At 40.4% G+C, this 68672-nt stretch overlaps 1 protein-coding gene, 1 long non-coding RNA gene and 1 pseudogene across 3 annotated transcripts; 2 read left to right on the top strand and 1 right to left on the bottom strand.

Moving 5' to 3' along the window:
- Window positions 1–7941: 7941 nt before the first annotated feature.
- On the bottom strand, window positions 7942–12711 carry LOC129554619 (glycoprotein integral membrane protein 1 pseudogene; annotated as a pseudogene).
- A 3293-nt stretch (window positions 12712–16004) lies between these two features.
- OTUD1 (OTU deubiquitinase 1) lies at window positions 16005–19175 on the top strand. 2 transcript variants are annotated; one of them, XM_088844138.1, is made up of 2 exons: window positions 16005–16082; window positions 16610–19175. In XM_088844138.1, exons 1-2 carry the CDS (start codon window positions 16020–16022, stop codon window positions 17930–17932), a joined length of 1386 nt encoding a protein of 461 aa, XP_088700264.1. In that variant the 5' UTR covers window positions 16005–16019; the 3' UTR covers window positions 17933–19175. The 2 variants fall into 2 exon arrangements, with proteins under 2 accessions (XP_088700264.1, XP_055284360.2); XM_055428385.2 differs by lacking the exon at window positions 16005–16082 and having other exon boundaries at window positions 16345–19175.
- A 21123-nt stretch (window positions 19176–40298) lies between these two features.
- LOC129557667 (uncharacterized) lies at window positions 40299–58979 on the top strand. Its single transcript, XR_008686268.2, has 3 exons — window positions 40299–40644; window positions 48579–48649; window positions 58699–58979. It is a non-coding gene; the product is annotated as an uncharacterized LOC129557667 (long non-coding RNA).
- The last annotated feature ends 9693 nt before the right edge of the window (window positions 58980–68672 follow it).

Raw genomic sequence — 68672 nt, 5'->3', positions numbered from 1 at the left:
GACTTAGCAGCAGCAGCAGCAGCAGCTGCAAGGGAAGCTGAGAACTGTAGTTTTTGGTTGGTTAGTCATATATTCACCTAGACTATGGAGGTTCTAGTATTAAAAGGAGAAAGAGGAGTTCCCCGGTGGTCTAGTGGTTAGGACTTGGTGCTTTCACTGCTGTGGGCCTGGGTTTAATGTCTGATCAGGGAACTATGATCCCATAAGCCACGTGGCACAGTCAAAAATAAAAGAAGAAAGAAAAACATATTGGGGAACAATTAGCAGACCCTGCCACCTTTAATCTGAGCTTCAGTTTCACCTTTGTGAAATACAGACAACTGTATGGAATGATCAGTGTATAGAAAACACCTAGCCCAGCGCCTTGTGCATGCTCAATAGTAACCCCGAGTCCTAAGCCTGTGAATGTGTTTGATGTTGCAGGCTAGGTCCAATCCTGGTTTCATGTGAGGATGGGAGAATGTATCCAGGCTTCTAGCTAGGAAGGAAATGTCAGAAAAGGGTGTTTAAGGACTTCCTTGGTGGTCCAGTGGTTAAGAATCTGTGCTTCCACTGCAGGGAGCAGGGAAACCAAGATCTTGGTTTTTGGTCAAGGAACCAGGATCTTACATTTGTTACTGTTGTTCAGTCACCAAGTCATATTCAACTCTTTGCAACTCCATGGAGTGCAGCGTGCCAGGTCCCACATGCCGTGCACCAAAAGAAAAAGAAAAGAATGCTTTTGAAAAAGATGCTGAGCAGTGACAAATATGACAAACGCTATCTATACTGTATGTGTGCTGTAGCTCATTTGATTTATGCACAATTATGACTATTAGCTTATTCAGCAATTTTGATTTTAAACAGGTGTGCTCTTTTTACTTTAAGTTGAAGTACAGCTGATGCACATTATATAACTTGCAGCTGTTCAATATAGTGATTCATGATTTTTAAACATTACACTCCATTTATAGTTAGAGAATATTGGCTCTATTCCCCATGTTGTAGAATATATTCTTGTAGCTTATTTTGTACATAATAGTTTGTACCTCTTTATCCAAATAATGTGTACTCTTAACAAAACTGTGGAGTTGACAATGTGTTTAACTTTCCACTTAACCTCTTAGCATCATTTATTTCAATCACAGACTCTTTCTGCTTATTTTCCTGTTTCATCGAAGAAACTTAGACTCTTACCCAATCATTTTGCGTGTGTGTGTGTGTGTGTGTGTGTGTGTGTGTGTGTGTGTGTGTAACTTTGGCTGGGTTGATAGAAGAAGGAACTTTCTTGAGGCCTCCAATTATGTTACGTATTTGGTTGCTCACATTTCTAATCCAACCCAGGTATTCTTACTCAAGCATTTGTATTGAAATGTTCAAAGAAATTGTATTTTGGGGGAAGGCTAGGATTTTACATAATCCAGATACCCCATTTATGCTCTTTAATCTTTTTTTTAAAGCTACTTTCAGATAATTTCCTATGGCATAAAATCATATAATTTTAAGGTCAAAAGGAATCCCAGAGATCGTTAAACCCTCATTTTTTTTTTTTGTTTTTTTTAAACCCTCATTTTATAGATGAAATAATGAAGGGCCAGAAAGAGGTAATGATTTGCTCCAAGTCATTTAGGTGTGAAGTTGAGAGTAGAATCCAGAGCTTCCAATTCTAGTTTCTGTTAGTAAATAATAAGATACCTACACCAAGTATCAGAGGTCCTAGGTTTTTATGGCTATAACAGAGGAATGAGGGCTGTGGGAGACAATAGGAAAGCATATGAAAATAACTATTTTTCTCTTCAGTCAGAGTTGATAGCTGACCACACATGTTATTTTGTCTAGGACACTTCTGATTTACCCCTAATGTCTGGAATAATTATTAAGTGGAACCGCTTTCTCTCTCAAAAGTGTGCTGGTTCAGAACATAAATTATAGGTTAGCTTACTGAATGAAACATTTCTTTGTTCTTCAATGATTCCATTTGCTCAGCAAATGTGCTGACGTAAAAGAGTTGGCTTAAACTGTAATACAATGGTTAATCAGAGTAAAACTAAAGCCGTAATGCAGCAGTTTTCAAATTACAAGTCACAGCCACTGGTGGGCCATGAAATGAATTTTGGGTTACAATCCTTTAAAAGGAGGAATAGAACAGTACATAAAATAGAGTGCATATACTTAGTAAAGGTAAGTGGCAGTTTTTGTTTTTTTTTTGGTTTGTTTTTGTGGGGAGGGCAACTGCACCACATGGGAAAAAAGGATTCTTATTCCCCCTAACAGGGACTGAACCTTGGCCCAGCAGTGAAAGCGCTGAATCCTAACCACAGCACTGTTAGGGAATTCCTGTCAAGCTATTTTTCAAAACCTGCTTTGGTTATACATATATACAGTAGTGTCCTGGTTTTCAATGTAAAATCTATTTCTTGTAGTAAATTAAAAAAGTGGGAAAGACATTACTTAGGGAAATCTAGGACTTAAAGTGCTTTACAAAAGAAGCTACAAGCTCAGAAGTTCATACCACTTTGCAGTCAGCTGCTAGATGAATTGACTGTATCAACAAGGTAACTAAAACTGACACACTTTGAGACACAGCAAAGAATAAATATTAAAGCTTTCACTGCAATTCTAGAGTCAGAAGAAGCAATAATCACCTTAAAGTTCATATTCTTTAGTTGTTTTAGTTGTCTTCATATTCCAGGGTGTTGCTAAGCGGCTAACAGAAAGCAAATCCACCTGTTGCAATTACTATTTGGCACTTACAGAGAGTCTTTATCTGAGAATGCTATAAGATTTCTAAAAGACTGGAGGATAGCTGACATCAAAATGCTATTAGAGAAAAATGTAGATGTATATTTTTAATATGAAAGATATTTTGACATATCAAGTAAAAAAAAATAGTGTATGTTTTTTTTTCCTCGTCATCATGCCACAGATGGAGCATAGTGTCTATGGTATGATCCCATTTTTGTTGAAAAGTGTGTGTGTGTGTGTACTGTGTATCAGGATTTGTCAATCTTTGTACTATGGACATTTTGGGCCAGATAATTATTTGTTACAGGGGCTGTCCTATATTGTAGAATATTTAGGTGCATCCTTGGCATCTACCCACTAGATGCAAGTAGCAGCATCACCACAACACTTCCCTCCCCCAACGCACACACACTGGCCTTTCTAGTTGTGACAACCAAAAATATCTGCAGACCTTGTCAAGTCACCCCAGTTGAGAACCACTGATGCAGATATAATTGACTAACAAGTTGTCTCTTCAGTGGATAGATTTTAAACATTTTTTTCTCTTTTGTTTAAAGATTCTAATTTTCTATAATGAGCATGTATTATTTTCAAAATAAAAATCCCATAAAACTGTATTTATATTGAAAAAAAATTATTGGCTTCACAGCAGTTATTTTTATAACTTGGATAGACTGAAATTCTCAAGCAGAAAAATGTTCCTGGAAAATCAAGTAAGAAGCTCAAATGTACAAATGCTGAGGTCAACTATGAATTCGTTCATGAATTCTTTCTATTCATTCATCCATTCATTCAATCAAAAATGTCTACTTATTAGCACCACTAATTAGACTGAAAGTGTACATATGGTATAGAGAGAGCCTTTAGAAATGCAATAAGTGCTATTCCTGTGTCTCACAGGAAATTGGAGTCACAAAGTGTAGTTTGTTAATAGAATAATTTCCAAAACAAACAGATTCAATGACATTCAAAACCTCCTCAGGTTGGTAAACCTTCTCATGAATTACCTTCTAAAATATTTATAAGAAATTGTCCCTCACATAAAAGTGCAAATGTAAGTGCAAAGATGCTCTCTGTGACACTGCAGGAAATTGCACTTTAAAGTTTATACGTTCTCATCACTTTATTTTTTTCAACATACATACGCAATGGAATACTACTCAGCCATAAAAAGAATGAAATAATGCCCTTTGCAGTGACATGGATGCAACTAGAGATTACCATATTAAGTGAAGTAAGTGAGAAAGAGAAAGACAAATACCATATGATATCACTTATATGTAGAATCTAAAATATGGCACAAATGAACCTAACTATGAAACAGAAACAGACTCACAGATGAAGAGAACAGATTGGCAAGGAGGAGGGTAGAGGAAAAAAGGACAGGGAATTTGGGATTACCAGATATAAACTATGATATATAGGATGGAAAAACAACAAGGTCCTACTGTACAGCACAGGGAACTGTATTCAATACCCTGTGATAAACCATAATGGAAAAGAACATTAAAAAAAAGAATGTAATAAGTTCAGGCAGTCAGTTCAGTCGCTCAGTTGTGATCGGCTCCTTGCGACCCCATGAACTGCAGCAGATGAGGCCTCCCTGTCCGTCACCAATTCCTGGAGCCTAGCCAAACTCATGTCCATTGAGTTGGTGATGCCATCCAACCATCTCATCCTCTGTCGTCCCCTTGTCCTCCTGCCTTCAATCTTTCCCAGCATCAGGGTCTTTTCAAATGAGTCAGCTCTTCACATCAGGTGGCCAAAATATTGGAGTTTCAGTTTCACCATCAGTCCTTCCAATGAATATTCAGGATTGATTTCCTTTAGGATGGACTGGTTGGATCTCCTTGCAGTCTAAGGGACTCTCAAGAGTTTTCTCCAACACCACAGTTCAAAAGCATCAATTCTTCAGCGCTCAGCTTTCTTTATAGTCCAACTCTCACATCCATACATGACCACTGGAAAAACCACAGCTTTGACTAGACGGACCTTTGTTGGCAAAGTAATGTCTCTGCTTTTTAAAGTGCTGTCTAGGTTGGTCATAACTTTCTTTCCAAGGAGTAAGCGTCTTTTAATGGCTGCAATCACCATCTGCAGTGATTTTGGAGCCTAAAATAATAAAGTCAGCCACTGTTTCCCCATCTATTTGCCATGAAGTGGTGGGACCGGATGCCATGATCTTAGTTTTCTGAATGTAATAAATTTAAGCACAATAAAACTTGATTTTGAAGTAACTTCATTTATACTCTCCATATTTTCCTTTTCTAAAGTCTTGGCAAAATAGTTACATAACGGCTGGGCATTTTTACAACTGACCTCTTAGTCATTAAGGGTGTGTCGCTCAGCCTGGCCTTGTACCCATATAGAGGGAGATCAGTGTAAAAAGGTACCTCCCTTCTCCCCATTCGGCTCCAGAGGAGTAAGCCACGCTATCGTGTTCATTTGCTTACAGCTATTTAACTACTAAGTAAACACTGAAGACTGGATATTGAAAATGTTGGCATATATCCAGCCTACTGAGTTGAAATAGAACCACCCTTGGCAACAGATTATTGCATACACTGCATTGTTATTTCACGTTGGTGTGTGTGTGCTGTCTTGTTTTCCCTACTTTATGTTAAGCCCTTTATAAGCAGGGGCTGTCTTAATCCGTTGGGGCTGCTCTAAAAAAATACCACAGACTGGGTAGCTTATAAACAACAAAAATTGATTTCTCATGGTTCTGGAGGCTGGGCGCCTGGGTGCCCTTTTCTGGGTGGCAGGTATCTTGTTTTGTCCTCGCAAGGTGAGAGGGGTTAGGGAATTCTGGAGCTTTTTTTATAAACACTTATCCTGTTCCTGGGGGCTCTACCCACGTGATTTAAGTATTTTCCAAGCCCCCACTTCCTGATACCATTGTCTTTGCAGGGATTCTCATGTGTGAATTCTGGAGGAACACACACACTCAAACCATATCATGAGTCACAGGCTTTATTTCTTTTTCTGCAACTAGCAGGCCTAGTTATTATTAGTAGATCTGATCATTATATTAGTTAAGGCAACCAGAAGCAGGCAACAGAGCATGTAACAAACTGCTTTGGGTCTAACCAACCGTTCCCTAACATAATGCCAAATCTGATGAAGGGAATTCAGGGAAACCTCAGGTTTGGGGCTTCTCCCCTTCATGCTGGAATGATTCAAAACTGTGTATACAAACTGATTATTCTGACCAAATGACATGATCTGAACCTCCATGAGAATGACAGCTCTTTCTTTTCCTTCTCTCAATAGTCCCCTGAATTCACAAGATGAAAAATGCCACTGTATGGGTAGAGAGTTGAACCATATTCTAATCACCAAGCAAACTGTGGGCTGTTTATCAAAATGACCTGCACATTTTCCAAGCCTAAATTTAGGAGTCAATGATTATATATACTTGCCAGTTTTCACTCCATTCTTAGTCCTAACTTTTTCTCCTTCAAAAACCAAAATCCTCTGATTACCTGATCTAATTATCATATATCGATCTATATTTCCTGGAGTTATAAGATTTTTAGATAATAGGATTTTCAGCGACTAATAAATATTTCAGAAGAGCCATAAAGTTTCAATAATTGAGCCGAACTTTCACTTTTGCCTGGAAATTTCACTTCCAGACTGTGACATGTCAACAGTGGGAAATGTGCTAAAGAAAGAAAATATTGTGGTGTTTGCATGAAGTTGTGTCCTTTATTTATTTATTGCTAACTTTAAACAGCATGAATATATATCAGCCCACACAATACTTCCCAAGATGCTTGCCTTTTACTGCTTATTTCCATTTTTATTTGACAATAATCAGAAAATACTTAGTGAGGGCCTGCTGTATCTCAGGCAGTTTTCAGAATCTTTTCCACACATACTATACATTTTATGTTTGACTGGTCCTATATATGTTTAAGGGCTTCTCAGATAGCACTAGTGGTAAAGAACATGCCTGCCAAGGCAGGAGACATAAGAGATATGGCCTCGATCCCTTAGTCAGAAAGATCCCCTGGAGGAGGGCATGGCAACCCACTCCAGTATTCTTGCCTGGAGAATCCCACAGACAGAGTAGCCTGGCAGACTACAGTCTATAGGGTCACAAAGAGTCGGACACAACTGAAGCGATTCAGCATGCATATATATGGTTAAACTGGGGCATATTCCTATATGTTTTATGCAATATTAATGTTCATTAAGTATTTAATGAACAGAATGTAAAATTATTTTATAATGATGATGACATAAAAAGCTGAGAAATCAAATTATAAGTTCAAGTAGCGTTTCACTAGCCCAGCTCATCAAATATCCCTTTCACTTGGTCATAAATGATTTGGTTTCAGTAAGTTTTAACTCCTCATATCACATAACAATTACCCTTAAGTGCTAGAGTACTGTTCATTTGCCAGAAAAATCACTAAGATACATAAAATGTCCATGATTTATGAAATAATGTAACAAAGTAAGTGCTGTTGCTGCTGAGATATCTATAAAATCTTTTTATATCAAGCACTTAGCACAGTACCTTGCTCATAGTGGGTTTATTTTTTATTTTTTAAACAGCTTCATTTAGATGTAATTTACATGCCCTAAAATTGATCCTTTACATTTTTTTTTCTTCAAAAAAAAAATTTATTTTTAGAGTGAGAACATGTCATATTTTAAAATCCTGGTTCATTCAAGGTAAGTAGTCTTGGTACAGGATACAGTCAAATCATGATACACACTTCAGTGGTTTTTATACTGAATCACATACTTAATATTAAGGCACATTTTACTGAATAAAAAAATAAGTGTTAAGTTCTTGAGCTTTTAAATTAGAATTTCATAAAGTGCTTTTCATAAAGTCTTATATATTACAGTAATTAAGTGTATATAATTTCCTTAACAAAGGCACCTTGAAAAGGATTGGCACGTGGCATTTTGTCTTGCCCTTTTTTTTTCTTTTTGGTAGTTTCAAAGTTTCTTCACATGTCTTCTCTTCCATTGCATTTAAATTTTCTTTAATAATTCACCACCGGAACAGGCAGCCCTATTATAGAAAAGGTGAAGGAACTTTAACTGTCACTTTAAAGATCAAGTTTTAGACAGCTTTAGGAGTTTAGCAATTTCTCTAGTGTACAAACTGATTCTTAATGGTTTAAAGAAAATTATATTTGAGTGGCAAATTTGAACCATCAGGCTAATTCAGAGTCCATGATTTGAGATGGTGTTCTAAACACACGTTTTATCTCCAGGGTTTTCTGCTGTTTTCTCATGGACCTGAGAAACATTCACTTTATCCAACTGAAGAATTCCTTTGTATTCACAAACTGGGAAGCGTACCTTTAAGATGGTTATTACTAAACCGCTCCTATAATTCCAACCACCGTAACATTCAAAAACATAAAGAATATAGGGAAAATACTGCTCCAGAACCTGCATAGATCTTTTCTGAACTTTTCCATCCACTGACATCACTTTATATGAAGATGGAGGCTCAGCTCTGAGAGGAGTTTCAGGTAATTTGCCAGGTAGAGCTTCATTTACAGTGGTTTCCACATTCTTGATAAGATACTGGCTGGTGGTCTGCAATGAACTAACACTTTCCCCTTGTTTGGAGAGGTTGGGAAGGGTGAATAGAATGTCACTGTCTCGGGAAATCGAGTAGAGCATGCTTTCTTCTAAAGGCAGGGTGTAGTTTGAACGACTGACTATTCCCTGATTCTTAACTAAAATATCAATTTCAGTAACATCCTTTTGTTGAGCCTGTTTCCCATCTATCTCTACTACCTCTTTTTGAATGACAATTAGTTGCAAACTTGAACCAGATGTCATAGGCCACTCATGAACTAAAATCCTTACACTGACAATTCCAAAATATTCTTTTTTCTCCAAGTTTTCCAGATTTTCATTCTTCACTATCAAAGTCTGACAGCTTATTCGGGTTACACCACTATTTACAGGGAAGTCATTTACATATACCTGTCCACTCTCATAGGTTATGTTAACAACAACCTGTTCTTTAGACACCTCCCCATCCTCCAGGGTGGTTACATTAATTCTGATGCTGTCCTTCGGGGCTGGCGGCAGGAGCGGCGGCTCAGGGGTGCCGGTCGTCAGCCACCCGGTGGCTGGCAGGGCCGCGAAGAAGAGCAGCCGGAGAGCGAGGGGCGCCCGCGCAGCGCCCTCTATCTTGGACAGGCCGGGGGCGGGCGTAGGGCGGGGGCCTGCGGGCGGGAGGCCGGGGCCTAGCGGGCTGAGGGGCCAAAATTGATCCTCTAAAAATGTTGTTTAGTGGTTTCTAGTGCACACAGAGTTCTGCAATCACCACCATAATCTAATGTTAAACATTTTCATCACTCCAAAAAGAAATCTGTTCCTACGGGTAGTGATTCCCTGTTGCCCCTTTTCCCTAGTCTCTGGCAACCACTCATCTATTTTCTGTCTCTATGCTGCTAAGTCGCTTCAGTCGTGTCCGACTCTGTGTGACCCCATAGACGGCAGCCGACCAGGCTCCGCCGTCCCTGGGATTCTCCAGGCAAGAACACTGGAGTGGGTTGCCATTTCCTTCTCCAGTGTGTGAAAGTGAAAAGTGAAAGTGAAGTCGCTCAGTCATGTCCGACTAGTAGCGACCCCATGGACTGCAGCCCACCAGGCTCCTCTGTCCATGCGATTTTCCAGGCAAGAGTACTGGAGTGGTTTGCCATTGCCTTCTCCGTCTGTCTCTATAGATTTACCTATTTTTGACATTGCATTGTTGTTGTTCAGTTGCTCAGTCGTGTCCAACTCTTTGCGACCCCATGAACTGCAGCATGCCAGGCTTCCCTGTCCTTCACCAACTCCCGGAGCTTGCTCGAACTCATGTCCATCAAAGTGGTAATGCCATCCCACCATCTTATTCTCAGTCGTCCCCTTCTGCTCCTACCTTCAATCTTTCCCAGCATCAGGGTCTTTTCTAATGAGTCAGCTCTTTGAATCAGGTGGCCAAAGTATTGGAGCTTCAGCATCAATCCTTTCAATGAATATTTAGGATTGACTGGTTTGATCTCCTTTCAGTCCAAGGGATGCTCAAGAGACTTCTCCAACACCACAGTTCAAAAGCATTAATTCTTCAGTGCTCAGTCTTCTTTATGGTCCAACTCTCACATCCATACGTGGCTACTGGAAAAACCATAGCTTTGACTAGATGGACCTTTGTTGGCAAAGTAATGTCTCTCAATATGCTGTTTAGGTTGGTCATAGCTTTTCTTCCAAGGAGCAAACAGCTTTTAATTTCATGGCTGCAGTCACCATCTTCAGTGATTTTGGAGTCCCCAAAAAATGAAGTCAGTCACTGTTTCCATTGTTTCCCCATCTATTTGCCATGAGACCCGGGTTCAATCCCTGGGTTGGGAAGATCTCCTGGAGAAGGAAATGTCTACCCACTCCAGTATTCCTGCCTGGAAAATGCCATGGACAGAGCAGCCTGGTGGGCTGCAATCCATGGGGTGGCAAAGAGTCGGGCAGGACTGAGTGAATAATACCTTACTTCATTTCACATTTGCCATGAAATGATGGGATTGGATGCCATGATCTTTGTTTTTTGAATGTTGAGTTTTAAGCCAGTTTTTTCACTCTCCTCTTTCACTTTCATCTAGAGGCTCTTTAGTTCGTCTGCTTTCTGCCATAAGGGTGGTGCCATATGCATATCTGAGGTTATTGGTATTTCTCCCAGAAATATTGATTCTAGTTTGTGCTTCATCCAGACTGATATTTTGCATTATGTATTCTACATGTAAGTTAAATAAGCAGGGTAACAAATTACAGCCTTGAAGTACTCCTCTCCCAATTTTGAACCAGTCCGTTGTTCCATGTCTGGTTCTGTTCCTTCTTTACCTGCATACAGGTTTCTCAGGAGGAACGTAAAGTGGTCTGAAATTCCCATCTCTCTAAGAATTTTCCACAGTTTGTTGTTATCCACACAGTCAAAGGCTTTAGTGCAGTCAATGAAGCAGAGGTAGACGTTTTTCTGGAATTTTCTTGCTTTTTCTATGATCCAACGGATGTTGGCAATTTGACCTCTGGTTCCTCTGCCTTTTCTAAATCCATCTTGAACATCTGGAATTTCTCAGGTCATGTACTCTTGAAGCCTAGCTTGGAGAATTTCAAGCATTACTTTACTAGCTTGTGAGATGAGTGCAATTGTGCAGTAGTTTGAACATTCTTTGGCATTGCCTTTCTTTGGGATTGGAATGAAAACTGACCTTTTCCAGTCCTGTGGCCACTGCTGAGTTTTCCAAATTTGCTGGAATATTGAGTGCAGCACTTTCACAGCATCATCTTTTAGGATTAGCTCAGCTGGAATGCCATCACCTCCACTAGCTTTGTTCATAGTGTTGCTTCCTAAGGCCCTCTTGACTTTGCATTCCAGGATGTCTGGCTCTAGGTGAGGGATCACACCATCATGGTTATCCAGGTCATTAAGATCTTTTTTTGTATAGTTCTTCTGTGAGTGTTTCATACATAAGGAATTATACAATATGTGGCCTTTCGTGCCTGCTTTCTTTCATTTATGGTAGTGTTTTCAAGGTTCACCCATGTTGCAGCATGAATCAGTACTTCATTCTTTTTATGGCTGTATAGTAATTCATTGTGTGGATATACCTATTCATTAGTTGATGAAAACTGGGTTGTTTCCACTTTTTGGCCATTATGAATGATGTTACTATGAACATTGACATATATGTTTTTGTGTGGATATAACATTTTTTATTTCCTGTGGTTATATATCCAACAGTGTAATTATCAGATCATGTGGTAACTCTGTGTGCAACCTTCTGAGGATTGCCAAGTTGCTTTTCAAAACGTTTTCAGTTATATTTTAAAATTCTACAAGCAGGACTTGCCTGGCGATCCAGTGGTTAAGACTCCCTGCTTCCAATGCAGAGGGCATGGGTCTAATAACCTGATCAGGGAATTAAGATCCTGCATGTGGTGTGGCCAAAAAGAAAAATGTTCTACAAGCAATGGGTAGGATTCTAACTTCTCCACGTTTTTCACCAGTGCTTGCTATTGTCTGTCTTTTTTTATTACAGCTGTCTTAGTGGGTATTTGGTAGACTTCACTATGGGTTTTGATTTGCATTTTCTTGATGACTAATGATATTGAGTATATTTTCATACCTTACAGGCTGCTTGTTTATCTTCCTTAGAGAAATATCTATACAAATTCTATATCCATTTAAAAGTTGGGTTGTCTTTGAATTATATAAGACTTTTTAATACATTTTTTATGTATTTCAAAGGCCCTTATCAGATAAATGACTTGTAAATACCGTTTCCCATTCTTCAGTTTGTCTTTTCACTTTATGGTGTCCTTTGAAGCACATAGCTTTTAGTTTTGATGATGTTCAACTTACCATTTTCTTCTTTGGCTGTTTGTCTTTTTTGGTGTCACAACTAAGAAACCATTGCTTAATCCACAGTTACTGAGATTTCTGCCTCAAATTCCTTCTGAGAATTTGATAGTTGTAGCTTCTACTTTTGATCTGCTTTAAATTATCTTTTGTTTATGTTAAGGGGTTCAACTTCATTCTTTTGTATGAAGATAGCCAGTTAACCTAGCACCATTTGTTGAAAAAGCTACTCTTTCTCCCACTGAATTGTCTTGGCACCCAGTCAAAGACAATTGATCCTACACATATGGCCTTATTAAGGGCTTCCCAGGTGGCACTATTAGTAAAAAGCCCGCCTGCCAATGAAGGAGACATAAGAGATGTGGGTTCAGTCCCTGGGTTGGGAAGATCCCTTGGAGGAGGAAATGGCAACCCACTCCAGTAATCTTGCCTAGAGAATCAAATGGACAGAGGAACCTGGCAGGCTACAGCCCAGAGGATCACAGAGTCGGACATGATTGAAGCGACTTAACAAGAATATGACCTTATTTCTGCACTCTCAGTTCTAGTTCACTGATCTATATGTTTATCTTTATGCCTGTACCACATGGTTTTGATGACTGTAGCATTGTGGTAAGTTTTGGAATTGGGAAGAATGGGTCCTCCAACTTTGTTCTTTTTGAAGTGCATTTTTCATATTAGGTTTGTAAAGAAATGATAATTTAATGAGTGAATAAATGGATGAATGTTTGCATGTTTAAAAGTTTTAATTTGGTGGGAGGGGAAGAGGTTGGGAATTTTTTGTCTTTAAAGGAATCAGCTACGAGATGGGGGTATTTAGGGACATATATTTTCAAAAAGCATGCTGAGATTGGGTCCTATCTGTGAAAGATGCCTTTGGGGGTTAGGTTTCTGTGGCCTGTGTGGAAGGACAGAATCTGTGTCTGAAATCCCTGTAATTGGCACCATGCTGGGAGCTCAATAAATATTCATCGATTAAATGCCTTGTCCTTTTGGTTTTGTTTTAACCTATTGATTGTCTTGTTGCTAACTTTTGAAGGACAGTTGCTGAAATTTCCTGCTTTTCCAGCCTGTTCAATAGCTATGTAATTCTGGTTTATACTTCAGCCAGTCTTCTGGACAGCACCAAAATATGCTCGACAGATGATTTTTCAAGAAGACAGTCATTAGGAATTCTTTTCAGATGGCACATCAAGGAACTGAATTTGCCCCCCGCCCCCAACACACACACTTTCCTACCCTAATCTCTTTGCTGTCACAGGGAAGGTCTTGCTTTTTCTTACACTACAGGGGCAGAAACAATCCCATTCCAAGGCTGGCAATCATCCCTGCTTTGAGTTTCCTGAAGTACCATCTCTCCCAGGAAGATTTTCCAGACCTAGACACACAGTGAACACTGATTCTTACAGTGAATATGCAGTGTGGTATAGTCTACCATGGGCTTCCCATGTGGCTCAGTGGGTAAAGAATCCACCTGCAATGCAGGAGACGCAGGCAGATGTGGGTTCAATTGTCAGGTAGGGAAGATCCCAGAGGAGAAGATGGCAACCCACTCTAGTATTCTTGCCTGGAGAATCCCATGAACAGAGGAGCCTGGTGGGCTACAGTCCATAGGGTCACAAAGAGTCGAACACTATTGAAGCAACTTAGTATGCATGCATGCATAGCCAAGTTAGTCTACACTGGTGCTTACATCCACCTAGTAAGTACTTCATTATATTGTCTATCATCTCCACACAAACTGAAAGAAAAAAAAAAGATGCTTCACATACATTGACTGTTTGAATCTTCACCTCTCTGCTGATAATTTGCTCCTGTTAAAAATAAAAAATAGGCCCCAAATGGGCCCCAGTACAACAAACCAAGACTTAATTGCAGTTTCAATGTTCTGCTGAAATGTAATCTTAATCATATATGGGGAAAGAATCTGAAAAATATTCAGTTCATATATAACTGAGTCACTTCACTCTACACCTGAAACTAACACAACATTGTAAATCACCCATACTACAGTATAAAATAAATAAATTTTATAAAGGAAGTAGCTATGAACATTTAAAAAAATGTAATCATAATCAACTGGTTTGGAATTATCTGATTAGTACCAATGAGGTCACCTGTCATATAGGTCATCTCCATTCCCCAGAGGAAGAAGCAGGAGTCTGTGATAAAACCCTGACAGGACCCTCCTGACCCCCAAAGCCCTGACTTAAAAATAATTCATTATCCTTTTTTTTGCCCTTCTTCCTATTAAAAACAACAATAACAACTTTGCACTTTCTGCAACAGGTGGAAGTACACTTCTAGCTGCTGGATGGGACATTGCTTGATGGAATAAGTCTGAATTGCTTAATAAAATCAATCAGATCATCAAATTTACTCAACTGAATTTTGGTTTTTGACATTCCTAATTTGGTACATCGGACCTAGCCTGTCCTCTGAGTACCTAGCTTTATTTTTTACCCCTGTATTTACTCCAGTCTGTTCAAAACATATTCTTGCTTTAGGATTTACATTAAAAAATAAATAAAATCTTCCTTATCTCCCTCCAAGCTCCTGTTTGCTAGCTCTGCGAGGCACACTGGCTATTCAGTCAATATGATTTGAGGAATTATTTTATTGTTAATTGTTTTGTATTCTGTTTCAGAATGCCAACTACTCAAAGGCTAAAGGTAGAATAACAATCCCCAAATCAGCGATGAAATTTAAGTAACTTCCTTTTTCTAGTTAGCCAGTGGGGTCTACAAGCTTCCAATGGGGTGTCACCAGAAGCTGAAAAGACGGTTAGACTTTTATGTGGTTGTTTTTCCTTCCAGTTGACCTACCTAACAGGTTCAAGTGACCTGGGCAAAGGCTGCTGGGATCCTGTCAGTCACACCCACGACGTCAAATTGAAGCTCTGGCTGGGGGTCAGGAGACCAGGATCGTAATTCTGCCTTTTCCACTGTTTTGGGAACTCCTCTTCCATTAATTAGCTCATTCAATAAATATTAATTAGTTCCATCTATGTGCCAGGCTCTGTGCTGGGTTTGTAACTATATAATAGCCATCAAGACTAAGGAAGTCTTTCCATTCACGGAACCTACGATTCACAAAAGAGTATGTGGAGTGGGAAGGCTTATACCATAACATAAGCTATTTCCTCATCACTGAAACAGTGAGACAGCTTCTTAGGTTCACGCTGAACATTTAGGGTCTGTCAGTTTAGCATGTGATCAAAGCTGAGAATACAGCAAGAGCTGCCCACTGCTATGCAGTCAGCATACAAGTTGATCATGAGTATTATTATAGCTTTCCTTTACAAACAGGGACATCTAACACAATAGGATAGAACTATGTTCAACATTCTATACAATTTCAACGTTCTCGCAAGGCATCACGACCCTCTTTACCGCTGACCTATGGTGAACAGCTGCACTTATTTTCAAGAGGCCCGGTTAGGCATTTGGTATTTCACCCAAGACTTGTATTTGCTTATCAACACGGGTTAGGACTGCAGAAAAGTTGGTTTCGGTTTAGCAGGGCGGCAAGGTGCTGGGAAGAAAGGGAGGCGTCACACTACAACGTTAACAATATAACCTCAGGGATGAGTGAAAAAGATGGCAGTGGTGCAATGACCATGCAGAGGCCATGCAGGTTTTAGGGCAACTGTCTCCACGCAGAACTCGGAAACTTGTTTTGAAACGCACTTTCAGCATTCTTAACCGCCGCAAGCTGCCCCGAACCCGCCAAGATCCACTGCTGAAGCGCAGGAAAGCGCGGCGCCCAGAAACTAACAGCGAGGTGGGGCGGCGGCTACGGCGGCACAGGCCTCCGCGCCTCCGCGCCCTCTCGCCCGCGCGCCCGTCGCCGGGCCCGTGGCGTCACCGAGCGGGGCGGGGCGACCGGAGCGGGTGGGGCGAGCCCAGGCGCTTGAATGGGACGCCGCGACGAGCCGCACATTCCAGTGGGGGCACGTGACGCGGCCGCGCCGCCTGAGGTAAACAACCGCGGCCCCGCCTCCGGGCTCGTCCGCGCGCCCTGCAGTGCTGCTGGCCGGCGGGACGCGCTCCAGCAGGGCGGGCGGCTACCTCCGAGCGTCCTCTGCGGCCGCCGCGGGCCGGAGCAGCGGCGGCGGGCGCACGCGTCCCGGGGCTGCGGGCCGCTAGCGCCGGCAGGGGTCGAGCGCGCGTCCCCTCCCCGCCCCCGCCGCGCGCTGTGGCGCAGCAGGAATTTGGCGGGGACCCGGGCGCTATTTGCAGCTCCTGACGCGCCGGCGGCCCTTCGGTCATTTCTATTCTCAGGGCACTGGGTCACCGCGCTCGGCCGGCCCCCTCTCCCGGGCCCGGAGGGTGTGTCCCCTCACCGGGGCTCGGCGCGCCTATAAGGGGCCGAGCGGCCGGCAGGGACATGCAGCTCTACAGCAGCGTCTGCACCCACTACCCAGCCGGGGGCCCGGGTCCCACGGCCGCCACCGCCGCTCCGCCCGCCGCCGCCACCGCCTCCTCGTTCAAGGTCTCTCTGCAGCCCCCGGGACCCGCCGGTGGCGCCCCGGAGCCCGAGACCGGTGAGTGCCAGCCGGCCGCGGCCGCCGAGCCCCGTGAAGCCGCCGCCGCTCCCGCCGCCAAGATGCCCGCCTTCTCCTCCTGCTTCGAGATGGTGTCCGGGGCCGCCGCCCCCGCCGCAGCCGCCGGGCCGCCCGGAGGGTCCTGCAAGCCGCCGCTGCCGCCGCACTACACGTCCACGGCGCAGATCACCGTGCGGGCCCTGGGCGCCGACCGGCTCCTGCTGCGCGGTTCCGAGCCCGGCGCCGCGGCGCCCGCCGCCCCGCGCGGTCGCTGCCTCCTGCTGGCCCCGGCACCGGGCGCTCCGGTCCCGCCGCGGCGGGGCTCCTCGGCCTGGCTTCTGGAGGAGCTACTGAGGCCCGACGGCCCGGAGCCTGCTGGTCTGGACGTGACCCGCGAGGGGCCCGACAGAAACTTCAGACTGAGCGAGCACCGCCAGGCCCTGGCCGCCGCCAAGCACCGCGGCGCCGCGCCGCCCCCGGGGAGCCCGGAACCCGGCCCCGGCCCGTGGGCCGAGGAGCGCCCGGCGGAGAGGAACCTCCGCGGCTGGGACAGAGCTGGCGACCGCGGCGACGCTCCCGGCGCCGAAGAGCCGGGGCGGCCCGACCCGGAGGCCGAGGCGGCCCCGGCCCGGAGCGGCGAGGCGGCCCCTGGCGGCGCGACCGAGGCGGTGATCGTGTCCAGGTCGGATCCTAGGGACGAGAAGCTGGCTCTATACCTGGCTGAGGTGGAGAGGCAGGACAAGTACCTACGGCAGAGGAACAAGTACCGATTTCACATCATTCCCGACGGCAACTGCCTCTACCGGGCGGTCAGCAAGGCGGTGTACGGGGACCAGAGCCTGCACCGGGAGCTACGGGAACAGACGGTGCACTACATCGCCGACCACCTCGACCACTTTAGCCCCTTGATTGAGGGCGACGTGGGGGAGTTTATCATCGCTGCTGCCCAGGACGGGGCGTGGGCCGGGTACCCTGAACTGCTGGCCATGGGGCAGATGCTGAATGTGAATATCCATCTGACTACTGGAGGGAGGCTGGAGAGCCCCACGGTGTCTACCATGATTCACTATTTGGGCCCGGATGATTCCCTAAGGCCTAGCATTTGGCTCAGTTGGCTCAGTAATGGACATTATGACGCGGTGTTTGATCACTCGTATCCGAACCCCGAGTATGACACTTGGTGCAGGCAGACTCAAGTGCAGAGAAAACGCGATGAAGAACTTGCCAAGTCCATGGCCATATCCCTGTCCAAAATGTATATTGAGCAAAATGCATGCTCTTGAAGTGTCTGAGACCCTCGCCCTTGGAAAATTGCATACTTAATTTGTGTTTGGAGAGTTTTATGAACTTTAATCAGGGTAATTGCACTTTTAAACTTTCTAGTAGATTTACTGTAGGTGTAATGCCTTAATCATTTTTTTGAATGTTTTCTCCTCAGAGCTGAAGGTTGCTGGGCACCTAAATGATGTTTCATGGTAGCTTTGGGTGATCCTACTGCTATTTATGATTTGCTGTATAAAGTTGGCACTACTTAATTTGCAAGCTGATTTCTCACTGTAAATTTGTTCATTCCTGGTAATCTATTTTCTATAAAAACGTATTTTTGCACAACATTTTTAACAATTGGTGTACCTTCATCTAGGATGTGTTCCATTTTGACAAACAGCTTTCCGGCATAAATCCAGAGAAGTGCTTTATATGAAGTTTATTATTTTGAGCAGTTTGTGATTTAGTATTTTATGTTGTTGGATTTGAATTTTAGAGTTCTAAGATAAAATTATTTCAAATGGCTATTGATGCTTTCATGTTACCAGATAATTGGCCCATTCCGTTTTGGTGACAGATTAGTTGTTTGGAAAATCATTATTTTTCTAGAAATGGTCAACCTTTTAAAGAGAAAATACTTAAGGGGAGGTTGTGGGAAGATTTTTTTTTTTTTTAAAGAATAGTACCAGCTCTTACTTGAATGAAAGTCTGATATTTGCTGATGGCAGAGTGATTATTCTGTACTCTGGTTGATGTTTAGATTGTCTGGTGCTCTCAGTTGTTCTTATTTATATTTGTCTTTTTGTTGAAAATAATTTTTTAACATCATAGAAAACTTTGTGACAAGATAAGCCTCCTGCTTCATATATAGTTCCTTGGATTCAACTGAGAGATTTAAGAATTAATGGCATAAATGCTTCCAGCCAACCCTGGCAATTATTTTACAGCAGGAGAATACTGTCTTAATAGTCTATTCTTTTTAAATTCTTTCACAAGGTAAAATAGGATTGCCCTGTATTATGTACAGTACAAATGTGTGTATACAGAGCTTGTATGGTTTGCTGGGTCAAACAATGTTTTCAACCTAAAATCTATCTCATTTCCACTTTAACTACTTTTAGTGGTATTTATTAAGTAATGCAGTTTGTACTTTTTTATTTTGTAACATTTTGTGATTTTTTTTGTACAATACTGTATTTGTACAATAGAGCAATTCTCAGCTGATGGAATGAGTGAATAAAATGCGAAATTTTACTTTTACGGTGTCTTTTTGCCTGAAGTCACTTTCATTTATTTTTTTTATTTGGCTGCACCACGCGGCATGCAGGGTCTTAGTTCCCTGACCATGGATCAAATCCATGTGCCCTGCATTGGAAGCACGAAGTCCTAAGCACTGGACTGCCAGGGAATTCCCAGATTTAAATGTTTTAGAGTAACCAAAGAAATGCCCTTTTATGCTGTCTGGCCTCTTGAGATAAAGGGACTCCTTTAATTTTAAGATGTGTTATCAGATTTAGTTGAGAAGTGCGTCTGTACACATAATGCTGACATGCTTATTGCAGGATCAATCCAACTAGTTTGAATTTCTTACTTTTCAGTTGATGTCATGCTTATAGACAGTTGACTTTGAGTTCATCGCTTAACCATGGAAGGATGGTCAAGGACCAATGGAAGATGCCATTGACTATCAAGGGAAGGCAATTTGTCAAAGGTTTAAATGTTACCTAACCATGAATATCTGGTTTTTTGTTAAGATGTTTTGCTTCATAGCTTCACTAATTACATGGCATGGGAATAAAGAAATTCCTTGTTTGAATTACACAGCTAAATGTGTTTTTCCCCCTTTTCTCCACTTTATTTAGAGGTGGATAAAGTTTGGGGTGCTTGAAGTTTACACACGAAATGAATAGACAAGTATAAGTTACTAAAATGCTTTCTGTAAGCCTATTACAGTTTTGAGGAAACAGTTTCCTTCCACAGTGTTGTTCTGTTTCATTTTCAAATTGGGATCCCAAGTCCTGGATTTAGATTCCCAAGGAGGATAATACCTTTCATTAAATGGATTCTAAGGTTGTATCCCATGGCAGCATGTTATTTTGGTTGTCTTGTCTGCAAGGTTTATGTCTTTCTCATCCTTTTTCTTGGAGAAGGAAATGGCAACCCACTCCAGTGTTCTTGCCTGGAGAATCCCAGGGACGGGGGAGCCTGGTGGGCTGCCATCTATGGGGTCGCACAGAGTCGGACACAACTGAAGCGATTTAGCAGCAGCAGCAGCATCCTTTTTCTATGGTTTTTTTGTTGCTGTTGTATGGAAGAAATGTAATATTTGTTACTCCTTTATGCTTCATGTTTATTCTTTCCTGCCATCCCACTTACATGTTAGCCCTGGATCACCAAGGACTTGAGCAGTGGAAGAGATGGGAATGTGGTTGACTTGTTTCCTTTTAGCAAACATTTATTGAACAGTTCATTCCTTCAGTTACTCAGATAGCAGCTAAGGGGCTCAAAACTGTATATGAAGGAATGATGTGTTCAGTTGATGCTGTGAGCTAAAGTTTCTTTAGAGCTTGCTGCTGCTGCTGCTGCTAAGTCACTTCAGTCGTGTCTGACTCTGTGTGACCCCATAGACGGAAGCCCACCAGGCTCCCCCGTCCCTGGGATTCTCCAGGCAAGAACACTGGAGTGGGTTGCCATTTCCTTCTCCAATGTGTGAAAGTGAAAAGTGAAAGTGAAGTCGCTCAGTTGTGTCCGACCCTTAGCGACCCCAGGGACTGCAGCCCACCAGGCTCCTCCATCCATGGGATTTTCTAGGCAAGAGTACTGGAGTGGCTTGCCATTACTACCCTGTAAAATATGATGGAGTATATATTATATAAGGAAATCTAATTGTGTTTTCAGGTAAAGTAGTATGAAAATCATACTGTTACCTTGAAAATTATATTAAAGTGGTACATAGATAAAAACTATGATACAAATAACTGTGATTTTTGTCTTATTGTCTCATTTAAAAATGGCATGATATGTCAAGATTTTGATGAAAATCTAAATTCAATTCTCTAGTTCATTTTCTTTCTTCTGTAAAAAACTTTATTTTTGGCTGCGTTAGATCTTCGTAGTGGTGCATGGGCTTCTCATTGCGGTGGCTTGTTGGAGAGCCACAGGCTGTAGGGTGAGGACTCAGTAGTTGTGGTGCATGGGCTTAGTTGCCCTGAGGCATAAGGGATCTTCTCAGACCAGGGGTTGAACCTGTGTCTCCTGCATTACAAGGCAGATTCTTAACCACTAGACCACCAGGGAAGTCCCTTATTCATTTTCCACTCACATTTTTTTCTTTGAGATAAAATAGACTCATGTTAGCATATTTAATTGGACTGAGAAGTAAACCACTATTGATAAGTGGCACAAGGGCATTTGAATGTGATTCTTCCATTACGTTTTTCTAAACTTGTAGTCCATATGCTTTATATAATAATCTGTTCATGAGGCAAAGAGCCTTTACCCAGAAACCACATTTTATAGAGAAGAGGAAATGCCTTAGGAGCCTTTGAACATCAGTATTGGTTAGTTTCAGCTTGGGTAAATATAGTCTTAGGTTTCAATCTTTTCTTCATAATTTTTGTACTGAAAAAGGATCTTGAGATAATCTCACTACTTTATGTGTTTTTTCCTCTTTCCCGAAGAGATGAGAAAGTTTAAACTCAGAATTTTAGCTTGGTGTTCAGGGTGCTCATATGAAGGAAAAGCATCGAGAATAAAAATAGATTTTAGACCTTTGGACATGGGATAATTTCATATGTAGGAAAATGTAGTGGAATAATTGAAGAGTTGTTCAGTGGCTCAGTTGTGTCCAACTCTGTGACTCCACGGACTGTAGCAAGTCAGGCCTCCCTGTCTTTCATCAACTCCTGGAGCTTGCTCAAACTCATGTCCATTGAGTTGGTAATGCCATCCAACCATCTTGTTCTCTGTTGGCCCCTTCTCCTCCTTCCTTCAATCTTTCCCAGCATCCAGGTCTTTTCCAGTGAGTCAGTTCTTTGCATCAGGTGGCCAAAGTGTTGGAGCTTCAGCATCAGTCCTTCCAATGAATATTCAGGACTGATTTTTGGTAGGATTGACTTGTTTGATCTTGCATTCCAAGGGAGTCTCAAGTCTTCTCCAACACCACAGTTCAAAACACTCTCAAGAGTATATCCTTCAAACGTGTATCATGTCCAAATTTATTTGTCACATGAAATTATAAGTGCAGACTTTATTTATTTATTTTGACTTCCCTAGAGTGTCTATAACTGTCTCAAAGAGTCAGCAAGAAATGGGATGGCATTTAATTGTTTCATTCCCCAAGTGTACACAATGCCATGGACATGGGTTCTCTCTCTAGTCCCCTGGCTTCTAAGCAGGTACCTAGCAGAGTCAATGTTCAGTAAATATTTGTTGAATAAAGGAACAAACTGAAGGGAAATAGAGTTTTGGGATTTCTTTGGTGGATGTGAAATTAAAATGATTTGACTCTAAAATGACTGGGAATTATCACTGACAGTTCTGAACATCTTAAACTGAAGTAGTTTTATAAAAAGGGTATTAAAGAATTCTATAATGGAAAAAAATAGGTTTTTGAAACCAAAATTTAGAATTTATTGATTTTTCTCTTTGTGTCATCTTCCAAACATCTTGAGACCAAGCTCAGAAAGATTATTTAAAAGGAGAACTTCACTAAAGTGATTTTAAAGGTGTTGGCGTGTCCAAAGGGAGTTGCTCTGACTTGCTTTGGGGTAACACCCATCCCAAGTCTAGTCTACAGCAATTCCTAGTTTTGCTGTTTTTCTATGATCTAGTTGGAAGGTGGGAATGGTGGAACAGATTTCAAACATGCTGTCTAGGATTGTGTTCAATAGCCCTAGCTGCATGCTTATGCCATTGGTGTAGAGCCTGGGCGAGTAGCATGCATCAGATCAAAACAGATCTATAGCGGGAAAAATCAGTGTATTTCTTCCTGTTGTAAATTAGGTCAGTGACCATTATTCTGTGAGTCAAGTTCAGAGGGTTCACTGTCATCAGATTACTCATAGTAAAACATTATCTAGCCTGCTTTCTCATAAGTGAAATTTCTAAATAGTTGAATAGTCCATTTACGTGTAAAGTATAAAACAGAACAACTGCCTTTTTTTTTTTTTTTTTTTACTGTACCTAGTGGTATGCAGGGTCTTAGTTCCCCGACCAGGGGTCAAAACAGAGTCCCCTGCAGTGGAAGCACAGTCTTAACCACTGGACTGCCAGAAGTCCCCAGAACAACTGCTTTTTATAAAACTCTTTAAAGAGGTAACCTATGGTACACTTGTTAGCCTTCGTAGAATAACAGTACAGTTTAATCTTCCCTTAATGACTTGGGGGAGGGGGTCTCCTGATGGCAAGGGTCTCTGGCCTTGAAACCTGGGTGGATTGCTAATGTGTGATAGTCCCTTTGTACTTCAAAGGATCTCAGAGTGCTGGGGCTTTTATTCATGTTTTGTGCTTTCCTGTCTCCTCCCTCACTTTCTGATTGTTCCTCTCACGACTGTCTCTCCAGCCCTAATTCTCCATTATAATTTCCAATGTTGAATTAGAGGCACCATCAAGCATGTTTGTCAGAATTGATTCTAAGATAATACGAAATGGGTTTCTCATTCAGCCCCAGGATGCTCTTCCATGAATAATGTCCTTAAGCTTTAGTTTTTAGTCAACCAGAGACCTTTTTTTGCCTTAGTCTTCTTTTTTACATTTTTTGATGGTATCCTGGAAATGCTGAATTTGTTTGATTAAGGGACTTGTGAATGTGTGCAGTGGCACATTAAATCAAAACAACATGTATTAGTTATCCAAAGCCTCAAAATTGGAGTTGATATCATTGCCTGGTTAATATTTTGCTCCCTTTTTGCTATGTGCCATCCTTCATAGCATGTACCTGCCATTGTCTTCCTTTTGCTTGTGAAATTTTATCGATAGTGTTAATGTTTCCTAATGGTGTTTTTTTCTTAATGTATCAACGTTTTAACTTTTTAAATAGAACTTTTTAATTATTGTGATTCTTTTTTCTTCTAGTTTTTTTGAATTATAATTGACATACAGCACGGTATAAGTTTAAGGTGTACAACATAATGATTTGATGAACATACATCATGAAATGATTACCACAGCAAGTTTAGTGAACACCCATCATCTAATAGATACAGAAATAAAGAAATAGAAAAAAATAGCTTTTTTTCCCCTGAGATGAGAACTCTTAAGACATATTCTTTTAGCAGCTTTTGTATGTAATATATAATAATGCTAATTATATTTCTCATGCTGTACTGTACATTCCTGGGGCTTCCCAGGTGACTCAATAGTAAAACATCTGCCTGCTAATGCATGAGACATGGGTTTGATCCCAGGGTCAGGAAGATCCCCTGGAGGAGGGTATGACAACCCACTCCAGTATTCTTGCCTGAAAAATGAACAGAGGAGCCTGGTAGGCTAGAGTCCATGGGGTGGCAGAGTCGGACACAATTTGGCGACTGTTCAGCTCAGTTCAGTTCAGTTTGGTTGTTCAGTCGTGTCCAACTCTCCGCGACCCCATGAATCACAGCACGCCAGGCCTCCCTGTCCATCACCAACTCTCGGAGTTCACTGAAACTCATGTCCATCGAGTCGGTGAAGCCATCCAGCCACCTCATTCTCTGTCGTCCCTGTCTCCTCACGCCCCCAATCACTCCCAGTATCAGAGTCTTTTCCAGTGAGTCAACTCGACGCATGAGATGGCCAAAGTATTGGAGTTTCAGCTTTAGCATCAGTCCTTCCAATGAACACCCAGGATTGATCTCCTCTAGAATGGACTGGTTGGATCTCCTTGCGGTCCAAGGGACTCTCAAGAGTCTTCTCCAACACCACAGTTCAAAAGCATCAATTCTTTGGTGATCAGCTTTCTTCACAGTCCAACTCTCACATCCATACATGACCACGGGAAAAACCATAGCCTTGACTAGACGGACCTTTGTTGGCAAAGTAATGTCTCTGCTTTTTAATATACTATCAAGGTTGGTCATAACTTTCCTTCCAAGGAGTAAGCGTCTTTTAATTTCATGGTTGCAATCAGCATCCGCAGTGATTTTGGAGCCCCAAAAAATAAAGTCTGACACTGTTTCCACTGTTTCCCCATCTATTTGCCATGAAGTGATGGGACCAGATGCCATGATCTTAGTTTTCTGAATGTTGAGCTTCAAGCCAACTTTTTCACTCTCCTCTTTCACTTTCATCAAGAGGCTCTTTAGTTCCTCTTCACTTTCTGCCATAAGGGTGGTGTCATCTGCATATCTGAGGTTATTGATATTTCTCCCAGCAATCTTGATTCCAGCTTGTGCTTCAGCCAGCCCAGCATTTCTCATGGTGTACTCTGCATATAAGTTAAATAAGCAGGGTGACAATATACAGCCTTGACGTACTCCTTTTCCTATTTGGAACTAGTCTGTTTCATGTCCAGTAACTGTTGCTTCCTGACCCATATACAGATTTCTCAAGAGGCAGGTCAGGTGGTCTGGTATTCCCATCTCATTCAGAATTTTCCACAGTTTATTGTGATCTACACTGTCAAAGGCTTTGGCATAGCCAATGAAGCAGAAATAGATGTATTTCTTGGACTCTTGCTTTTTCGATGAACCAGCAGATGTTGGCAATTTGATCTCTGGTTCCTCTGCCTTTTCTAAAACCAGCTTGAACATGTGGAAGTTCATGGTTCACATATTGCTGAAGCCTGGTTTGGAGAATTTTGAGCATTACTTTACTAGCCTGTGAGATGAGTGCGATTGTGAGGTAGTTTGAGCATTCTTTGGCATGCCTTTCTTAGGGATTGGAATGAAAACTGACCTTTTCCAGTCCTGTGGCCACTGCTGGTCTTCCCAGACCAGGGATCAATCCTGTGTCCCCTGCATTTGTAGGTAGATTCTTAAGCACTGGACTACCAGGGAGGTCCCCATGCTGTGCATTTTTTAATTTAGGCCACCAAGATATGCTAATGATAAAGTAATTAAAATATCAGGTCTTCATTGAAGACTCCAAATCATGGTACACATAGACATGTCTAGTACAAATATGAATTTTTAAAAAACATTCCTCTCTTAAATGAAAGTGAAAGTCACGCAGTTGTGTCTGACTCTTTGTGACCCCATGGATTATAATCCATGGAGTTCTCCAGACCAGAATACTGTAGTGGGTAGCCTTTCCATTCTCCAGGGGATCTTCCCAACCCAGGGATCGAACCTAGGTCTCCCACATTGCAGGCAGATTCTTACCAACTGAGCTATCAGGGAAGCCCTCTCTTTAATACTTCTTTAAAAAATGTATATTATGTCTGCATTGTGTAAATAAGTTAATCTTTCATTTCCTGGCCTTCCCTTTCCTTGAAGGTAAAACTTTTCCCCCTCATATTGGTTAGAATGGTTGAACAGATTGAGTAGGCACCTTGCATTAGTGTGTTGATAAATAGAATTTAGACAGTCTTTGACAATAGACAATAGAATGACAATTTTTAAGCCATAGAGGGACAATTTTTTAGATTTAATTTTTATTTTATAGTTGATTTATAGTATTGTGTTAGTTTCAGGTGTATGGCAAAGTGTTTCAGTTTATACATATATCTATTCTTTTTCAGATTCTTTTCCCATTTAGGTTATTACAGAGTACTGAGTAGAGTTCCCTGTGCTATACAGTAGGTCCTTGTCAATTATCTCTCTTCTATATGCTGTGCTGTGCTTAGTTGCTCAATCGTGTCCAATTCTTTGCAACCATATGGACTGTATAGCCCACCAGGGTCCTCTGTTCATGGGATTCTCCAGGCAAGAATACTGGAGTGGGTTGCCATGCCCTACTCCAGGAGATCTTCCCAACCCAGGGATCAAACCCAGGTCTCCCTCATTGAGGGTGGATTCTTTACTGTCTGAGCCACCAGGGAAGCCCAGGAACACTGGAGTGGGTAGCCTATCCTTTCTCCAGGGGATCTTCTTGACCCAGGAATCAAACCAGGGTTTCCTGCATTGCATGTGGATTCTTTACCAGCTGAACTACCAGGGAAGTCTGTCTTATATACAGCAGTGTGTATATGTTAATTCCAAACTCCCAATTTATCCCTCGCCTACTTTTTCCTTTTCGTAGCCATAAGTTTGCTTTTGAATAGACAATGACAATTTGAAAAAACTCCTCAGTGGCAAATGTGCATTTTATATTTTAAAGCAGTTAAAGTAGAACCTTCTCCCCTTTCTCCCACTTCCTGCCCAACCCTGTCCCAGCCTTTTATACTTTGAATTGGGTTGATTTTAGTGAGTGTTGATGTCTAGTGGGTTGGCAATATGTAGAGAGGCAGCCTCAAAGATGTTTGCTTGAAGTAATGACTGAGTTTAAATGAATGTTCCCTTCTCCAGGGGATTTTCTGGACCCAGGGATCGAACTCAAGTCTCTTGCATTGTAGGCAGATTCTTTCCTGACTGAACTACCAGGGAAGCCCTCAAATGAATGTTCCACTTAGATTAGAAATTCTCTTGAATAATTAGCAATGGTCTGTGTGGTTGTATTTCTTAGTTTATCAAGGTACAACAAAGTGGTGTGCAAATTAGGTAATTGTGGAGGGAATTTATATGGATGTGTCACAGAACACCTGTGCAGCCAATTTGTAAAATAAACTCAAGTAAGGCTTTCAGTTCTAATGACAAACAGGAAACATTCACACTTTTTATTTCTTGCAATGAAATTTGAGCTATACTGGATATGTAATAGGATGAAAGAAATAGAAGAACAGTCAGGAAATTCTTAGCTGTCATTTCACTGCCTTTGCCATGTTGTTGAAAAGTGCAGATGTGGGGGAGTAAACAATTATGCTTTTTACTTTAGACAAAACTCATGTCTCGATAAACAGTAGTAGAGGGGCCTGGCAGTCCATGGGGTTGCAAAGAGTTGGACACGACTGAGTGAGCACACCCGAGAATACACCTCAGTAATTCCAGCTTATACAGAATTCTGGGACAAAGAGGAGAGAGAGTTAAGATGTATGTTGAACTTTCCAAAGGAAAATAGCTCTCTGACATTTTTCTTTACCTTTTCATTTTATTGATTAACTGTAGGCAGATGTCACTACCACGAATTGTGGCAATTTGCAAAGAGATGGCTACAGCAATTTAGAAAACAGCTTGACCCTACAGGAACAGACAGCACAGTTTAATAGCTAAGCTAAGCTGTTGTAACAAAAAGAAGTGAAGAAAACTCTTCAAGAAGAAAATTATTGAAGTATCTAGGAATAAACTAGATACTAATGTTAACTTGTTTCACATTACAAAGATATAAAAGTAGAAGTAATAGTTTCCATAATTTAATGTTCCTAATTAGATCCTCAACAATGTAATTGCCACAGATTAAATATATACATGTTGCAAAGCCTTTCATATTTGAGAAGGCTGCTATCTTTCTATTCTTTTTTCTCTTTTAATTGGAGTATAATTGCTTTATAATATTGTGTTAGTTTCTGCCATAAAACAAAGTTAATCAGCTCTATATATACATATATCCCCTCCCTCCTGAACCTCTTTCCCACCCCCCCCTCTATTTCTATTCTTGTTCTTTAGCATATCAGAAATATCTTGACAACCTGGCATTCCACACAAGCCATGGTTTTCTTCAGAAAGAACAATATATAAAACTTTATCAATATATAAAACTTTATATATATATAAAACAATATATAAAACTTATCCTTTTAAGTTTTTACAGATCTTGCTTCATTAGGATTTTGCTGGTTTTACTTTTCCCTCTTTCTCTATTTTCAAATTATTTTTCTTTTACACTGTCCTGCTTCATTTTCTTTTAGGATAGTTTTATGTGGTCTATTCTGCTTAAAATTAGGTGGTCTTTCCTAATTTTTACTCATTCACCAAGTCTTTAAAAGAAATAAGAAAACTTCACCCCTAAAAAAGAAAACAAACAAATATACCATTAGTGGGGACTTAGTGGGCTAGAGGCTCCATATAAGTGTCATATTTATAATTTAAGGATGAGGCTTCTCTTCTGAAGTTAAGGTTAATAAAAATCTTTGTATACATGTGTCACAGCAGCCAGCTGCAACGATAACCCACCCCAAGAGATGGTTGCTAAAGTTCATTCTGAGCAGAAGGAGGTTCTACTAGTTAAATCAGAGTGGCTGTACTATAAGCATTTCTTAGCAGAAGTAAATCAAAAGTAGTTGATATAGGGGATTTGCCTGGCGATCCAGTGGTTAAGACTACGCCTTCCAATGCAGGGGTTGGCTGGTTTGATTCCTGGTCGGGCAACTAAGATATGTGCCACAAGACCAAAAAACATAAAACAGAAGCAATATTTTAACAAATTCAATTAAGACTTTAAAATAGGTTCACATCAAAAAACCTTAAAAATAAAATTGTTACAAAGAAAGTCATAGCTGACCCAAGTATCTATATCCAAATTATCTGTCTATATGTCTTTTATTTGGCGAAGGAAATGGCAACCCACTCCAGTATTCTTGCCTGGAGAATCCTGTGGACAGAGGAGCCTGGTGGGCTACTGTCCATGGGGTGGCTAAGAGTCGGACATGACTGAGCAACTTCACTTTCACTTTTCACTTTCATGCATTGGAGAAGGAAATGGCAATCCACTCCAGTGTTCTTGCCTGGAGAATCCCAGGGACGGAGGAGCCTGTGGGCTGCTGTCCATGGGGTCGCACAGAGTCAGACACGACTTAAGCAACTTAGCAGCAGCAGCAGCCTGTCTTTCATTACTTGTCTATATATCTGTCTATCTATCCAGCCTGTTTCAGGAATGTATTGTGACGAGATAAGAATGATGATCTGTAGATGCCTAGAGAAAAGTCAGGGGACACAGATGACAATACATGGGTCAGTGTATCTTTGCTTTCATTGAGTGACAAGGTGCTCTGGGCAAGCCACGCTAGTACACTGAATAGAGAAGAAAAATAAAGGAAAATACTTCTTGGGAATAGGAAATAAATATGTATTCAACAAATATGACTACCTGGAGAATAGTAGGTATTATGCTAAGTTCAAGCAGGTTTTAGAAAAGGCAGAGGAACCAGAGATCCAATTGCCAACATCCGCTGGATCATGGAGAAAGCAAGAGAGTTCCAGAAAAACATCTATTTCTGCTTCATTGACTATGCCAAAGCCTTAGACTGTGTGGATCACAATAAACTGTGGAAAATTCTGAAAGAGATGGGAATACCAGACCACTGGACCTGCCTCTTGAGAAACCTGTATACAGGTCAGGAAGCAACAGTTAGAACTGGACATGGAACAACAGACTGGTTCCAAATAGGATAAGGAATACGTCAAGGCTGTATATTGTCATCCTGCTTATTTGACTTCTATGCAGAGTACATAATGAGGAACACTGGGTTGGAAGAAGCACCAGCTGGAATCAAGATTGCTGGGAGAAATATCAATAACCTCAGATATGCAGATGACACCACCCTTATGGCAGAAAGTGAAGAGGAACTAAAGAGCCTCTTGATGAAAGTGAAAGAGGAGAGTGAAAGTTTGGCTTGAAGCTCAACATTCAGAAAACAAAGATCATGGCATCTGGTCCCATCACTTCATGGGAAATAGATGGGAAAACACTGGAATCAGTGTCAGACCTTATTTTTTGGGGCTCCAAAATCACTGCGGATGCTGATTGCAGCCATGAAATTAAAAGACACTTACTCCTTGGAAGGAAAGTTATGACCAACCTGGATACTGTATTAAAAAGCAGAGACATTACTTTGCCAACAGAGGTCCGTCTAGTCAAGGCTATGGTTTTTCCAGTAGTCATGTATGGATGTGAGAGTTGGACTGTGAAGAAAGCTGATCGCCAAAGAATTGATGCTTTTGAACTGTGGTGTTGGAGAAGACTCTTGAGAGTCCCTTGGACTGCAAGGAGATCCAACCAGTCCATTCTAGAGGAGATCAATCCTGGATGTTCATTGGAAGGACTGATGCTGAAGCTGAAACTCCAATACTTTGGCTACCTCATGCGACGAGTTGACTCTCTGGAAAAGAATCTGATGCTGGGAGGGATTGGGGGCAGGAGGAGAAGGGGACGACAGAGAATGAGGTGGCTGGATGGCATCACCGACTCGATGGACATGAGTTTGAGTGAACTCTGGGAGTTGGTGATGGACAGGGAGGCCTGGTGTGCTGTGATTCATGGGGTCGCAAAGAGTCGGACACGACTGAGCTACTGAACTGAACTGAACTTATGCTAAGTACTATGTAAACTCATAGGTTATGGTAGATCTTTAATGACTAGAGGCTATCATAATCATATCTTGCACAAATTATTTTACTCATAAGAAAGGTCTTTGGAGTCAGATTGGTTGGGGTTCAAATTGAGGCATTTTACATCCTATCTAAAGCAGAAGAGGGGCACTGACAGGTGAAAAAGAAACAGGAAGTAAAAAAGAAAGGAAATAGAATGCAGTGAATGGAAGAAAAGTAAATCCATAATTGATATCTTCAGAGAGATGAGATCAAGATCCTGGCGAAGGAACTGCTATTTTTAGAAAGCACTCTTATTAATTAAAAACAGTAGAGCTGAAATTAACTATTCAGTAGAATTTTCGAAGATAAATTGGAGAAAATCTCTCAGAAAGTGGAACAAGGAGACATGGCATGGAAAATAAGGACAAAATAAGAAAATGAGATTAATCTTGGAAGCCCAATATTTGACTAAAATAGGTTTTCCAGAGATAGAATAGAGGCAATGGTTGAGAAGAAAGATTATATGAAAGATTTCCCAGAACTCAAGGATAGTGGTCTCCAGATTCTAAAGTCCCACAGAGTGTCCACAGGGTCTTTGTGAAAAGCCATACGGGCATGTCTCTGGGTTGAGATGGGACTAGAGCTCCCTGAAGTGGGGCAGTGTACAACAGAAACAACTGTGTGTGGCTGGCAAACGATTGCGAGAAGACCCACGCCATGGCATTTCAACTAGAAATTTCAGAGTTTTAAGGATTAAAAAGAAAACCATGAAAACTTTCTGAGAGGAAAAGTTAGTCACATCCAGAAGTTTAGGAACAAGCATGGCATCAACCTTCTCAAGAGAAACATTATAACAGAAGACCATGGAAAAATGCTTTGCAAATTCTGAGAGAAAGTGATTCCCAAGCTGTAATCCTATGCCCAGCTATATAAATTAGTATTCTTAATTGTCCATAACACAATCTATATGGTTAGTTTAAGCAGATAAGAAATTTTTATATGTTTTATGTTGGGATATAGTTGATTAGCAATGTGTTAGTTTCAGATGTACAGGAAAGTGATTTGGTTATGCTTATATATATATCTTATTCTTTTTCAAATTCTTTTCCCATTAGGGTGTGACATAACATAGCATACCCCTGTGCTATACAGTAGGGCCTGGTTGCTTATTCATTTAAAATACAGCAGGGTGTACATGTCAATGTCAAATTCCCTAACTGTCCCTCTCCCACTTCCCCTCTGATAATGATAACTTCATTCTCTAAGTCTGTGCCTCTTGGCAGCTAAGAAATTTGTTGACCTCAGATTGCTTGGGTGGTTATGGAATTTTCTGGTGAGCCAGAGAATGGAGGCTTGTATACTATGTTGCCAGATCCATACCCAAAGACCACTGTGGGAGCTGCACTATCACACCTGGCATAGATAGCACAGCTACAGTATGATGAAGAAGCTTGCTACACACAAAATAGATAAGCCACAGGATTTAACCTTTTACCCCTAAGCTATTTCAAGTTATTTTCATTCCTTACAAGTTAAGAGTCTTAATTCACACATAATGAAAGCTGCTGTCTGTGCAGCTTATGCAGGTCTCCATATTGCTTGACCCTACCTCCACATTGGTTCTTGCTCTATGGATATTCCACCCATCACTTTGTCTCTTCACACCACTGGCTGCCCCCACCTCCTCTGTAGTGTGGCTTCAGCATGGCACCCACCACAGCCATCATGTGAGGAGCTGTAGTGGTTCCAGTGATTGGATTGGAGCCCCACATGTGCAGCTTCTCCCACTTCTTCTGGGCTCCAAGAAAACACTGAAACATTGGTCATAGGACTGGCTTCTCCAGCAACCACTTAATAGGCTAGGTAATCCAATCTGGAAGTGTGGTACAGTCCATGAATTGGCTTTTGCTACACACCTACAGACTTAAGGCCTTTAAACATCTTACAATTCTAAGGATGCCTGGGCAATTCTTTTAGTCTGAACAGGCTCATCTGGGACTGGGGGGTATAGAATGAAATAACAGGTATGTTTGTTGGCAGGTTGGTTGATCTTGCCAGGGAGGATCCTTGTGGGGAAGGCTTCACCCACATGTCTGACAGTTGGCTCAATGTCAGCTGAGACAACTCTGTGACTGTCTCCTCACTCAGCAAATTAGCCCAGGGTCATTTTCGTGGTGGTAGAAGTTTCCAGCAGCAAGAGAAGGCAAACCCAAACGCACAAACACTTCTCAAACTCTGTTCAATGTCATACTTGCTAATGTCCCCTTGGCCAAAGAAAGTCACATGGCCAAACCCAGATTCACGGGTTTGGTCTTGGCTGGAGAAATAGATTCCTCCTCTTGCTAGGAGTTGCTGTACATTTACATTTCAAAGGACCATGCAGTCAGGAATGGGAGGAATTACTGTGACCTTTTTTGCAAACAATCTACCACAGGGTGTTAAGGCCTGCTAAGGTGAACTTCTTCCATAGTTCATCAGGCACTCATTCAGATCTAGTCCCCTAAATCTATTTCTCACTTCCACTGTATAATTGTACAGGAGACAGGGATCAAGACCATCCCCATGGAAAAGAAATGCAAAAAAGCAAAATGGTTGTCTGAGGAGGCCTTACAAATAGCTGTGAAAAGAAGAGAAGTGAAAAGCAAAGGAGAAAAGGAAAGATATAAGCATCTGAATGCAGAGTTCCAAAGAATAGCAAGGAGAGATAAGAAAGCCTTCCTCAGCAATCAATGCAAGAAATAGAGGAAAAAAACAGAATAGGAAAGACAAGAGATCTCTTCAAGAAAATTAGAGATACCAAGGGAACATTTCATGCAAAGATGGGCTCGATAAAGGACAGAAATGGTGTGGACCTAACAGAAGCAGAAGATATTAAGAAGAGGTGGCAAGAATACACAGAAGAAATGTACGAAAAAGATCTTCTCGACCAAGATAATCACGATGGTGTGATCACAAACCTAGAGCCAGACATCTTGGAATATGAAGTCAAGTGGGCCTTAGAAAGCATCACTACGAACAAAGCTAGTGGAGGTGATGGAATTCCAGTTGAGCTATTTCAAATCCTGAAAGATGATGCTGTGAAAGTGCTGCAGTCAATATGCCAGCAAATTTGGAAAACTCAGCAGTGGCCACAGTACTGGAAAAGGTCAGTCTTCATTCCAATCCCAAAGAAAGGCAATGCCAAAGAGTGCTCAAACTACCGCACAATTGCACGCATCTCACATGCAAGTAAAGTCATGCTCAAAATTCTCCAAGTCAGGCTTCAGCAATACATGATCTGTGAACTTCCAGATGTTCAAGCAGGTTTTAGAAAAGGCAGAGGAACCAGAGATCCAATTGCCAACATCCGCTGGATCATGGAGAAAGCAAGAAAATTCCAGAAAAACATCTATTTCTGCTTCATTGACTATGACAAAGTCTTTGACTGTGTGGATCACAATAAACTGTGGAAAATTCTGAAAGAGATGGGACTACCAGACCACCTGACCTGCCTCTGGAGAAACCTGTATGCAGGTCAGGAAGCAACAGTTAGAACTGGACATGGAACAACAGACTGGTTCCAAATAGGATAAGGAGTACGTCAAGGCTGTATATTGTCACCCTGCTTATTTAACTTCTATGCAGAGTACATCATGAGGAACGCTGGGCTGGAAGAAGCACAAGCTGGAATCAAGATTGCTGGGAGGAATATCAATAACCTCAGATATGCAGATGACACGACCCTTATGGCAGAAAGTGAAGAGGAACTCAAAAGCCTCTTGATGAAAGGGAAAGAGGAGAGTGAAAAGGTTGGCTTGAAGCTCAACATTCAGAAAACAAAGATCACGGCATCTGGTCCCATCACTTTATGGGAAATAGATGGAAAAACAGTGGAAACAGTGTCAGACTTTATTTTTTTGGGCTCCAAAATCACTGCAGATGCTGATTGCAGCCATGGAATTAAAAGACGCTTACTCCTTGGAAGGAAAGTTATGACCAACCTTGATAGCATATTAAAAAGCAGAGACATTACTTTACCAACCAAGGTCCATGTAGTCAAGGCTATGGTTTTTCCCGTGATCATGTATGGATGTGAGAGTTGGACTGTGAAGAAAGCTGATCGCCGAAGAATTGATGCTTTTGAACTGTAGTGCTGGAGAAGACTCTTGAGAGTCCCCTGGACTGCAAGGAGATCCAACCAGTCCATTCTAGAGGAGATCAATCCTGGGTGTTCATTGGAAGGACTGATGCTAAAGCTGAAACTCCAATACTTTGGCCACCTCATGCGACGAGTTGACTCACTGGAAAAGACTCTGATGCTGGGAGGGGTTGGGGGCGGGAGGAGAAGGGGACGACAGAGAATGAGATGGCTGGATGGCATCGCTGACTGGTTGGACATGAGTTTGAGTGAATTCTAGGAGTTGGTGATGGACAGGGAGGCCTGGCGTGCTGTGATTCATGGGGTTGCAAAGAGTCGGACACGACTGAGTGACTGAACTGAACTGAACTGAAGGTGAACGTTGTCGAGGACAAGATCCACAGGCAAAGTCTCTCTTCTTCCTTCCCAGTGAACCATTGTGCGGTGCACTGGTTCCACATACTTACCTGGAGACGTCCCTGATGACCGTGCAGCTGTCTTAATTGCCTTTCCTCCTTCCTTATTTCTCATTCCCTGACCCTGATGCCTGGGATTGCACTCACCAACAAAGCATTGCAAAGAGGGTTTTGTTCAGCTTTGTTTTATAGGTATTCAGTTAAAACACTTTTCTTGAGATTCTTGAGAAGATAATGTAATGTTTCTGGGATATACTCCATAAATAGTAACTTTTATTATTTTATTACTAACAAAAATATTTCACAATAAAATCTGAACTTTAAAAGTAGAAATGATGTGGGCCACATTCTCAAATCACACTGCAGCAAAATGAAAAATTAGTAAGTCTCAAGAAAATATAAACTGATGGAAATAAAAAACAAGCAAACAAAAGATGAAACCCACAAAGGTGCCTAAATAGCATCTAGTCAATAATACAAACTGACTGTTTACAAAATAGATGGAAAATAATATTTAAGAATCTCCATGGTATGTAGCATTCACACAATTAAATTCTTTAGTGGTCTTGATAAACAAAAAACACAAAGTGAGTATTAGGTCTATGATTTCAGGGAAAAGAACAAAAACAGACCCAAGGAGAGAGATGACCAAGATAATTGGGCTGTGCTGCAATCTGTTCTTAGTGGCTCATGAGAGATGCTTGTTCAATTTTCAGGAACTTGGTAAAGTGATTGTGAAACTCAGCCATGATTAATGATTAAAAATTTCACTATATAAACTTGAATCCACTGTATAAAAGACAAAAGTAATAAATATTCAAGTCATCACTTTCTATTGTACTCCATTTCACTATTATATATGTTCTTGAGTTCACCGATGTATTTGGATCTGTAGAGTGGAAATACTACATAATGGTGTCCTACTGAGCCTCTATTCCCAATTCTGCATCCCTGATATTCCACTGGCGGCTGGATACTAGCCACAGTGGAAGTATTTACACCATGGTATTTGGCAGTGCTGCCAGTCAGAAACATCTCCTTCTCTTCCCCCTCCTTTTCTACAGTAAGTAAGTGAAAGTAGCTCAGTCGTGGCTGACTCTTTGGACTGTACCGTTCATGGAATTCTCCAGGCCAGAATACTGGACTGGGTAGCCTTTCCCTTCTCCAGGGGATCTTCCCAACCCAGGGATCAAACCCAGGTCTCCCACATTGCAGGCAGATTCTTTACCAGCTGAGCCACAGAGAAGTCCCTTTTTAGGATTAGGGTTATGGTTAGGGTTATGTTATCTTTTCTACAGAGATATTGTTAAACATTTACCAGCTTGCTACTGACTAGTGGTACATAATCTTTTTTAAGGAACATGAATTTTCCTGCTTGAGATTAGAATAAAATGAAGATAAAGCATTAAGATGCTTATAAAGTTCACACTCATTTCAGTGCTCTGGGATGCTCTAGATCTCAGGGATACATTTCTTTGGTTTGCAGTTAAATCAATTCTAATTAATGCAAGATGGACTTTAACACTCAAGAGTGACCCAGATCTCAAACTGTTTTTCTGGATTGATGATGAGTAAGTGCTGCTAATGAGTAAGCAACTATAGAAACTTTTGAGCCAAGTCTCTGGGTGCCTCTGGGCTATCCAGAAGCTAGAAATGAGGGAAATGTACAGCTGGATAAATATGGATTTTTATCAAATGAAACACTCTTCTACATTTTTTTTTTCTATAAAGCATGAGAAAATTTAAACCAGGTTGATAAGTATTAGTTAAAAAAAAAATGTATAGCAATACTAACTAAATCTAATTTTTACCATGGGGGCTATTTTCTTTGAATTTGAAATAATTCTCAGTAAAAATTCTTTAAAGCAATTTTTGTCAAAGTCATTTTAACCTGTAAGCTTAGTTTGAAAAGTAAATTAATGTTCATTTAAAATAGAGAATTAGATTAATGATGTTGACTTGAATAAAGTGTGAGTTGGCATACAGTTCCATTAAACACCAATAGTTTATTCCTGTTTTTTTCAAATTCACTTTGAATTAAATTCAGGAAGAAACCATTCTTTTAATTCACTTTGTATATCTGATTAAGTTTTCTCTAAGTTTCACTTTGTTAACATTTAAACACAACACAGAAATGGATTTTGGAGGAAGAGAAATTATAACATTATCAAAGTTAACTGACACCTTTTCTCCTTTATGCTCAAATTGGGTTGTGATCATGTGAAGTAAAGAAAAATATGTTAGAGAAATTTACCCCTATATGAGAAGTGCTATATTTGAGCAGTCTGTGCCTCAGTTTTTAAGAACTACTCAATTTGTGCCCAAGTTTTTTGTGACTTATAGCATATATTCCATCTTTTAATTTCCTCACTTGATTTTTTTCAAAGTTACTGTTAGACTTTAGATTTTTTTAAACCAAGACTTTTTCTTATGCTAGTGATTATTTTAACTTTAAAAAATAGAGCTCTCTTTAAATAATGGTAAGATTTATTTTCAAAGCAGATTTTCAACTTAAATATAATCCATTTCCAAAGATGTCAATGAACCAAGTCTGATATCTGAACTTTTCTTTTAATTTGTTCTTGGCGTTGTTGGGTTTATTAGAGAATGTGAAGCTCTTGTGACTCTCAGTTGATGTAATAAAACTCGTTAATGTAAATTTGTCTTATTGTTCTGCATGTTTGCTTATTCTTCACACTTGTCATTCAGATCTAAATTTAAAAGATTATATTTTGAAAGTAAGAAATTAAATGATCCTGTCTAAATATGTTAAAATATTTAAGCATCTGGATTTACTTTCAGTCTAGATGAAAGATCTTGGGGAAATGGGACTCTACGTATTTCTCATTTGCCTTTGAGAGAGAAATTAGCTGACATAGTATAGATTAAAGTGAAGTTTCAGGCTGAATGGGATCCAGAGAGATTCAGGCTACTCTCTGAAGTAGAAATGAAGGACAGACATTGTGGATCATACCTCATCTTGGATCTTGAAAATATATCACAGACCTGATTAGGTAAAAGCTCAATTTGAGCATTTAAGCATGATTTGAAGAATCTCCTTCTAGAATCCAGACAGCTCTTTCACCTGCCTAACCCAGAATAAATACATATGTGTTAAGTAAGTGGTGAAGAAAGCTGATCGCCGAAGAATTGATGCTTTTGAACTGTGGTGCTGAAGAAGACTCTTGAGAGTCCCTTGGACTGCAAGGAGATCTAACCAGTCCATTCTAGAGGAGATCAATCCTGGGTGTTCATTGGAAGGACTGATGCTAAAGCTGAAACTCCAATACTTTGGCCACCTCATGCGACGAGTTGACTCACTGGAAAAGACTCTGATGCTGGGAGGGGTTGGGGGAGGGAGGAGACGGGGACGACAGAGAATGAGATGGCTGGATGGCATCACCAACTCGATGGACATGAGTTTGAGTGAACTCCTGGAGTTAGTGATGGACAGGGAGGCCTGGCTTGCTGTGATTCATGGGGTTGCAGAGAGTCGGACACGACTGAGCGACTGAATGGAACGGAAGGTAATTATAATCTAGAATCCAGGAGCTGAGCAATGTTTGTCAATTATTCACAGATTATGCCTGTATTGACAATTCTCAGTTTTGTAATTTGACTAAATGTTGTCTATTGACTTCATCAAGTATTGTTAGTCGATCAGAAAAGTAGTGAGCTTAATAAAATAACAAGCAATGACTGTTAAATTCCAAAAGCAGATTCCTTAAAAAAAACAACAAACCTTTATGTGAAATTTAAAGGAGGTCTAAGGGATGTTATGATTAATTAGAAATCAAATCTGTCAACACCAAAACAGCTACCACTGCTTGATTGATTGTAACTGATAAATTTCACCCAACTGATGATCCTTAGTACAAATACGATGACCCTTAGTACAAATACGATAACCCCTTGGGACTTCCCTGGCAGCCCAGTGGTTAGGATTTCCCGCCTGCACTACAGGGACAAAGGTTCCATCTCTGGCCAGGGAACTAAAATCTCATATACCCAGCGGCTCAGCCAAAAAGTAAAAAGTGATGAGAATCCCACGGACAGAGAAACCTGGCGGTCCGTGGGGTCAGAGTCAGACATGACTGAGCGACTAACACAGAGTGTAATATTCAGCTAGTACAGTCTGGATATTCCAGGATTTTGCGTTTAGTTGTCAGTAAGCCAAAAATGGAAAAAGTAAGAGACTTTTACAAAATACCCATGGGGTAGGGTGGGAGTGGAGTGAACTTCCTCTGCTTGAACACATCAGAGATAAATATTAATAATAGGCATATTTTCTCACACCAATTACCAACTAGTTGCCATTTAGATGAACACCTCACAATAAATATGTCCTGGCACTACGATTTTTGTGAAGCAGGTCTATATTTGAAAATTTAAGAAACTGTTATTCATTCACTCATTTATTCAATTGATTTCACTCCTCTCCCTCTCTTCACTCGGGGCTCCTCCCACCTCGTCACTCGGGGCTCCTCCCACCTCGTCACTCGGGGCTCCTCCCACCTCGTCACTCGAGGCTCCTCCCACCTCCCTCAGAGGTTCTTCTTGCCCTCTCCTCTCAAAGCTCCTCACAGCGTCGTCACTCAGGACTCTGAGCAACTTCCTCCCTCCCTCAGGGCTTCTCTGGCTGTCCTCACTTATGGCTCCTCTCACCTTTCTCGCTCAGGGCTCTTCTCAGTCCCCTACCTCAGGGCTTCTCTCGCCCTCCTCACTCAAAGCTCCTCACACCCTCGTCACTCAGGACGACTGAAGCCCTCCCTCCCCGGAGCTTCTCTCACCCTCCTCCCTCTGAGCTCCTCACGGCGCCCTCCGAGGTCCTCTCGACCTCCTCACTCAGGTTTCCTCTCACCCCCCTCCCTCAGACCTCCTCACAACCTCCTAGCTCAGGGCTCCCTCCAAGAATTTGAAGGATTTTTAAATAGGTGAGTAAACAAATAAAACCGTTTGCTTACTGTCTAAAAATATCGCTGTGCTGTTAAGAGAATGAACTTCGGTAAGGCAAGAGGAAGAGGCCATTGCACTAGTCAGGGTGAGAAGAAGAAGGTAGAAGGGCAGTGGCCATGGAGAGAATAAGGCAGACTCAGATTTTATAGGTCTAGTTGAGTGAATAGAGAATTTGAACTCCACCCAGTTAATACCTCAACATTTTTTTCTTAGCTGAAAGGTGACGTTTTGGAAGAGATCTGTACATCATTGTTATCTCATCCATTCTGTAGTACCATACTGAACAGAATTTTACTGTTGGGTATATATTCTTGCCTGGAAAATTCCATGGGCAATTCCATGGGACCCTGGTGGGCTTCAGTAAATGGGGCCACAAAGAATCGAATGCAACTGACACTGTCATGCAAAACAGACAGGAGAACATACAGACTCATTAAATATTAAAAATCATGTCCTGACTTAAGTTTTTAAAGTTCCAAGTGAGTAATTTTCAATGGGCAGTAAAACTTTCCTGTGTTGGCCAATCCCAGATAATTGTTGGTAAGAACACAGTTCCTGTGTCACTGCAGTCACTTGTCTACTGAGTGGAGCTGCATCAAGCAAGGAGGTCACAGAGTATGAAACCCACTGGAACAAATGTAAGATTGTCTGAGCAGAGGTCCTGTATCACCCAATGATATCATTGGGGAATATCACCCAGTGATTTCTGATTTTGGTATAAGAATTCTAAACGATCAATTTGGGTCTTTTTGATTTGTAGAGTTTGGAAGGTGATTTAGTGAAGTTGGCATGACTGAGGAGAGAAATCATCACTTCTTTTTTTTATGGCATTCCTGCTGCATGCTTTGCACTCTATGCTTAAATGACGTATTTTCTTCTATTTAAGGAGATAATTCATACACCTGTGAAGCAATGAACAAAATAGCTTGAACACTGAATATCACGATATGGTGGAAAGAGCATGGACTTCAAAATCAGACACAGTTCTCAAAGTCTGCTTCTTCCTCCTACCAAATGCATGCTTTTAGACAAATCATTAACCTCATCAAATCTTTCTCTTTCAGCTTAAATTTTTTTAAAAATATTTTTATTTATTTATGGCTGCACTGGGTCTTTGCTGCCGGGTCAGGCTTTCTCTAGTGGCAAACAGTGGTTGCACTTTGTTGCAGTGTGCAGCCTTCTCGTTGTTATGGCTTCTCTTGCTGTGAAGCACTGGGATCGAGAGTACAGGCTCAGTAGTTGTGGCATGTGGACTTAGTTTCCCCATAGCATGTGGAATCTTTCCAGACCAGAGTTCGAACCTGTGTCCCTTGAATTGGCAGGAGGATTCTTAACCACTGGAGCACCAGGGAAGTCCTCTTTGTTAGCTTTTTCTAAGGGAAAAAAATGGAAATATGGATTCCTTTTCTGCCTTAGTATGCTAGGATTAAATAGAAAAATCTGAATGAGAATGAAAAAAAAACTTGCACAGTAATAGGTACTTAAAGTATGTTTTTAAGTTTCAGTAGGGTGATTTTGAATTTCAGAGGAAGGAAAGCGTCCTCACATTGAAGGAGTTAGGATAATAGTTGTTAAGGAAGCAACACACACATTTGTTCTGATTGCCTCCAGGTTGGAAATGCATGGCACAAAGTTTAGAAGCATTAGCTTTTGTGTTATTGAATAATCACAGACTTTGAAAGCATAAAATGTGCCAATCAGGCAAGTATAAAAGGAATCAGAAAGATGAGTATGGGCTTTTAGTAAGCTGGAAACTATTAGTCTCAGAAGGCTGATTAGAATGTGGATAAGCCTGTGGAAGAAGGGGTGTGACAGGAAACTAGAAATATCTATTACCTTTCTCTTCTGTACTGAAATTCTCTTCTCCAGCCAGGATCTGAGCTAGCGGAGTCAGCCAGACCAGATGATCTTTCTGTTTTCCTTTTCCTGGTTCAATTTCTGCAGGACTCTGACTCTCAGCCAGAGGAACTCAAAAGGTCTCTGCTTTCAGCAGCAGGTTCTACTGCCAGCTTCTGTCTCCACATTTCCTAAATCAAGATAGGCTTCTCCACTGCCAAAAGCACTGGACAAAAAGCAGAGTGACCCTTTGATCTCTTATATATGGAGCTCCTATGTCATGCAAAGAAGTTTATGGTGTGTTTTATAAAGAGAACTGAATTGGTGTTTAATCTCAAAGGCATTCAAGACCTTAGAATCTAATCTAAGATGAATGTGTGAAATGAGATTGCCCTGAGATTCAAATGGTAAAAAATCCACCCTTAATGGATTGTTGAAGAGGGGCACTTACTCTGCAGAATGACACTGAGACAATACTGCACAGAGTTGTTGTTAGGAGTAAATACACACAGAGCACTTAGAAATGTACCCTGTAAGCAGTGTGTGTTCAGTAAATGTGAGCCGCTACTGACTTCAAGCAATGTTGCCTAATATGCCTCGTGATAAAAATCTCTTGGGGAGATTTGTTACATTTAGAGATTTCCAAACCCCTCCCAGAAAATGATTCTATTTCAATTGGTCTGAACAGGGTAGTGGGAAGTGGAATCCTTACAGTTAACAAATGTCTCAGAATTCTTTAGATTTCTCAAGTTTAGAAAACACCACCTTAGTCAAAATGTACAAACTTCCAGTTATAAAATAAATAAATCCTCGGGCTATAATGTACAGAATAGTGACTATAGTTAATAATACTATACTGTATATTTGAAAGTTGATTGAGAAAATTTCCTTCTGGACAAGATTCACCCTTCTGGAAGCCATTAAGAACATTTATGATTCACAGGAAGAAGATAACATTTCAGTGTTAACAGGAGTTTGAAAGAAGTTGATTCTAACACTCATGGAATACTTTGAGGGACTCAAGCCTTCAGTGGAGGAAGTAACTGCAGGTGTGTGGAAAGTGTAGAAATAATCAAAATAATAATAATTATTAGTGATTATTACTTTTTAGCATATAGAAGGAGAAAAATGATCCACTCTGTTCAATATGCTAGATATATAACAGTTTCCTCATGGTTTTAACTGAAATAGAACAGGTTAATCAGGGTAGAGAGAAAATGGACTTTATAACGTAAAAATTAATAAACCCAAACCTCAGTGAAAACAGTTGAGAGGACAGGATGGGGAGGGCCCATGCCTCCTGGCAATAGTGGAGCCCAACTCAAGAAGAAAGACTTCCTTTTCTCACCTGGCAAGAGCTCAGCCAATGAGAGACTGTCACAACTCAGCCAATGAAAAGTCACTATGCTTCTAACCCTCAGTTCCTCCAATAGACTCTTTATTTACTACAGCACTTTGACTTCCTTTTCTACTCTTTGAAAGAGTTCTCTGCTTGCTTCGTGGGGCTTGCACAGTGCTCTCAGCTTGGCTATAGTCCGCATTTGCAATTCTTTGTTGATCTCAAGTAAGCCCATTTTTGCTGGAGAAATAACTATTGTCTATTTGTTTCAGAGCAGTAATAACCAACTTCCTGTCTCTTTCCTCTCCCATAATAATTCAAGAAAAGCCAAGGGACCAATTAAGACCTCCAAGTATGCTTTGATTTGTGACTTAGGGCTATTCTTCACAGACCAGAGGAGCTTGTTTCTTGAGTGTTTGTAATTTCAAAATTTATGTATTCTTGTACAATGGTAATTTCAGGAGGAGTCGCATTTTAAATGTGGTAAATGTGTTGAAGGGTATTTTAAATTTGTTGATTGTCTGTTGTCTCATGGCAAAAGTGTTCCTAATGATTCTTAAATAAGCATATTTTCTTGGCATTGAGTAGTACAGTCAATGCCAGGCGGAAAATACTGACACCAGGTTTAAATTGTAAAGTGTTTTGCATGTTCTGATGGCAACACTTAGTGAATTATGTTTGGAAATGTAATTTCTTCAATGAACTATTTGTGAATTTGTGGATGCAAGGTGACCAGCTTCTCAGTTGCTGTTTGATCTCCTGAGCACACTTCCATCTGTAATAGATCACCAGCACTATTTAAATTGTTTCTCTTCCTCCTCCTTCTTTCTCTTCACCCCTCTGCTCCTTTGTCCTCCACTTTTGCTGCATGCCAAAGGCTTATAGTTAAATTCCTTCAGTACATTCTCATACATTAATTTGTGTCTGATGCAACTCCACAATATTTGGCAAGTCATGGTATTTTTGCCTTTCTCTTCTTTTCACTCACATTAAATCAATTCAAGAAACCCAGAATGTTTGATTTAGATAAATGCAATTAACAGCATTGGAGGTTGCCTATATGCATGTTTTTGCAAAGTATTCTGATCTTAAAAGGTAATTGTGTTAAGACCTTGCCAAAGTCAGGGATAACGTACTTCTCTTAAAACAAATCAAAACTACTGATTTTCTAGAGTTAGCAAGGAGCAGGACTTTGTGGGCAACAAAAGTTAATGACTAGCCAAAGGGCTTTTCAACTCTCCTTGTTTTCTACCTAAAACTATGTTAAGCCATACCTAGATAATATGCTCATTGATTTTCGGGCATCTACAAATAAGATGTTCTTCATAAAATCTTGAAACAGTCTTGGACTCTTATTAACTTGGACAAAAGTGAACACAAAGGAATTTGCCTGCAGCACACAGCTGGGCCCTGTGACCCCATTGACCCAGCTTCTCTTCTAAAGGGTAGCAGTGTTCTGCCCTTTACATCTCCTCTACAATAGAAAATGTCAGTGAGAAGACACTTAGCCTTTGCTCTTATCCCATGGGGAGCATGTTCACTGGGCAGTTTTTCTCTAATAATTACCTTAACTGGCAAAAGTGCACACATTTTGAACTGAGAGAAAATTCTTATGGCATTTTGCAAACATCATGTAGTTGCAAATATTTGTCTTCTGGGGAAGAACTTGCAGAGCCTTGTGGTAAGTTGCTTAATGGTAGTCATGGTCTGTTAATTCCATTTTTTCTTTCTTCCTAAGAAAGAGTGAAAAAAATGACTGTCTGGTGAATATCAGGATTCCTAGGCTCATACAGGAGCACTGAACTGAACCAAACTGCTGTCTCCCAGAACAGCAGTGTTTTATTCTAAAATATAAAAATTGACTTACCAGAGCAGGGATTTTGACTAGAGTCCATGGCTCTTAGGGGGAATTTTTGACAGGAATGCAGGATGCTGAAGACCTCTCTCTAAAAAAAAGAAAGGCTGCAAAATATATATTTTTTTGTATGTATATTTCATCAGTTTTTCTAAAGCTCCCCTTTCTAAAATGATCTTCTTTTGCAGCATTCCAGAAGCTAAAGGTTTGCATTTCAAAGTTAATTCTGAATTGGCCTATGAAACTTACATGCCATTGCCTACTTCCATTTTTGGGAATGTTAAGTAAAACAAACACCTAGGAAACAAGGGCAATATTAGAATATGAGTCGCGCCCTACTTTTTCTTATTTTAACTTAGTGGTACTATATTGATTTCAAGAGCTTTGCACAGAAATGTGTTGTTCAGTTCAGTTCAGCTGCTCAGTCGTGTCCAACTTTTTGCAACCCCATGGACTGCAGCATGCCAGGCTTCCCTGTCCATCACCAACTCCTCAGAGCTTGCTCAAACTCATGTCCATTGAGTCGGTGATGCCATCCAACCATTTTATCTTCTGTCATCCAGTTCTCCCACCTTCAATCTTTCGCAGCATTAGGGTCTTTTCCAACGAGTCAGTTCTTTGCATCAGGTGGCCAAAGTATTGGAGTTTCAGCTTTGGCATCAGTCCTTTCAATGAATATTCAGAACTGATTTCCTTTAGGATTGACTGGTTTGATCTCCTTGCAGTCCATTCTCCATCATCACAATTCAAAAGCATCCATTCTTCAGTGCTCAGCTTTCTTTATAGTCCAGCTCTCACATCCATAGATGACTACTAGAAAAATGATACCTTTGATTAGATGGACCTTTGTCGGCAAAGTAGTGTTTTTTAATGTGCTGTCTAGGTTAGTCATAGCTTTTCTTCCAAGGAACAACCATCTGCAGTGATTTTGGAGCCCAAGAAAATAAAGTCTGTCACTGTTTCCACTGTTTCCCCATCTATTTGCCATGAAGTGATGGGACCAGATGCCATGATCTTTGTTTTTTGAATGTTGAGTTTTAAGCCAGTTTTTTCACTCTCCTCTTTCACTTTCATAAAGAGGCTCTTTAGTTCTTCTTCACTTTCTGCCATAAGGGTGGTGTCATCTGCATGTCATCTGCCATAAGGGTGGAGGTTATTGATATTTTGCCCAGAAATCTTGATTCCAGCTTGTGCTTCATCCAGCCTGGCATTTCGCATGATGTACTCTGCACATAAGTTAAATAAGCAGGGTAACAATATACAGCCCTGATATATACTCCTTTCCCAATTTGGAACCAGTTTGTTGTTCCATTTCCAGTTCTAACTGTTGCTTCTTGACCTGCATACAGATTTCTCAGTAGTCAGTTAAGGTGGTCTGGTATTCCCATCTATTGAAGAATTTTCCAGTTTGTTGTGATCCACACAGTCAAAGTCTTTGGCATAATCAATAAATCAGAAGTAGATGTTTTTCTGGAATTTTCTTGCTTTTTCTATGACCCAATGGATGTTGGCAATTTGATCTTTGGTTCCTCTGCCTTTTCTAAATCCAGCTTGAAACATATTGAAATACCACTAATTGAAGCAGAAAGATATTTACTTCATTTGAGTAAATGTTCGGTACGTTATGGAGAAGGCAATGGCAACCCACTCTAGTACTCTTGCCTAGAAAATCCCATGGACAGAGGAGCCTGGTAGGCTGCAGTCCATGGGGTCACGAAGAGTCAGGCACGACTGAGCGACTTCACTTTCTCTTTTCACTCTCATGCATTGGAGAAAGAAATGGCAACCCACTCCAGTATTCTTGCCTGGAGAATCCCAGGGACAGAGGAGCCTAGTTGGCTGCCGTCTATGGGGTTGCACAGAGTCAGACACGACTGAAGTGACTTAGCAGCAGCAGTAGCACGGTACGTTATGGGCTTCCCAGGTGGTGCTAGTGGTAAAGAAACCACCTGCCAATGCAGGAGACACACAGGAGATGTGGGTTTGATCCATGGGTTGAAGATCCCTTGAGGAGGCATGGCAACCCACTCTAGTATTCTTGCCTGGAGAATCCCATGGACAGAGGAGCCTAAAGAGCTATATATAGTCCATAGGGTTGTAAAGAGTTGGATATGACTGAAGCAACTTACCAAACCATACACACTTTATTGTTAAGGTTCTTGGTTTGTCAAACACAATAAAAACTACATACAATATTTGGTGATATGAAAGAAAAGATTGAGTTTTTAAATGTGAAAAGCCTTTTGTTTTTTCTGAGGAGAGATATTGGGATCATTTTTTCCTTCCTTTAACTCAGTTTTTCTTCATTGCTTAGACAGGTTTTAAAGGGGCACTTTTTCTCTATTCATATAAGGGAAACCCTGTCTTAGACACTGTTAATGAATTATAACACCACTTATAGCAACAGGACAGGCAGGCCTGTTGTGCTGCAGTCCATGGGGTTGCAAAGAGTTGGACGCGACTGAACTGAACTGATAGCAACAGTTTGACCACAAATAGTGATGAGAAAAATCCTTAAATACTAGGTGGACCTTTAAGTAGAAATTTTTACAAAATTTGGGGAAATTGGCACTGAAAATGTCAGTTCAATGGAAGTTTGCCAGCTAAGTTTTGGGGTAAGTTTACGTATACCTCTTGAATACTTTCAAGCAGGGTTTAATTTGGTGTCATCCTGTTTAAGAGCATTTATTAACCCCAAGAGCTAAATGAAAAGAATTCTTATAATTAAAAACATTGGTTTGTTTTATATGGTTCCATAATGTAATATATTAAGCTCTTACTACGGACCCTGTGTGTGCTATCTGGTTTATGGGAATTTTCTCATCTAGTTTGTCAACAACTTTTATGTGATAGTAATTAAAACAATCATCCTTGTTTTGCAGATAGAGAAACAGGAGTGAAACCCAAATTCTAGGATTCAAGAGTCTGTACTCTCCACTGTACAAAACTTACTGTAAGTAAAATTAAATATTAATAGTAAATAAGCAAAGTGAAGAATTACGTTTTTTAATTATGGAAAATTTCATGGGTTAAAGAATTGTAGGGATAAAGAACTTGCAGGTTTTCTAGTGGATAAGAATCCACACTCCCAGTACAGGGGGCATGGGTTCCATCCTTGGTCAGTGAACTAAGATCCCACATGCTTCATGGTGCTGCCAAAATAAAAGAATTGTACAGTGAACCCTCATATACCCATCCTCCAGCTTTGACAATCATCGACACATGGCCAATATTACTTTGTCTGTTGCCTTGTCTTCTGCCCCATCTCTGTTATAAGGCAAGTCTCAGACATCATATTGTTTCACTTAAGGGAATATTTAAATTAAATAAAGATATATGTATCTAGGTGAGAATAAATATTAATAATATCTGGGAATTTTTAAAAAGTACATTCTCTTGTATCATCTCATTTCATTCTCATCATAATCTTTTAATTGCTAATGTTTATTCCCATATTGGAAATGAAAAAACTTTGAGAGAGATTGTCATCTCTACCAACTTGTAAAACATAATGACAGAGTTGAGACTGAAATTTAAGCCATCAGATTCTAAGTTTAAGCCTCTTTCCTCTGCACAGTTGCAGCTTTACAGACTGTTCTAAATGGACTTCAGCTACATCACTTATGTGAGTGAGAAAGGGAATTTAAAATGGTTCATGCATTTTATAATTTGATCTTTCATTCTTTGCGAGTGTTTCTGGAGTTCATTCTCCTTACATCAGTAACTGTATTTAGTCCTGTGTTGTAAAATTGAGACTATCAGAACCTTGCAGGAAATTACTCATAGTATGAACAAGGCACTGGGTTTAGACTAGATTAATATGTAATTGGCACATTCTCTGTCCTGGTTAAATTCACTTCTCTGTGCTTCAGTTAGAATTGATACTCTGACTCAGTTCCTGAGAGCCATGTTTATGCATTTACTTTTGTGCTTAAACTTGCTGTAATTTCATGGGATATCAAAATGAACAGAGCAGTTTCTGGCCTCAGGAAACTTATAATCGAATGGTTGGGGGAAATATCTATTTACAGAAATAAATATAAGCAAAGAAAAACATGTCATGATCATATACAGATAGGAAGTTTAGAAGATTAACACAAATATCCACCATTTATGAATGACTTCCCTGTTAGGCAACAAGGATGTGCTTTATTTTTGTAATGCTTCAACACACACACGTGTGTGTGTGTTTTAAATGATCATATTTTTGATGTCAGCTTGGAGTTTTGTTCGTTTTATGGCTGCACCCCATGCCATGTGGGACCTTAGTTTCTCAACTGGGAATCAAACCTGAGGCCTCTACATTGGAAGGCAGATTCTAAACCACTGGACCTCTAGGGAAGTCCCTCAACACACATCTTAAAAGGGAAGTGCTATTAACCCAGCTACCGATGATGAAGTTGAAGCTCAGGCAGGAGGTGACAATGGAAATTGGCCTTCAGGGGTGGGTAGGGTTTTCATCCCTGGCGAGTTGGGCATCCCAGGTGAGAGAATGATAACAGAGAAGCACTGAAAGAGCAAGGGTTTGGGAGACTGAGAAACATCCCAGGTTCAGGGATCAGGAAATAGCGACTTAAATGGTCAAAAGCATATTTGAGGCCTCTATCTGTGATTTAGGCTGCACAAGGTAAGTGTGCTTTCAATGAAATGTTTGTTAATTCATGAGATTCCAGTGGATGTTGGTGTGATGTGACTGTTTTGGGGAGGCCATGCCTTTAGAATTTATGAAACTTTCTGATTTGTACTTTTTTATTTTCCCCTGTGGTTCTTCCGTTTTTTTTTTTTTTGTTTTTTTTTTAATTCTAGACAGTCTGCTTTCTGCTATAAGCAATTTGCTAGCAGCTGAACATTTGATAAAGCCTTGTAAACCATCTACATCATTATATTACTTACAAAGAATAATTTTATATTAAGTCAGTGAAGACATTTTTAATTTTATATTGTTTAATCATCTGTTTCATTTGGTTGTAGCCTAAGCACTTGTTTTTATTATTATCCAGGTGTCTCTTAATTAGATTTGATTGGTAGTTTTTAAGTTAAGAATTAATAAGAGTTACAGATATGAAGCTATTCTGGATGATCCTACAATGGTGGATAAATGTCATTAATACATTTGTTGAAATCTATAGAATGTACAACATCAAGAGTGAACCCTAATGTAAAAAAAATGTAAAATGAACTTTGGGTGATGATGAAGTGTCAACGTAGATTCATTGATTGTAACCCATGTTCAGTGCAGTTGTGGAAGCTGATAGTGGGGGAGGGTAGGCATGTTTCGGGGCAGCAGATGTATGTAAAATCTCTGTAGCTGCTGCTTAATTTTTCTATGAACCTAAAACTACTCTGAGAAATGAGGTCTATTAAAAACTGTAATAGAAGTAGAGAACGAATGAAAGACCAAAGCCTTCTATCTAGGTAGTTTCATGTGTTGAGTCCAAAAACTGGGTGGTAGAGATGGGAGTATTATGTCAAGTGTACTGGAGGGAACAAGATGCTGGGGTTCTTCTGGCCACAGGAGTGGTAGCAAGAAGATCTTTAGACGTAATAAATCTCTTATGGAGTGAGTAGAGTCAGCCAATGAGAAGATGACAGAAGAGGGATCTCAGAGTCAGAAAAGCTATTATAAAGTTCTAGCAGTACAGGATTCGTTCTCCTGTACCATCCAGAGGTGATGCAGACTCATCCTTGATTTCCAAAAAGCCTTTTAGTGATGTTTTCCCTTTAGAACAACTCTCGATTTTGTGATGGAATTTGGCTCTTAGGCCATTTATCATTTTTACTTTAAAGCTTAAAACACAAAGAAAAACATGCATGTCTAATCTTATTTAATCTGTCAAGTCCTGCCAAGTCTCTTTCTCTCTCAATATTTTGTTAGAAACTGGTAGCAATGAAATAAATATCCTTGGCATCTACGTGCCTTTTTGCTCTCACATGCCTGTTTGACTTAAATACCCTCTACTATCACATATTTTTCCATCTCTGAGTTTTAATTTTCACTGAATACTTTCTTTTTAAAAAAAGTTCTAAAAATTAAAGTATGATTGATGTACAATATTATATATGTTGCAGATATACAATAGAGTGATTAACAATTTTTAATTTTTTAATATTTATTTATTTGGCTGCATCGGATCTTGGTTGTGGCAGTCAGAATCTTTTGTTGCTGTGCACAGATTTTCCAGTTGTGTCATGTGGGCTCCAGAATGTATAGGCTCAGTAGTTGTAGCTTAGTTGGTCCATGGCAGTGGAATCTTAATTCCCAGACCAGGGATTGAACCATGTTCCCTGCTTTGCAAAGGGTATTATTAACCACTGGACCTCCAGGGAAATCCCAGTTAACAACTTTTAAAAGTTATACTCCAGGACTTTCCTGGTGGTCCAGTAATTAAGAATTTGCCTGCCAATGCAGGGGACACGGATTCAATCCCTGGTCCAGGAAGATCCCACTTGCCACAGGGCCACTAAGCCATGCACTGCAGCTACTGAGCCAGTGTTCTAGAGTCTGTACTTCGAAACAAGAGAAACCACTGCAGTGAGAAGCATGCATACCACAACGAAGATTAGCCCTGGCTCACTGCAACTAGAGAAAGCTCACGCACAGCAACAAAGAGCCTGTGCAGTGAAATAAATAAATTATTAATTAAAAAGTCATACTCCATTTCATTTAGTGTTTATAAAACATTGGCTATATTCCCTATGTTGTACAATATATCCTTGTAGAATATTTTATACATAATAGTTTGCACTTCTTAATCCCCTACCCCTATATTGTCTTTCCCCCTTGAATACTTGCTTTTGGATCTGAGTATTAAAAGCTATAATATGAAAAACATCTTCAGAAACAGCAACAATGTTGTATTGGGACCTGGAACCAAGTTTTTTTTGGTATTTCTGTATGGCTGATTTCTGAGGTTTCAATCGCTAATCTTGTATGTCTTCATTTGTTTAGGGGCCTGGGTCCTGGCCCAATACTTTCACTCTTTTAAGGAACTGTATGACTTGTGATTACAGGAGGGCGCTAACTGAGCCAGGATATGAGGATTCTTGATCAATCCTTTAGTCATTTTCCTGTAGTGTTATTCAGTTCAGTTCAGTCACTCAGTCGTGTCCGACTCTTTGTGACCCCGTGAACTGCAGCACACCAGGCCTCCCTGTCCATCACCAACTCCCGGAGTCCCCCCAAACCCATGTCCATTGAGTCAGTGATGCCATCCAACCATCTCATCCTCTGTCTTCCCCTTCTCCTCCTGCCCTCAATCTTTCCCAGCATCAGGGTCTTTTCAAGAGTCAGCTCTTTGCATCAGGTGGCCAAAGTATTGGAGTTTCAGCTTCAACATCAGTCCTTCCAATGAACACCTTTAGGATGGACTGGTTGGATCTCCTTCCAGTCCAAGGGACTTCAAGAGTCTTCTCCAACACCACAGTTCAAATGCATCAATTCTTCAGCGATCAGCTTTCTTCACAGTCCAACTCTCACATCCGTACATGACCACTGGAAAAACCATAGCCTTGACTAGACAGACCTTTGCTGACAAAGTAATGTCTCTACTTTTTAATATGCTGTCTAGGTTGGAGAATCCCATGGATGGAGGAGCCTAGTAGGCTGCAGTCTATGGGGTTGCTGAGAGTCGGACACTACTGAAAAACTTCACTTTCACTTTTCACTTTCACGCATTGGAGAAGGAAATGGCAACCCACTCCAGTGTTCTTGCCTGGAGAATCCCAGGGACTGCAGAGCCTGGTGGGCTGCCGTCTGTGGGGTCGCACAGAGTTGGACACGACTGAAGCAACTTAGCAGCAGCAGCAGGTTGGTCATAACTTTCCTTCCAAGTGTTATTAGTGAAATCAATTAAGTCCTTTTGTGTAATTCTAATCATAAATCTGGTGTCATCTATAATTAGTCTTATTGAAGAGTAGGAAAGAAAATTGGTATGAGCCTGAGGGAGATAAAATAATTAAGTATCTTGGATTCAGCTATTGTACTTTTAGCTAAAATAACAATATTTACTGTTCTTCCTGTGCATGCTCAGTTGAGTCCGACTCTTTGCAACCCTATGGATTGTAGCCCTCCAGGCTCCTCTGTCAATGGGATTTCCCAGACAAGAATACTAGAGTGACTTGTCATTTCCTTCTCCAGGGGATCTTCCCAACTCAGGGATCAAACCAGTGTCTCCTGTGTCTGCTGCATTGCAGGTGGATTCTTTACCCTCTGAGCCACCTGGAAAGCCCAGTGATTTTTATTAGAATGCTTTATTTTCTTAAAAAGAAACCCTGCATATTTTTCTACATAAATAATGTTTTTATGTTGAAATGTATTATTTCTTAAGGATTTTTTCTTGCAATGCAGTCTGCCAATCAGAGAAATTGAGTGAATGCCTAAGAAACCAGTCATGAACACCTATGTCCTTGAATTCTTTTTCTTCCAGCATGTTTTATTAATTTTTTCATATTCCATAAAGTATCTATGAGTTGTATGTCCAAAAATCTTGATTTTTTTTTGTGCTTCATAATTGTGTACTTTCTAACTGGTGATTGATCTCTTATTAATCCATTTGCAAATATTTATCTGCATCTTGCTCACATTAAATATCCTGGGAGTACTTCCCACATCAAAATGTTACATAGTTCTTTGGCTGTTTAATTGTCTATTATTGATGTCTCAAGTGATTATTTATAACTTAATTTTTCAATTAGTCTTACTTGTTAAGTAAGAAGGTAAAGCTACTTTCTTCAAAAGAGATTATTTGACCATATTTTTAGGAAATCAGAGATATTTGCTATGAGTACTTCAACGTTCACTACTGTTTATATACCCAAATATGTCATCAATTCCTGTCAGTTTTGCCACTTAAATATCTTTTCATCTCCTCTCTCTTAGTTCAGGTGCCTTATTAACCAGCTTTTCTTAATTCCAGCATCAACCCTCTGCAGAGCATGCAAAGCCAAGAGAATAATTTTTTTCTTTTTGATATTTTTTTTCCTTAAAATTTTTTATTACACTCAAAATGAGTATTCATTATAAAAAAGTTAGAAGATACAGATATTTAAAAATAATAAACATAAGCTTATATATAAAACATAAGTAGAGTCACAGATGTAAAAAACAAACTTTTGATTATCAGGCTGTAAGGGGGGAGGAGTAAATTAGAAATTGGGACTGACATATACACACTTGTACAGTTGCTAAGTTGTGTCCGACTCTTTGTGACCCCATGGACTGTAGCATGCCAGGCTCCCCTGTTCTCCATTATTTCCTGGAGTTTGCTCAAATTCATGTCCATTGAGTTGGTGATGCTGTTTAACCATCTCATCCTCTGCTTCCCTCTTCATATACACACTGCTATATATAAAATAGATAACTAATAAGAACTCTCTGTATAGCACAGGGAGCTCTGTACATTACAATACTCTGTAATGGTCAATATGGGAAAAGAATCTAAAAAGAAAGAGAGACTGTATGTGTAACTAATTCACTCTGCTGTATACCTGAAACTAACACAACATTGTAAATCAACTATACTCCAATAAAATTTTTTTATAAAAGAAACAAAAGATAACTGTAAGCCACCAGCCAGATGAACAACTGCTAAAAATTTGTTATGCATTCTCTCAGACTCTTTTAAACATGCAAATAGTAGAATGTTATGTAAGATTGAACACAGGTAATTTTTGAATCCTTGATGAGGAGAGATTGAAAATAAACTGAACTGAGATTTGCAGTCTGACCTGCACTGGATAATGGATGGTGCATCCACTGTGCTAATAGACTCATCAGACCATTGGATGGTGATTGATAATTGGTTGATTTTATTTTAAAGGACCATATGGCCAAATCCCATATCTTGTTGCAGTTACGTCTTTTCCTGAGAGAAATAGATGTCCTTACTGTCTGTCATCTTAGGACTGATCAACCCTGGAGCCTGAAACTTGAAAGGCAAGCTGAGACAAAGTAATAGGCGTTTCTCATTTTAACACCAGACGTTCCTTTAGTCTAAATTCTGAGGAACAAGATTCTAATACATTTCTAATGAAGTAACAGCTCTGGAAACATGGAGGAGGCTAGAAGCAAATCAGCCTTATTAGTGACCAAGAAAATAACCTAGGCGTGAGCAGTAAAAACTCTGAGTTATTCTTCTTGTGGTGCTTCCTTCGCAGTACTGGCAAAACTACAGTGAGACTAATGGAAGTTATAGCCCACTTCCTGCTGAACTGTGGGGAAATCAAGGAAAGGATCCATTTGATCCTTGAGACAAAAATTAAATGACTAATAAATCCAACTAGAAAGAGCAGACAGAGCCAAGATAGCCGGAAAGTAAATGTCTTTGAAATAGTTTCTGTCTCTGGCCAGTAACTTAAATTCATTAGTAACATCAAATAAGTAAATTATAGTAGACAATTGACATTACTTTTTGAGTTGACGGAACTTAATTTACTTGCACTACATGTTTATAATCCTTTGTGTGGCAATAACTGAATGACCTTTGATTTTTAGCTAGGTAATAATCCTTTGAGAAAACAAGGCTTCATAAATAATAAGTAGCCATGTCTATCTTTGATTTCATTGTTCTGAATCTCTTCATTGTTGACTGCCATTCAATTTTTTTTCCTTTTTTTTATGATAGCCCCCCAACAATATTTCCATGTTGCCTTCCATGATGATGTTGCTTTAGTGCTTTTTGTCTGATCTATTGTGAAGGAACTTGCAGCTCTTCAATTTCAATCTATCTTGCTAATGCTTCCTTTCTTGCTCTGTAGTGGAAAGTAGATATGAGATTTCCTGGGTCTCAAAAGGCAATTTTATGTACCAGTTACTTTAACCTAATCTCTTTGAAAATAATAGTTAATCTATTTAAATAGCTAAGTTTTCCCTCTGCACATCCTGGCCTCTGACATGTCACTGATCCTGTGTATCCCATTCTACCTTAGACTACAGGGAGGAGGGGTTTCCAATGAACATAAAAATAAAGTCAGCTTTTCCATTCCTAAAGCTAGTTTTATTTTATTGTTGTATAACAGATTCCAGTGGGAATCTGTTCGGTAAGTTATCTTTTGTTTTTTAAAGATATTCTTCTCACAGAATTAAGCTAAGTACCTTTTCAATCCTTTTCTAAGTATTTTGCATTTGAGGATCTGAAATGAGAATATTTTGGCTTTTACAGCACCAAGATTATGTCTGAACTTTTTATAATGGAATAAAAGACAGCAGGATGACTTCTGTTTTATAAATTCCTTTATACTAATTGAATTAAATGCATGCTCATATTTAAATTTTATGTACACTAATATTTAAATATTTGTCTTCTCCTAAGGCCCAAGATGGCAGGTTGTTTATACCACTAGATCTCCCAAGTTTTTGCTTGCATCCTGATTGCTTGGAGAATATTGGGTCCCCTCAAGTTCAGTAGGTTTGGGGAGGGGCCAAGAATTCACCTTTCTAACAAGCTTTTAGGTGATTCTCATGCCTGACGACCTGATTTGGAGAACATACTGATGTGAACATTCAGAGGGATGGACTTCATAGGTCTTGTCTAGATACTAGAATGTTTCTGTGACTAATAGACAAACAGTGGCCCTTCATGGATGGTCCAGTCCTAAGCCCTGTGGTCTTCAGTTCAGTTCAGTTCAGTCGTTCAGTCGTGTCCGACTCTTTGCGACCCCATGAATCACAGCATGCCAGGCCTCCCTGTCCATCACCAACTCCTGGAGTTCACTCAAATTCATGTCCATCGAGTCGGTGATGCCATCCAGCCATCTCATTCTCTGTCATCCCCGTCTCCTCCCACCCCCAATCCCTCCCAGCATCTGACTCTTTTCCAGTGACTCAACTCGTCGCATGAAGTGGCCAAAGTATTGGAGTTTCAGCTTTAGCATCACTGTGGTCTTAATTTAATCTTAATCTTCATTTAATTTCATGACTTTTGGGATTTAATTTAACTTCATGTCCTTTGTAATTTAACTTAATGCCATGACGGTAACCCACTCCAGTATTCTTGCCTGGAGAATCCCATGGACGGAGAAACCTGGTAGGCTACAGTCCATGGGGTCGCAAAGAGTCGGACACGACTGAGCGACTGAACGGAAACGATGACCTTTGGAGTTCTGGTCAAGATGATGGGAAGAGGACTGATGCCATTAGCTCCAAATCACCTGGGGAGTAGGCAGGAGTACAGAAATTTGTTACATGAGTTTATTCAAGTTGAGCTGAAAGTCCAGGTGGAGGTGTGCTAAGGGCAAATGGAAATGATGGGGCATCACTTGGGAGAAAGAATGAGGCTGCAGAGTGAAGGGAAACTAAAAACTTATTGATGACCTAGTGACAGATGCATATATCACCTCCTTTTCATTTAATCCACACAAAGTCTACTGAGGGTGGGGAAAAGTATTTTTATTTTTAATAGATGAGGCAGGCACCTGAGACTTGGAAAGGTTAAGTAACTTGTCATTGTCTAAGGCCCAAATTTGAATCCCTGTTGGCCTATTTCTAGACTCCTTTTAAAAATATTTATTTCCTATTTCTTTATTTGGCTGCACTGGGTCTTAGTTGCGGTATGAAGGTTCTTCGATCTTCTTTGTGGCATGTGAGATCTTCAGTTGTGGCAGACAGGGTCTAGTTCCCTGACCAGGGGTTGAAACTGGGCCCTCTGCATTGGGAGCATGGAGTCTTAGCCATTCACTGCACTACCAGGGAACTCCCTAGACTATATATCTGTGGATGAAGAAGCTTGAGAAGGGAAGGCAGGCATAGTGTTCTATCCTGCAAAGGGACTTGGTGGCATGAAGGCTGAAAAAAGGCCAATGAGATTTGCTGTCTGAAAAGAAAACCTTCAGTGTTGTGGGAATATGTCCTCCAACAGCAGAGGAAAAGGAAAGAGACATAGTAAGTGAAAAAAATTTTTGAACAAAAAAATGGATTTTAAAAGGAAAAAGAATGATATCTTGAGGATTAAAGCTTTCCCTTAAATAGTCAACTGTTAATGGACTGAACGTTTGTGTCTCATCCAGGTTCATATGTTGGAGCCTCAACTCCCAATGTGATGGTGTTTGGAAATGGGGCTTTTAGGAGGTAATCAGGACCTTCATAACCTAATCTAAATAAGAAAAGAGAGAGAAACCTCTTTCTCTATGTGTACACACCCCAAAAAGACCTCCTGAGCACACAACGGGAAAGCGGCCATCTGCACTCTGATCTTATACTTCCAGCTTCCAGAACTCTGAGAAAGTAAGATGTCTCTTGTTTCAGACACCCAGTCTATAGTATTTTGTCATAGCAGCCTAAATTAAGAAAGCACCCATGCAAATGCGTGATTTGTTTATGCAGACATAAAGATTTTTTAGTATCTCAAATTGGCATTTATTGGTGTTTTTCCCTATCCCTACTTCGTTGGAACACTTGCAAACAAGCAGGGTATTCCAGTCTTGTCAGGCTTCTCCTGCCAAATATACTTAATTATGTAACTGGGTGAGGTGTGCATTGACTCTTACATAAGAACCGGTTTTTCTGTCATTTATTGAGCTGGATTGGGCTGCTTCTCTTTTGCTTGTGTTATGTGATACGTGGGGTGGTGAAGGTGATGTTAAAAGCATGAGCTTGAGTTTGAGAGCTGATGAGCTTAAGTTCTTAACACTTAACCCTAAGGAAATCAACAATATTACATTTGAGTCTTTGAAGTGCTTAGAGAAATTACAAAAGAAATTAAATATTAAGTTATTAAGTTATTGATTCATGTGGGTCAGTCCATTCCATAAAACATAGTATAAAGTGTTATTATTTCATTTCTGCTATGAAATTATTTTATCTTTTGATTTTGAAGTTGGAATTGAGATCACTTATAAGTGACCATAGATTTTTTTCTGCAGCCTGACTAAGTTGATTTATTACTGAGCTCCCAAATATTTAACAGGTAGAGCCAAGAGAATGAACAATATGTTAAACATGAAACAAGGGTGGCTCAAATTATTTTTAGGACCTGGCAGAATATTAAAAGATCCTAATTAGTGTCACAAGGAAAATTATATGACTGATATCACCCTATTTCTATGAACTGAAAAAAGTTTTTAAAATGATGTGTGGATTTTTATTTTGTCTGAAGCATACCCAAGCTAAGTTTTCAAAACTGCTAGGAGTTCTTCCTGAGGGTAAATATGAAGACTGTGTGAAGCTATACTCTTATTCTTTAGCAGTGAAAGGACCATGGAGTAGACAGACCCTCAAACTTCCCCCAGAGTCAGCCCTGCATGTAAGTAAAATTTAAGAGCCATCCACACAAGATTATAGATTTTATGTGTAGGCTTTTATAGGTCAATTGTGGCACTAACCTTCTCCTCCTAAGTCTCCTGAAAGACAAATGTTAGAATATAGCTTTGAGTTACACACCAAACAGGTAAATTAGTAGTAGTAATTTATATTACCATCACCATTCTGTGTCTCAGTTTGCTCATCTGTAAAATGGGGGTGATAGTAGTACTCACCTTACAGAGCTGTTATGAGGAAATATGAATATGTGTAAAGACCTTAGAACTATGCAGTATGACATATATGAGCAAGAAGGGAAGATGGGATAAGTCATTGTCCTTCAAGTTGTCAGCAGGGAGTGACTGATGAGGTTGAGGGGTTTCTAACTAGACAAGTTTGCCAGTGAACAGGGAGACTGAATAGCACTGGAGCAGAAGAAGCTGCCCAGGAGGCCACACCTGAGATCCACCCTCTTTGCCCAGGAGTGGGGTTGAGGGTGGGATCTTGTTGGGACAGTGTCTCCCAGTTGATGGTTAGAAGAAGCAGGGGCAGTTTGTCTGAATTCCCTTTATGGGAGCTACATTTTTGCTTTCTGACTGCAGTCATCTTGGGGCACACCCTCCGCTTCAGCAACCTTTGAGAGTTGCCACTTTCAAAGACTCAGGGTCCACCTACAGTTAGAAGAGGTGCTTCTTCTTTTCCACGCTCTGTATCCGTAATGGGGGGAAAGCACATTACTTGACTGTTTAAGCATGTATGAACAGATACTTTTCCTAACACTCCCCTCTGATCAAAGAATCACAAAGCCTCCTCTGGATGTATATTTAGAAATGCTGTCATGGTCGCTGTTTCCCGTTTGGGCATCTGTCGTGTGGCTATTTCAGCATGCAGGTGAGACTCTTCCAGTAGACACATCATACCATGTTGGGGAACAGTTTGTAATTGCTATCATTAGCCTTTCTACTTGTTTTATGATTTTACTATAACAGTTCAAATTGCTTGGCCTTCCCAAGACTCCATTTCCTCCTTTTGTAAAATGAGGGTGCCAGGTGGACTTCGAACTCCTTTGAGGTGTGACATCATATTTGAGAGATGTGATCCTAGTCACAAAGAAGGTGACTAGCTCCAGGGCTGCTCATGTATTTCTTATGTACCAATCACAAAATCAATTAGACAGAAACCCCTCTACTAATAACAATCTCAAAGAGACTGGATCTAGTGACTCAGAAGCCACTATGACAGCTGAGTTCCCCTTGGTCTCCATTCCTCTAGTCTAACATTCCCCTGCCCTACCCTCACGTTACTTGAAGCAGGCTTTGCTGTTATTATTTCCTCAAGGCTTTCAATGTTCAAACCAGTCCATTAGAAAATTTCCTGGCCTTACAAAACTTCATGGGACTGAAAGGTTTTAATTCCAGCCTATGCAGGATTCATCTGACCAGGGTGAGACTGTTTTCAAGAAGTATTGTGTAGGATCTTTATGTTGTTGGCAATTGCTAATGGAACAATTGTCCCATAATACTTTGAACTGGATCATTTTCCAAACATGATCATGATAATATTGTTCTAGGCTGTTAGCAACTGTGGAGAGAGGGCATGCAAAGAAAATTACTTGATATGGGACTGTGAAATTGCTGTGAGATTGCAAAATTGGATTTTTTTATGTGTTTTAGGGATCGCTAAATGACCAGCAAAAAAGGTTAATGCCAATTTCATCAGTGACTAGAAAAGTCTAGGGTGAAGTAGATATTTTGTCTGGCACTGATGGGATTTGCTCCCTGCGTATTGCTAGTACTTGGCTGTTTAAAATGATAGTCTGTATATGGAGAACATGTACTTGTAAGATTTGGATCAAAGGTTTCATAAATTATTTTACAAGCTTCTTGTGTGTAGGAATCGTCTAATACTTTGAATTACTCCAAGTATCTGACTTCATTTTATTTTTAATAAAGGTTTAACTGTTTCAAATGCTTTTTGAGATGAAGAGAGGAAATAACTATATACATAAATAAACTGCATAGTGTGTTCGATAAATATTTTCAGTGAAAATGTGGTTTCCCTGTTTGAGAGAGAAACTTATAGGTACTTGAACAAATTGGTCTAAAGTGTTTTATTTCCATTTTATCATTCTGTTTTGGGGGCTGAGAGATTTAAGTGCTATCAAAGTGCATAAAATAAACAATTTTCATAATGCCAGGAGAAATATCAACAACCTCAGATATGCATATGATACCACTGTAATGGTAGAAAGTGAAGAGGAACTAAAGAGCCTCTTGATGGGGGTCAAAGAGTAGAGTGAAAAAGCTGACTTAAAACTCAACATTCAAAAAACGAAGATCATGGCATCCAGTCCCAGCACTTCATGGCAAATAGTTGGGGAAACAATGGAAACAGTGACAGACTTTATTTTCTTGGGCTCCAGAATCACTGCAGATGGTAACTGCAGCCATGAAATTAAAAGATGCTTGCTCCTTGGAAGAAAAGCTATGAAAAACCTAGGCAGCACATTAAGCAGAGACATTACATTGCCGACAAAGGTCCATATAGTCAAAGCTGTGGTTTTTCCAGTTGTCATGTGAAGATGTGACAGTTGGACCGTAAAGAAGTTTGAGCACTGAAGAAGTGATGCCTTTGAATTGTGGTGCTGGAGAAGACTCTTGAGTCCCTTGGACTGCAAGGAGATCAAACCAATCAATCCTGGAAGTCAACCCTGAATATTCATTGGAAGGACTGATGCTGAAGCTGAAGCACCAGTATTTTGGCCACCTGATGGGAAGAGCCGACTCATTGGAAAAGACCCTGATGCTGGGAAAGATTGAGAACAGAGAAGGGGTGACAGAGGATGAAATGGTTGGATAGCATCACTGACTTAACGGACATGAATTTGAGCAAACTCCAGGACATGGTGAAGGACAGGGAAGCCTGGTGTGCTGCAGTCCATGGAGTCTCAAAGAGTTGGACATGACTTAGTGACTGAATGACAATGCAGTTAATATCCTTTCCCTGTTTTTCTTAGGCTTGAATGATTTCAGGGAACTTTACTAGGGATGCTGCTGCTGCTGAGTCACTTCAGTCGTGTCCGACTCTGTGTGACCCCTTAGACGGAAGCCCACCAGGCTCCCCCATCCTTGGGATTCTCCAGGCAAGAACACTGAAGTGGGTTGCCATTTCCTTCTCCAATGTGTGAAAGTGGAAAGTGAAAAGTGAAAGTGAAGTCGCTCAGTCATGTCCGACCCTTAGTGATCCCACGGACTGCAGCCTACCAGGCTCCTCCATCCATGGGATTTTCTAGGCAAGAGTACTGGAGTGGCTTGCCATTGCCTTCTCCGACTAGGGATGCTAACATCTAAAATATTCTGTAAAACATGTAAAATGTTGTAAAGCTGGTAAAGCTTCCTTTACCACTAACCCAGGCCATGGCAGAGGTGTCTTCTTGTCCTTTTCCGAGAGCTTCACAAGGCCCAGAAATACACATCAGCCCACTCCTTAGCATGAAACAGAAATTGTTTCATGGTTTCATCTTAGAGTGCAGGAATTTGCATCTATTTTGAGTTCTTTCTTTTAGTTTTTTTTTTTTTTTAATGTGGACCATTTTTAAAGACTGTATTGAATTTGTTACAATATTGGTTCTGTTTTATGTTTTGGATTTTTGGTGTAAGGCATGTGGGGTCTTAGCTCCCTGACCAGGGATTGAACTCCCATTTCCTTCATTGGAAGGCAAAGTCTTAACCACTGGACTGCCAGGGAAATCCCTATTTTTAATTATTTCTCAAAATTATGATATGTTGTAGACCTGTAAGAAGCATAGTTGTTTAGTTGCTAAGTCATGTCTGACTCTTCTGCAACCCCATGGGCTGTAGCCCAACAGGCTTCTCTGTCGATGGTATTTCCCAAGCAAGATGGGTTGCCATCTCCTTCAGGGGCTCTTCCTGACCTCGGGATTGAACCTGTGTCTCCTGCATTAGCAGGAAGATTCTTTACCACTGAGGCACCAGGGAAGCATAAGAAGCATCAGTTCAGTTCAGTTCAGTTCAGTTGCTCAGTTGTGTCCAGCTCTTTGCGACCCCATGAATCACAGCACGTCAGGCCTCCCTGTCCATCACCAACTCCTGGAGTTCACTCAAACTCATGTCCATCGAGTCGGTGATGCCATCCAGCCATTTCATTCTCTGTCATCCCCTTCTCCTCCTGCCCCCAATCCTTCCCAGCATCAGAGTCTTTTCCAGTGAGTCAACTTGTTGCATGAGGTGGCCAAAGTATTGGAGTTTCAGCTTTAGCATCAGTCCTTCCAAGGAACACCCAGGATTGATCTCCTTTAGAATGGACTGCTTGGATCTTCTTGCAGTCCAAGGGATTCTCAAGAGTCTTCTCCGACACCACAGTTCAAAAGTATCAATTCTTCAGCGCTCAGCTTTCTTCACAGTCCAACTCTCACATCCATACATGACCACTGGAAAAACCATAGCCTTGATTAGATGGACCTCTGTTGGCAAAGTAATGTCTCTGCTTTTTAATATTCTATCTAGGTTGGTCATAAGCATAGATGATGGTATAATGCGCACTCCATATCCTGATCACCTGGCTTAAGAGCTCTAACACAACCGAAGTCCCCAAGAAACCCTATCATCCTCCTGCACTCTCCCCAGGTTTTATCCTTTTACAATACAAATATAGCCTTAAAAATTTTGGTATTTTAAGCATCTCTTTTTCAAATATAATATTTTGTTTGTTCCAGGTTTCTGATGGGTTCATATAAAATATTTATTTACTTGGCTGTGCTGTGTCTTAGTTGCCCCATGCTAACTCTTAGATGCGGCATGTGGGATCTGGTTCCCTGACCAGGGATCAGACCGGGGCCCCTTGCATTGGGAATAAGACCCTTGCATTGGAAATAAGAGGTCTTAGCCACTGGACCACCAGGGAAGTCGTCCCCCTCCCGCCAACCAACATTTTTAAACCAACTCACACAATGGAATTGCTGATTGGTTGTTGAAAGAGATCTTGCCTACATTCCCTGTCACCTAGCACCTAAAACAAAGATCTGACCAAATATTTGCCCAAAAGCATTAAACCAGGGAACCTTGACCCCATATTTGTTTCAATATGCCACTTAAGAAAAATAGCATCAGAAATACCACCGATGAGAGCAGTAGTGGTATATCAACCTGCCAGGAGAAAGCAAGACAGCAGGTTTAGTTACAGTATGCTGCTGCTGAGTCACTTCAGTCGTGTCCGACTCTGTGTGACCCCTTAGACGGCAGCCCACCAGGCTCCCCCATCCCTGGGATTCTCCAGGCAAGAACACTGGAATGGGTTGCCATTTCCTTCTCCAATGTGTGAAAGTGAAGTCGCTCAGTCATGTCTGACCCTTAGCGACCCCACATACTGCAGCCTACCAGGCTCCTCCATCCATGGGATTTTCTAGGCAAGAGTACTGGAGTGGCTTGCCATTGCCTTCTCCGAGTTACAGTATAGTGATTGTAATTATAGAATTAGAATTTCAAAGAAAATAATCTTTTGTTGTTGTTGTTTAGTCACTAAGTCATGTCCGACTTTTTGCAACCCCATGGACTGTAGCCCTGGCTTCTCTGTCCATGGGATTTTCCAGGTGATAATACTGGAATGGACTGCCATTTCCTTCTCCAGAGGCATGCCTTTAATTTTATTAGGCGAAGAGACCAAATTATTTTTTGCAGCTCTTTTCCCTTGAGCAGTTGTTTCAAACTCTTCTCAGTGTCAGTGAATACTGTATTAAACATTAAAAAACAAAACAAAACATTCTCCATCTCTTATGTAAGAATCTCTCAGGAATACACATGAGGGAGTAGAATGGCAGGGTCCTAGGGTACACACATCTTTACCAAGACCAGCTCTGGCCAAATGGTTCTCTCAACTCTGTGCCAATTGACAGTTTGCCTGAACGTCATTTCTGTTGCTCCACATTCTCACTCTTATCATCAGAATTTTTCATTTTTACCAATCTGATGAGTGTAAATAGTTCTTTTGGTTATTGTTTTAGTCAGCATTTCCCTGATTGCTACTGAAGTAGAGCGTCTTTTATATATAAGTTTATGACCCATTCTGGTTTCCTGTTCTGCGAATTATGTCAGTTTATCTTTTTGCTTTTTCTTTTGTTGGCAACGTGGCTCACCTTGCAGGATCTCAGTTCCCTGACCAAGGATTGAACCCTGGGCATTCATGAAAGCCCAGAATCCTAACCACTAGGCCACCAGGGAATTCCCCTTTTGCTTATTTTTTAACGTTGTTTATCTTCTTAGTGATTATAAGAGTGATCTAATGGAGCTCTTTTATAATACTTGGTCGCTAATATTTTTTCTCCCAGTCCGTAGCTTTGGATTTTTAAATATTATCCTTTAATTAGCAAATCATTTGTTAATTATTGTTTTTAAGATTCTGTTTAATAACATTTTACATACCCTGGTATCATAAAGTTAGTTTCCAAATTTTTCCCCTAAATGTTTTGAAGTTTTTTCCTTCCATTTAGCTTGCAATTACTCTGCAATTGAATTTTGTAAATTATATGTGATACAGATCTAATTTTATTTGATTTTTCCATATAAAAAGCAATTATTCCAGCATAGATTGCTTTTTATTTCTGCATTGTTTATTATCATTGTTTTTATTTGCATTTCCTCAGAAAGTCATCCTAAGTGTGGTCTTCTTAAATGGTGGTATTGCATTGATGTTAGAAGCTGGAGGACGTATTTTATCTCCAGGGCTATGTCTTATTCACTAACATTACAAATAATTATTAGGTGATTTTTGTGTTTGGCACTCTAGTAAGAAACAGAATTTGCATGGGTTTTTGAAGATAATATTTTTATACTCTCAGTACTGAACAATGAAGCATTTTATCTTAAATGTGTAGATCAAAGATGTTTGCAAAAACCAGTCTTACATCCATCAATTTGAAACAGAAGCAAGAAATATCAGAAAGATTAGTCAACATAACTTACTGGATGAAATTTTCTAGGCTGGGAATTTTTATTAATCCCTGTATGGGTTTGTTTAACTTCCTGAAATTAAGGGATCAGGTTATTATCAATATATTTGGGAAAACTAAAGACATTATAGGCTTCCTTGGTGGCTCAGATGGTAAAGCATCCACCTACAATTCAGGAGACCCGGGTTCAGTCCCTGGGTTGGGAAGATCTCCTGGAGAAGGAAATGGCAACCCACTTCAGTGTTCTTGCCTGGAAAATCCCATGGACAGAGGAACCTGGTAGGCTACAGTCCATAGGGTCGCAGAGTTGGACACGACTGAGCAACTTCACTTTCACTTTCCACTTTCAAAGACATATCTTTGAATATTATCTTTTCTGCATTCTTTTTCTGGAACTCGTAACTATGTTGGACCTTCTAATTCTGTCTTTCATGTTTTTAAATTTCTTTTTCATATTTTTCACATCTTTGATTCTCTGTCTTGCTTTCTGGCAAGTCTTTATTAAATTTATGTAAAGTATGCTTAGTCACTTCAGTCATGTCGGACTCTGTGACTCCACAGACTGTAACCCGCCAGGCTCCTCTATCCATGGCATTTCCCAGGCAAGAATACTGGAGTGGATTTATATAATGTATATATGTCTTTATTATATGTATACTTGTTTCTTGTCTCTGACAATTTTATTATTTGAAGTTCTTCTACCATGTGTTGAGTAACTTGATTTTCACCATGATTTCCTTGTCTATTTATAAATTTTGGATTGTCAGTTCATCTTAAGTGAAACTTTCTGGTGGGAATCTGTACAACCTCCAGAGTAGTTTTTAAATTTCTCTGCTAAGGAGATTTCCAGGCTGGCAGGACTTTTTGTTGTTGTTAGCTTTTAGGCTCAGACATCTCTAGACAATGGGATAGGCTCATGATTATACATTTTTGAGACAGATAGTTATTTTTTCCACCTGAAGTTTAGGCCAAAATAAGCAGTCTTTGTTTTTTTGGATGGCATTTTGTTGTTGTTACTTTTTACAGATTCTGGAATTTCTCTTAATTCAGAAGACTCAGTTCAATCTCCCTTTCCTCAAAAAGGCTCAAGGTCCTATCCATTACTTATGATTTAAGAACCTAAGCTTTTGGTTGCAAAAACATGTAAAACCCTGAGGTGCTGTCTAATATTACCAGCTTATTGTTATCTTTCAGTTGAAGTTTCTCAGTCATTTTTGTCTACTGTGTATTTTTCTGGACTTTTTATCTGTAGTTTTGTAGAAGGAGCATTTTTAGTTTTTCCCAATTCCAAAACTGCCAGAAAGGGAAGCCTGTTTGCTTAACTCTCAAAACTTAGGCTATTCAGCTGAGTCTCAGGCGAGAAAGAAAATTATTTAAACAGTAATAGAACCAATCACAGAGCATAGTATACATGTGTTTACTTTAGAAGTTAGTCTTGTGCGGTTGCCTGCATTAAATTGTAATTTCAGGAAAATAGCTTCCTCTTGACTGAAAATGTTTTTATTCTTTCAGCAAGTTGTCACTAAGTGTCTACTATCTGCTGGACAGCATGGGGTGCACTTCCAGTTTCAGGATACTGGCTACTGGCCTGTTTCTCTCTCAGCCAAAAGATAAACAAACCCGTTTGAATTGCAAAAATGACAGTCAATGCACTGCAGATCTCCCTTGTGAAAATGGTGTCCTTAAAACAAAAAGGAGATTTGAATGGTGCTGGAATTTTGACAAAGTTGTCTCAAACTGGTGCCCATTTAAAACTATCAGCTTATTGTTCTTAATAAC

The sequence above is a fragment of the Moschus berezovskii genome, chromosome 15 (genome assembly GCF_049115385.1).
Source record: "Moschus berezovskii isolate FMDL1 chromosome 15, NW_MosBer_1.0, whole genome shotgun sequence".
Taxonomy (NCBI): Eukaryota; Metazoa; Chordata; class Mammalia; order Artiodactyla; family Moschidae; genus Moschus; species Moschus berezovskii.
This window is presented reverse-complemented; position numbering and strand designations above follow the sequence as displayed.

Coding starts and splice junctions, on each gene's coding strand:
- OTUD1 (XM_055428385.2), top strand. CDS start 16,493: ATGCAGCTCTACAGCAGCGTCTGCACCCACTACCCAGCCGGGGGCCCG.